We start from the raw sequence: 60,948 nt of genomic DNA on the forward strand, positions 1-60,948 counted from the left end.
CCTCCTGAGATATGCCATGATTAAGGCTACATTTTAGTCACAGGTATTTTTAGTAAAAGTCATGGACAGGTCACGGACAGTAAACAAAAAATCACGGCTCGTGACCTGTCCATGACTTGTTCTATATACCCCTGACTACATCTTGGGGTGGGGGTGGCCCGGGGGTGCCACGGATGCTCTGGGGGTGGAGGCCCGCGACTCCTGCTGGTGCAGGAGGTGGGAGGAGAGGAGTAGGCAGCAGCACAGAGCTTGGGACCCCCGCAGGTGCTGGGGGAGGGGTTGGCGAGGCTGGCAGGCTCCCTACCCAGCTCCTCACGGCTCCCCAGAAGCAGCGACATGCCCCTCCCTCAACTAATATCTCCACGCGCAACCCCCACCTTAAGCCCTCAGCCCCCAACACACCCAAACTCCTGCTGCTGCTGCTGCTGCTGCTGCTGGGGGGAAGCAAGGGGCAGTGGCCCGAGACTGCCACAGGAGCAGCTGGTGCGGCTGGCCCAGGGGTAGCCCGAGCTCCTCAAGCGGCTTCCAGGCCAGCCGTACCAGCTGCTGCAGAAGTCATAGAGATCCCAAAAAGTCACGGAATCCATGACCTCTGTGACCTCCATGACAAACTCTCAGCCTTAGCCCTGATCACCGCCATGCATTTGGTGAAGACTCAGGAGGCAGAAGAGAGGCCAAACGGGAGAACCATATGCTGAAAGTGGCATTCTCCTAACACAAAATGCAGAAAATTCCTGTGGCTCGACAGAATTGCCACATGAAAGTCAGCATACTGAAAGTCCAGAGCAGTGAACCAATCATTCTGAGACCGTGTGGGAAGAACAGTTAATAGAGCAACCATGCAGAATCTCATGTACTTGATGAATTTCTTGAAGCTGCAAAGGTCGAGAATGGGTCTCATCTCACCCTTGGATTTCAGTATCAGGAAGTACCAGGAGTAAAAGCTGTGGCACCGGTGTTCCTGCAAAACTTCCTCCACTGCTCCCTACTTCTACAGAGAGCTGACCTGCTCGATAAACAGTTTCTCGTGAGAGGGATCTGGGAGGGGTTGGATCACAGAAACCCCCTTGGGAACTGCCAAATGAGGTGCCAAGACTACTTTTGCCCCTGCCAGCTCGGGACCCCAGCACCCTGTCTTTCTGAGCCAGACATGCCTGTCTGCTCCAACACCGACCCAGGGTCTGAATTACTTGCCCCACAGCTGCAGACTTAACTGAAAGCAGCTTACAGAAGTGTTCTTGTCTTTAACACTCAGGTGCCCAACTCCCAATGGGGTCTAAAACCCAAATAAATCCATTTTACCCTGTATAAAGCTTATACAAGGTAAACTCATAAATTGTTCGCCCTCTATAACACTGATAGAGAGATATGCACAGTTGTTTGCCCCCACCCCCCAGGTATTAATACATACTCTGGGTTAATTAATAAGTAAAAAGTGATTTTATTAAATATAGAAAGTAGGATTTAAGTGGTTCAATGTAGTGACAGACAGAACAAAGTGAATTACCAAGTAAAATAAAATAAAACATGCAAATCTAAACCTAATATAGTAATACAACTGAATACAGGTAAAATCTCACTCTTAGAGATGTTTCAATAAGTTTCTTGTCTCAGACTGGACACCTTCCTAGTCTGGGCACAATCCTTTCCCCTGGTACAGCCCTTGTTCCAGCTCAGGTAGTAGCTAGGGGATTCCTCATGATGGCTGCCCCTTTGTTCTGTTCCACCCACTTATATCTCTTGCATAAGGCGGGAATCCTTTGTCGCTCTGGGTTCCCACCCCCTCCTCACTGGAAAAGCACCAGGTTAAAGATGGATTCCAGTTCAGGTGACATGATCACATGTCACTGTAAGACCCCAAGCCTTCATTCCTCCCAGCCTGACTCACAGGAAGGCCTGCCTGCAAACAGAGCCATACACAGTCAATTGTCCTGGTTGATGGGAGCCATCAAGATTCCACCACCATTAATTGCCCACACTTTGCATAATTACAATAGGCCCTCAGAATTATATTTCATATTTCTAGTTTTAGATACAAGAGTGATACATTTATACAAATAGGATGACCACACTCAGTAGATTATAAGCTTTGTAATGATACCTTACAAGAGACCTTTTGCATGAAGCACATTCCAGTTACATTATATTCACTTATTAGCATATTTTTATAAAATCATATAGACTGCAACGTCACAGGATCCCTGCAGAAGGATAGGGAAGACAGGTGGGAAGGAGGTGTGGAGAGGAAAAAATGGTTACTCACCTTCTCGTAACTGTTGTTCTTCAAGATGTGTTGTTCATGTCCATTCCAATCAGGTGTGCACGTGCTGCATGCACGGTCATCGGAAACTTTTTCCCTTATCAGCTCCCACTGGGTTGGCTGGGGAGCTCCCTCAATATATGACCCTGCCGACCCGACCCCCTTCTTGCCAGCTACTCCGACAGAGGGGAAAGTGGGTGGGTATTGGAATGGATGTGAACACCACATCTCGAAGAATAGTTACGAGAAGGTGAGTAACCATTTTTTCTTCTTCGAGTGCTTGCTCATATCGATTCCAATCAGGTGACTCCCAAGCTCTCCCCGGAGGTGGGGTCGGAGTTAAGGAATCGCTGATCGGAGAACCGCTCTGCCGAAAGCTGCGTCCTCTCTAGATGCTGGGTGATGGCATAGGGAGTGGTACACATGTGCATGGAAGACCAGGTTGCCGCTCTGCAGATCTCCAGGATGGGCACCTGGGCCAGGAAGGTGGCTGATGAGGCTGGAGCTCGTGTAGAGTGGGCCGTAATAGCTGGGGTGGGACCTTAACCAGCTCATAGCAGGTATGGATGCAGGCCGTGATTCAGGAAGAAATGTGTTGTGAGGAGACCGAAAGCACTTTCATCTATTCTGTGACTGATACAAACAGTTGGTTGATTTCCTGAAAGGCTTCATGCACTTGATGTAGAATGCTAGCGCAAGCCGGACATCTAGTGAGTGAAGCCTCTGCTCCTGTGCATTAGCATGCGGCTTGGATAGAAGCCTGGCAGAAAGATGTTTTGGCCAATGTGGAATTGAGATACCACGTTGGGCAGGAACGCTGGGTGAGGCCTGAGTTGTACTTTGTCCTTATGTGTAGGGGGGGGTCGGAGGTTAGCGCTTTTAACTCAGACACCCTCCTGGCTGATGTGATGGTGACCAGGAAAGCCACATTCCACTAGAGATACAGAAGAGAGCATATCACCAGTGGCTCGAATGGGGGCCCCATTAGTCTGGAGAGGACCAGATTGAGATCCCAAGCAAGTAGCGGCGGTCGGGACTGTGGATATAGCCTTTCCAAGCCCTTCAGGAAATGTCCTACCATAGGGTTGGTGAATACAGAGCATCTCAACTCTCCCGGGTGGAACGCCGTGATGTCTGCGAAATGCACTCTGATGAATGATCCTGCCAATCCCTGGTGATTTAGATGCAGTAGATACTCCAGGATGAGTGGTAGAGATGCCTGAAGTGGAGATGCGCGCTGCTGTTCACACCTGCCTGAGAACCTTTTCCACTTAGCTAGGTAAGTGACCCTGGTGGAAGGTTTCCTGCTATCAAGCAGCACCTCCCTCACCGAATCTGAGCATTGGAGCTCCATTGGGTTTAACCATAAAGCTTCCAATCCATGAGATGGAGGGACTGGAGGTCTGGGTGAAGGAGGCCTGACTGTGGCCCTGTGTGATCAGATTGGGGTATAGCGGCAGTGTGACCGGGGTGTCCACCAACAGCTCCAGGAGCATGGTGTACCAATGTTGGCGTGGCCATGCTGAGGCCAGCAGAATTACCTCTGCCTTGTCTCTGCGAATCTTAAGCAGCACCTTGTGGATGAGTGGGACCCATATATGAGGGTGTCTCCCCAGGGTAGCATGAACGAGTTCAAGATGGAGCCCAGACTGTTTTTTGGAAAGAGCAGAATGTTGCACTCTTCCTGTTGCTCCTAATAGATAGCTCTACCCAGGGAAACCCCCACCTTTGGAAGACGGAATGTATGACGTCCAGACGGATGGACCACTCGTGGTTGCGAAACGACCTGCCAAGGTGGTCTGCAAGCTCGTTCCGAACTCCAGGGAGATAGGACACCTCCAGATGAATGGAGTGGGCTATACAAAAATCCCACAGCTGGAGAGCTTCCCGACAGAGAGGGGAGGAGCGAGCTCCGTCCTGATTGTTTATGTAAAACATGGCAGTGGTGTTGTCAGTCATCACCACCATGCACTGGCCCTGCATTCTGGATTGGAAGGTCTGGCAGGCTACTCGCACAGCTATGAGCTCCTCGATGTTGATGTGGAGCGAGAGCTAGGCCTGCAACCACCAACCCTGCATCTGTAGGTCTCCTAGATGGGCCCCCCCCCCGATGCATCCATGAGGGTCATAGAGGATTGAGGGGTGCTGAATGGAACTCCTTCGTGGACCATCCGAGGATCTAGCCACCAGTGGAGGAATTCTAGAACTCGCTCCGGCACTGTCTCTACTGAGTCCAAGCTGTCTCAACCTGGGCGATAAGTTGAGGCGAGCCATGCCTGGAGTGGCCTGAGCCTCAGTCTGGCCATGCCTGATGATGCAGGTGCAGGCTGCCATGTGTCCGAGGAGGCTCAGGCATCCCCTTGCTGTTGTGGTGAGATATCACCTGAGAGTCAGGATGACGTCTGTCATTGCTTGGAATCGGGACTCCGGCAGAAATTCTTTGCCTGTACCGAGTCCAGCATTGCCCCGATTAATTCTATTCTTTGGACCGGTGACAGCATCGGCTTGTTCATGTTGAGCAGGAGTCCTAGTCTCTCGAAGGAATCTCTGACTAACCGGACCTGGGACTCCACCTGCACCCTGGAGCACCCCCACAGCAGGCAGTCGTCAAGGTAGGGACACACCTGCACCTTCCTCTTGCAGAGAAAGGCTGCGACAACCGACATGCACTTGGGTGAACACTAGGGGGGCTGTCGAGAGACTGAGTGGGAGCACAATGAATTGATAGTGTTTGTGGTTGACTACAAACCTCAGGAAACGTCTGTGCACCTGACGAATGGCTACGTGAAAGTACGCATCTTTCATATCGAAGGCAGTCTCACGGATCCAGGGAAGGTATGATCATGCTCAGGGAGACCATGCCGAACTTCAACTTCATCATGAACTGGTTGATTCCTCGTAGGTCTAGAATTGGTCTGAGACCCCCCTTTGCCTTGGGGATAGGGAATTATCGGGAGCAGAATCCCTTGCCCCTTAACTCCTGAGGAACCTCCTCCACTGCCCCTATGGCAAGAAGCGATTGCACCTTCCTGTTTAAGGAGTTGCTTGTGAGAAGGGTCCCTGAAGAGGGACAGAGAAGGGGGGTGGCAGGGAGGGGAGAAGCAGAACTGGAGAGAATATCCCACCTCTACCATGCGAAGCACCCAGCAATCCAATGTTATGTGCGACCACACACGGTAGAAGTGGGACAGACGGTTCAGGAAGCATGGGGAAGAATATGGAATAGTGGGGGGATTGTGGGGGGTCCATCCTCAGGCATCCCTTCAGAAGCCTTGTTTGGAGCCTGACGGTGGCTTAGTCAGGCCCTGTCCCTACCCTGAAGGCGGAGTTGAAGGCCTATACCTGTTATTCCTGTTCCTACGGTGGTAGGAGTCCTGCCTTGGGCAGGGCGGGTACTGCTGCTGCTGCTGGGGCTTGAAATGTTTGCGCTGGGCAGGAGGCGTGTGCATCCCCAGTGACTTCATAGTCCTATCAATCACCTGCCTTGCCCTCCCCCTAGCTTTCCAGACCTCCTCTGAAATCCCAGGTTAGGTGTCACCTTTTCTTCCTGCTACTCCAGGTGAGGGCTCCCTTTCTCTTCATTAGTACAGCCACCTTCTAGTAGGTATTTCAGGTTACAACATGTTGGGCTTATTTTGGTGTTTGGCTGAGTGTGATGGTTTTTATTTTTTTTTAAAAGGAGACTACCATTGGTCTCACACTTTGGCTCCCTAAACTCCCACAGTAAATACAGTGCATTAAGGTACTGTAAAGTAATTATTACAGTCAGTGCTTCTCAGACACTGAGACCTAGCACACCCCCTATCGTATTGTACTCAATGTGATAACAGATTCTTCCTCTGATATAATTTTAAAGCAGTCAACATGCCAGCCACTTGCAGCTCACACCACCACTTGGGAACCATTGATAAAAGCAATGGGTTTATGATTTTTAAAGTTGATCACTTATTACAAATTAAAAATGGGTTGTATTAACCTTCCTAAGAGCCTTATGTTCCTCAAGTACTTTAACTGCAGAATTCAACATACTTTCAATCATTGTCATTAACTGCCCTGGAAAGCTACATATTCAATCTCTTCCAGACTTTACGGGAAGTGCTTGATGCAGGACTGCTCTCATGTCTTCAGAAAATATGAGTGTAAGGTGTACAGCATTATTTTATATTAACTTTACTTGAACTATAAAAATGACAACTGAAAAAATATTCCCCACTTCCCGATACTACTGGTACAGTAGCTATGCTATTTGCCCACATGACTTTGAACAGAACATACTTATTTTTCCTGTCCTTACTTTGTAGAGCAGATAGATATAAAACACCATCAGCACCACCGAAAGCTTTCCCCCACACAGGATCAGCATTATGCCCTAATACTACCACCAACACCAGGGTACTGGGACCTTTAGCAACTACTTTTGGTGGTATCATCTCTGTACAGTATGCCTATCTACTGACGTGATGAGCCACTCTACAATAAAAGCAACTCACCACCTCCAGTCTTCCTCAAATCCACATTCCACCTGCTCACCTCATGACTTCAGGAGCAAGAAGGTATCAGCCCACTCCTCTTCAAGAAGGTTCTCATGGTGCCCACCAGATAAGTTTCCCCAATAACATATAGCAGCATCTTGGAGTCCCCATAGAGCAGCATCTGCAAGAACCCAAAGAGGTTTGAAGAGGAGGCCATGTGGCATAGTGGACTGAGCATTCAGACCTGGGTTCATTTCTGGCTTTGCGACTGGCCTGCTGACTAACTTCAGGCAAACCACTTCATCTGTGTGTCTCAGTTTCCCCATCTGTAAAACGGGGCATATTACACTGATCTCATTTGTAAATCACTTTGAGATCTACTGCTGGAAAGTGCTATATGAGAGCTAGATGTTCTCTACTCTGAGAGCAGACTGGAGGGTGGAGATCAGCAGCAGCAACCAGACTGAACATGTTTCACATACATAGATGACTGGCTATAGTTTGAAGATATTTTAAAAATACATTGGAGGCATTGCTCCCCAATTAAAGTTATCATTAGTGCAAGGAAAAGCAGATGGGGGGGGGGGGCTAACCAGGTTGACAGTATCCCATTCACATTTTTAAATGAACTTGCTGCCTAATTTATATAGAGAGATGTTTTCGTGGTAAGAATCTTCCATCATACAAATATGTTTTGAGTGGCTTTCCAAAAGGGTATTACTTCTATAGCAGGACTGTTCTATTTCCTGAATGTATTGATTTCAGTTTTGTTCCCCAAGTAGTAACCGTAACCCTCATGCACATATACCCAACTATCACCCTTTAAACTTCTCTAGTTTTTCATGAAAAAGTTCCACTGTTGCTACCAACAGGTGGGAGCATTAGCATAGACAAGGCAGCAAGATCTGATGGCAATTTTACCAGTGTTGTGATGATTTGCACTGAACAGTAGTTAAGACAACATGGTAATTAAAATATCTGCATCTGTCAGAAGCCTTTCTATGCAAATGCTCCCCCTTGCTAACACCAGTGGAACTGACTCACTGGTTGTGCTGGTGTGAAAATGTTCAGAAAACAGTGTGTGCAGGGGGAGGGGAACAGAACTCACTTTAACAATTGCTGAGACCTCTGTTCTGTAATTTATTAGCTAGCATTTAATTGCACTAATACAGAATTACCAACCCCCATATTTCAAAAATAATGAGTCAGGCCCTAAAAATTCATGATTTAAAAAAAACAACACTCAATTTGTATGTCAAAACGTGGGGAGGGATGGTTACTTGCCATCTGTTTTTTGAGCCTTTAGGGGTAACATGCATGTTTTTCTTGGCAACTATGAAGGCTAGAAACTTTTTAAAAATGAAAACTGAAATTCTCACTCAAATGACTAGTATCTGAAGATTTGTGGTTTTCCTTAAAACTCGAGACTTTCCCCAAAAACTCACAAGAGGTAGTAGTGCTGTTACTATTCTAAGAATATGTAGCTATCACTATGAAAATCTGTATGTAGAAGTAATTCAGTGTCTGAGGTAAACCAGAGAAAATAAATGAGTATAGTATTGAAAGTATGATTTGCGAGAACCATCTTACTTCAGACCAACTCACGTGCACCTCACTCAAGACTCAAAACCTGAAATTTATGACCAGTGCACGGATGCATCCTGTCATACAGCAAGTGGTCTCATTTCCTAGATTACAATGGAAGTACCTCTCATTCAGCATTAACCACAAGTACCACTCGATTCTGAAAAAGTGACGAAACATAGCTTTGGTGACTCCCCAAGTTTGTCACTGATTTCCAAATTAATGATCTAAGAATGGAAATAAAAACTGTTTTTTTGTTTTTTTTAAATGGTGTCATTTTCTGCAAATTCAGCCTAGAATTGAAGAGCCAAGAGTGGTCCTTTTCTTCTCATGCATCGTCAGCTAAAATAAAAAAGACCTATACTACTGAGGGCAAAAGTAGTACTTACATGTGCAAATCAACTGTTTTCAGTAGCTTTGGAACAAGGATAGCTGATTGTAACAAACGATTCTGTTAATGCACACTAAGAAATAGAATCCAGCTCACATTTAGCTGTACAGAAGAAACATAAGCTATGTGTAACACTACCCTGCAATTCAGACTATAGGAACATGAATGGCAGTATGGACCACAATGCTGGGGTGTAATGCCTGTGTGTGGATGTTGCATGCACAAATTAAAAGATTACTAGTTTTCATTAATGTAGGCCTGTTTGAAGAGGACTAAAGCCTGGTCTACACTGGGGGTGAAATCGACCTAAGATACACAACTTCAGCTACGAGAATAGCATAGCTGAAGTCGACGTATCTTAGTTCGACTTACCTCACGTCCTCACACTGCCGTGGCTCCCCCATCGACTTTGCTTCCGCCTCTCGCCGAGCTGGAGTTCAGTAGTCGGCGGGAGAGCAATTGGGGATCACTTTATCACGTCTACACTATGCGATCCATACTTGTCCACAATGCTGGGGTGTAATGCCTCTGTGTGGATGTTGCATGCACAAATTAAAAGATGGGTAGTGTAGACGTACCCTCAGGTTTGAGCTATGATGCCTGCAGTTTCCATACAGAGGAGTTAAATGCTCAGCACTTTGGTGTGCACTGTCATTCACAGCCCCACAATCCAAACCACAGGGAAGCATAGACAAGCCCTTAGTTGCCAAAGCTAGCAGATAAGAATCAATAGACTAAGAACTGTTCTTTGTGCAAGATGCCATTTTCACATACCCACTTTTCTGATTAAATCTACACTTAGGACATGTTTACAAAGACAACCCATCCACTACTTATGTACTTTTTATATAGCCCTCAAAACCTGACCAATTTTCAAGTATTTAAAAATAGAAATAATTTTATTTCCTTATCTCATATAAGAAATAGCTTGATTATAGTGTGGTTACGTTAGTTGGTTTTGTGCATGTGCAAAAAACTCATTTGAAGGGAAACAGTAAAAAAAATAATTTTTTTTGCATTTACTTTTGTGGTTAATTTCATGATCATACTTATTTCTTTCAGGACTCCAGAACTGTGGAAGTTCGGTCACCTGCACTCAGCCTCTCTGTAGTGGTCAATAGCTTATTATACTATACTAGCAGAATATAGCTGTGACAGCAAGTCAGTCGAAGAGGGAGAGGTGGTTTCTCTCAAGAAGCTGTGACCAACCCCATGAAAAGATACGAACACTGGGAGTGATTTGTTCAGTGTCCTTGCTAAGATGGGCTGCTGTGTTTTGTACTAGTTGTAGCTGTAGCTATGAGAGCACGTGGCTTCCTTCCTAGATATGAATTGCAACAAATAAGCTAGGAGGACATGAATGCAGAGCACAATGGCTAGGTCTGTATCAGATAAAATGAGATACAATCTTTTGCCATAGATGGAAGTGGCTGTTTAGACACCCAGTAGCACTGAGGACCACAGGTTTTACAATATAAGGGCAAATGCCCTTGGTCATGGGCGATGAGATACCATAGCAGCACCTCCATCTTGCATGAGTTCAGCTGTAGCCAGCTGCTTTTCATCCAGGTGATAAGACTTCAGCAAAGCATCTAAAAAGCTGGGAAACGGTGCTGTTTATGTTTAATTGAAAAGGGCTGTGGAGCTGGATGGCACCTGTGTACTATCCACACATCAGCCTCTGTTGTCTCACCAGCTCTCCCCATGGCTTCACACAGATGTTGAATAAGATGAGGAGATACCTGCATTGTGGGACTCAATAGGCAAGCCCTGTGAAGGTGGAGGACCAGTAATTCACAATGATTCACTAGATTCCATTTGAAAGGAGGGACCCAAGCAATTTCAGGATGTTTCCATTCAACCATACAGCTTCTTGAAGACAGGCCACTTACATTTGGTGACCCTATCATACCAAATGCCACAAAGGTCCAGCAGGTTAAGTATGGATGTTAATTCCTTTGGCTATGGATAGGTCATCCAAAGTAACAAGTGCTATCTCCGTACTATGCCCCAGCCTAAAGTGTAACTGAAGGATCTTAGAGACTGACAGCTGACATGTGACAGCGGAGACTATTTGCTATCTTTTTGATCTGCTTGCTTAGAAAATGGAGGTTCTATCTTTTAACATCCAGGAAAGGCGGGGGTCAATTACAAAACATTATATGCCAACTGCCATCAATAGTGAAATAATGATTTCTACTTGTGGGAATTGATTTAATTTTTGAAAAGTGTGTTTTGTGTTTTTGTTCGTAGATTCTGCTTGTTGGTCTTGCTTGTCTATATGTGTTCTCCAACAAACTAAAAAAAGTTGGGGAAATTGTGCATTTAACTTCATACTTGACTTCATGGCCTTTATCATTTTAGCCTGGCTGTGGATGATCTTTTCTGTGAAATAAGAGGATAATACCTCACAGTGAGAGGTGGTATATTCTGGAGTAAATCACAGGCAGTCTGGATTTATGAAGCAATTTAGACTCCTAGAAAGTGCTACAAGGGGACTTTGCTATTTACTAAAGCAGTAGACTCCATCTTCACCTCCTTGGTCAGAAGGCTGTTGGATGAGTATAAAAGCAAACAGACAAGCCCAGAGGGCTCCAATATAAATACAAAAGAAGGTATGTTATTTTTTACCACAACACTCAGAATATTTTTAGTTTGTTTACTGTGTCTGACTATCCAACATGTGAAAACCGATCACTAACAGTTTACTGCGAACTTTATGCTTAAATTATTTATCAACATTAGCTACAACAAACAAGGCAGTATGGCAAGCTATACAGCAAACTAGGTACACCTATTTGGCACAGAAATACAGATCTACTGTATAAACTTGAATCAGTAAGTCTCAAAATAAAAAAGACACTGTCACATTTTTAATAGTTTATTAACACTTTATGCTTTGTAATACCCTTAAAACCTTTATAATAAGTTTTGCTTACCGATGTTATCCTTTCCCATTTGGCAAAGGCCTTTTGCCCCCTGAGAGACACTAACAGAGCTCAAGCTAGTGTTTTGTTGGTTTATTTCCTGTATGCACATCCGCTTCAATCATAGCAGGAACATGCAAGACTGACTGACAGCGCTTGTCAACTGCTTTTAGAGAAGCAGTAGGAATGCATAAAAAGATTGCACATTGGTGCAGGTTGCAGAGTTTTTTTTAAATGTGCTCAATAAAGTGGTAGACTAATTTATTTACTATAGTAATTTTGAAGTAGGTTAAATTTGGGAACTAAATTACTACAGAAATGCATTAAAAGACAATGAAGTATTTTCTATTTAACTGAATTTCTGAAGTGTTATACATTTTTTAAAGTGCTATATCCATAAAAAAATTAACATACTGTACTATGTATTTGGGATCAAGAGGTTTTTGTTAACATCTTGCCCTAGCGGGCAAGCAAAAATGCAATCTGTGGTCTCCATTAAACTAAAAAAAGTTGGGGAAATTGTGCATTTAACTTCATACATGACTTTATGGCCTTTATCATTTAACCGTACTCTCACTATTAGCAGTGGGGATTATATTTCCCCATGCTGACATACACAAATAAGCAGGCACACAAAGTAAGAAGTTCTAACCATTTCAGGAACAGACAAACAATTTAATCCATATTACATAATTCACTGAATACAGTTGATCTCATCCAAAGTCACTCCTGAGAGCAAAATAGTTTTAGCATTACATTTTATATACAGCTATGAAGGATTACTGGAAACCAAAAGAGTCTCCTTATATCAGGAGCACTCATGTTATGTATATTGTTACGATGCCTGTTTGCACTTTTAGTCTGCACATATTACTTCAAGCATAACAATTTCCACCTGCTTTGTATTTATAAAAATTCATATTAATTGGCTGATTTTATAATCATTTTTATCTCAATATAGGTGCCCTTTTCCATTCTAAAGTACTGATGCCTGACATCCAACATAAATGGGCGGCACTGAGAAATGACTTTCTCTGCTCTATAGCCCTGAAAATGCTGGGCATTACAAATCTTTGCATACACTAGTTTATGATTGCTTTGTCTGAAGCAAACTACATCCTGCACACTATAGCTTTTTTGTTACTTTACATGTTATCAGCTTTCCTTTAAGGAACAGGCTTATACAGTCAAATGTATCACCATTTTGACAGAGCACAAGTTGGAGAATTGTATTGGTTTCTGAACCAATGGAATCAAAATAATCAAGACTTTAGAATATTTTTCCAGTCATTAAGCTGAGAGGAGACTTGAATGCAGATACTGGAACATACAAATGGAAACATCTGTACTTGCATGCTTTTAAGTGAAAGGATAAGCATTATTTGTATTTTCTTTGTTGTCTTCCTCGTACATATGCAAGATGTTTTTATAAAAGTTTACCACAGATAGCAATGACAGAACATGATGTAATTATATTTTTCATTAAAAAGCACTAGAAATCAAAGGCAACCAAGATAATGAATGTTTCCCTAGAACATTTTTCTCAGCTACACAATGTGTGTATACACCAAGGTCTAACACACTTAGCTGCACCACATCAAGTCAAGCTGTCCAAGTACATACACAATTTTGCCTACAGGAGTATATCCCTTCCAGAATTTGTCATTTTACAAGTAATTCCCTGTGTTGGATTATGCTTAGTCAGAAGTATGGATATATTTTTTTCCAATACTACCATCTACTTGGTTTTATGACCTGTATATCAGAAATGAGGCAAGATGTAAGATTAAGTGCAGGGAAGCATTTCAGACCCAATAAATGCATTCTCTAAAACTTAGATATATATGGTTAATAACAGGTAAATTTGCCAAGAGTTGCATGAAAGTTTTTTTGTTTATTGGTTTTTGGGGTTTTTTGGGGGGAAGTTAAATAATTGAGGCTTGCTCAGCAAACATCAACTCCTCTGCATCATGGAAATTCATTATGGGTGTTTGAATAGAAAAAAAATGTATTTAAGAATATCAATTAAAATGGAGTTACAAAGAGAACTGATAGATTAGTAAACTTGAATGGTGTACCCTTTATGAAACCAAAGGAGAATCTGCCCCTGGAAGATACCCAACAGACCCAAAGATGCAACAGAAGGTTGACTGTTATACACCCACACAATCCAAGTAAATATTTAAAAACCAAATACTGAAAACATTTGTCTCCCAATATTTATACCTGCTGGATACCCACATTATCTCCATGTCTCAAAATAAGTTAGATAATTATCTGTTCTATAGCTGAAAGCAGCCAAAAAAACTGTTCAGAACTTCATAAATAGATAGAATGGGAACCCTTAATGTTTTTTTTCAAGCTTCAAATACAACAGTCTAAGCCAAAGATTGAAAGTAAATTGAAAAATATTCATTTGTTACAAGAAGCAAATTACCATGAACAATGAATTTGTTAGGAATCCCTCTAAAAGTATGACACACACAAACAGGCTACCCAGCAGAAAATCTGTTAATTTTATTTCTGTTTTAATGTTAAATATCATGGGACAGGATTGTAAGGATGAAAAACTGCCAATAACTGCCTCACAAGGGATAAGAAAGAAATTCTGCCATGATATTAGCAAAGTAAGGTAAAGGAGAAAATTTACACAGTAAGAGGCACCATTTCTCCCCAGAAAACCTCTTGTCATATTCCTGAACAAGTGGGATTAGCAATCTAATAAATCATCTTTCAAGAGGTAACAGCAACAGATAAAATTTTAAAGGATTATTAAAATAACATTTACAAGACTCTGAACAATTTTTGAACTCTTATTAAAACCACAGAAAGAAAGAACAATTCTTTATTTATGAATTTTCATAAAGGACTGAATGTGCAACTGACACCTGCTATTGATGATTTAATGTACAATTTTGTCCAGTAGCCGAACAGTTTGTCTTTTTTTAATTGTGTTTTCTAACCGTGCGAGATCATTAAAGGCAAAGCCTGTATGACGCTGTACACAAAAATGGTCACTTGGGCCATACTACCAATGAAGTGGTAGGTAAACAAATCTTTTTCTGGCCAAGAAAAAAAAAGGAAGCTGCATTCTGCATGCTTCTCTCTCTCTCTCTCTTTTTACAAGATGAATTTCCCTAGAAAGAATCCAATGAAAATGGCTGCAATTACAACAAGAAGTGAAGGAAGAGGATTGGAGCCATTCTCTCTGAGGGCCAAGGCTGTGGGTGATCCAGATTTATCGGAGTGTGTTACCTTTCTGAGCCTCAAGCCTTCCTCCTGAAAAGAACACATGGAAGAAATTCATGAATATGGAATCATAGTCTTCTTAATGGTGAAAATTTAACCAGGAGACTGAATCTCTTTGGTAAGTATTTCAACCAGGTCATACAAAATCATTTTAGAAGTAGCTGTACTATTACTTTTTAAATTGAAAAAAAATCAAGATACTACAAGATTCAAAATAAGAGTACATTTATCAAGTTACAATTTCTCTTTTCCAATACCTAATCCACATGTATTCCACCCTGTTTGTGTATATAACTGTTAGTAAAAGTAATAAAACTCTTATCTTGCACACTGAAAAATCCATCTTTAATTTACACAAAAATTTTAAGTAAATGAAACAACTCCCCAATAGCTAATATTTATATTTTGTGATTTCCCCATGTGCTTTGATATCACAACTACTGTTTAGGAGTTAGCTTTATTTCAGATTTCTTTATACATTAAAATGTTATTATTGACAATATAGGAACTGTCATATACCCAACAGTTACAATGACAACATATAATTGTGTACTGATAAGTTATAATTATGGAAGTACTACTACTACTACTACTACAACAACAACAACACCACAAAGCTTGCAGAAAGCAACACCACATTGAATACAACTAGTAAGTGAACAATCAAGTGATTTTGTAAGCTAAAATTCTGTGATCTGCAATGCTGTTGCATTGGTTCTCAACTATATGCGCCGGAGTACCTAATAAACAGACCCAAAATATTGTGAAAACAGATAAGTTTTTATGAAACGCTGTAATGCAGTGGAAACTATAAAGACACCCAGGATGTTTGAGTACCACCTTGGAAAACGGCACTTCTTATTTCACTACATCTTAAAAATATATGTAATTGGTTTAGTTTCAAAATCTCATCAGTGGAAAGAAAAAGATACTGACCATAAACAACTGATGAGTGTTTACATTTAACATTAACTTGTGCTCCACACATTCATGGAATAATAATTCCTAGGTGATTTATAAACAGGTTTAAAAATAAGCTCACTTACTTCTGAAATTGACACAGAAGTGGAGTTTTTAAGATGAGGAGAGAAGTGATAGCTTAGCTAACAGTGCTGCTAAAGAAATAGCTACATTTGATCAATCCCTATTTCTTAGGAGAACAAGAAAATTATATAGCACATGATCCTTGTTATACAGATAATTGTACCTACTTTGTTCATTCTAAGAAGTATTGCCCAAAGTATTTCCCCTTTTGAAGTTTTATGCAAATAAAACTTCAAAAGTTAAGTTTTATCTGCATGCATCTATACAAATCCATGTCTTTTAATCACCTGTTTAGGAGTAACTCATTTTAATAGGAAACTCATTACAACAGAACTTACTCTCAGGTGCCGATTTTCATCTGACAGTTTCATCACATCAGCCTGAAGTCTTTTGCACTCTTCCACTAGTTTCCTTGTTTCAGTATCATTAAGAGAGACACTATGTGGTTTTGGCATCGGTCCATCCTGTTTAGATGTATTCAGGACTGGGGCAGATTTGCTTGCTTCTACATCATTCTGCAAATATTAAGAATAACCTGAGAATTTTAATTTTCTAGATCCAAAGAAATATTTACAGCTTAATATAAACATTGAAAAAATTAAACTACTGCTACAATGTATTTCAAATGAAGTTCATATCTGAGGTAATCCAAAACACAGCATTAAAAGGCACAAGAACATAGCATTGTTTGCATTTAGCACAATGCCACTGAGAAAAAAGCCAATCCTTATACTTCTTGAGTTAACACTGACCCAACAGGCATCCAAATGATAACGTAAAACGTGAACTTCCATTTTTATATAAAAGGAAAAGAAAAAAATTAATAGGAAGCAATAAAAAACGGCTAAAATTAGAAAGATGAAATCCAGGATACACAAGTTCTGTTAACGATTGAGGTATGATAAGGAAATAAAAATATTTTTAACTTTGAGTGCTTCCTATGCAAGGAGCTCAAAGCACTTTACAAATATTGATTAAACCTCACAGCATCTCTGAGAGGAAGGATTCCACTAATTTTGAATATGGGTGAACAGAAGCAAAGAGGTTAAGTGATTGCACAAGGTCACGCAACAAGATTGTGACAAAGCTGGAAATATAATCCAGGAGTCTAGATTCCCACATCCCTGCTCTAGACGTTAAACAATCTCCAGTGGACATTAAAAATACCATTCCATACAGTGGTGACCTGGATTAACTATACAGTTAAATGGAATTATAAAACAAATGGAGATAATAGTAATTAATATCATAGTAAATTATATTAGCACTACTGTATTTTTTTCTGATTAACTATGCAGTTACTTTTACTTAGGTCACCACTCTATTGCACCTCTTCAAATAGCAAGTAAGCAGTCTGAAAGTTAAATACCAAATCAAAGATTATAAATAACTAAACTTAATATGGCAATTATGTAAAAACAGAAGATATCTTGATTTCAATATGCAGAAAAAACAAAGTTCTTTATAATTAACTGAACTTCATTAGTAACAATTCAAGCTGCTACTGGTTATCTCATTACACCTGCTTACATTTTACAACATATTCTACTGTATGGTCATAAAGAGCCTAAGGGCCAAATCCTGCTGTCTTCCATAGGTAGCATCCATTAGATTCAACAAAATTACTTGTGTGGGAGAGCATGATATGGCACTTAGTTTATTGCTGGTTTGCAAGCTAACTAGGAATTGCTTTAAAACACACAAACTCCACTAGAGCCCTATAGCTTTTAGCTCCCTGGAACAAACCTGCTTCTTCTGCTGTCTGACCTCACTGACTGGTTCCTTCGTGTCAATCTTCTGGCTATAACTGACAGGTGTCTGAAGAAAGTTGCTGCTCACTGGAGTGAAATACTTGTATCCTGGTGTAGGTAAATCCTGAGGTGGCAGGTGAGCCATACCCTCAGTACTCGGCAGTTTTCTCATTGCAAGATTTAAGGGAGTGACTAAACCAACGGCTAAAGGATTAGGTTCTGCAACCCCACGCTGCTACTCAGAAAAACATAAACATTATGTACAAGCAGTAATATAAAGGTACCAAGTACAAAAAGTTTTATACAATTAATTGCAACCTTCATTTGACCCCTTTGTGTGTATCCATTATAATGCAGACTTTAATTACATCACCACATACTATTTTTTTCGAATGAACTTCTGCCTCATTCCGTGGACAAGATGGATGGTTCTTAGGGCTCTGAAGTGAATTAGGTTGTTGTATGCAAGACCCCTGCCTAGGCTTATGAATGCAGAGACATCAGAATTGACAATATTGAGGTAGCATGCTTTCAATACACAGGCCTGGGAGTTCTACTCTTCAAAGTCCTGCTCCCTTGTAATTTCTGAGTAACTGACAGCAAATTGTTATTTTGAATGTCAGACAGTGCAGAGAGGACAGGGCCTCTTCAATTTACACAGCTTGAAATTATCATCATCTGCCACACAATTTGAATGGATTTTGGTGCAGACAGGTAAAAAGTTGCATCTTTCTAATCTGTATTTCCCTTCCTTACTGCTGACCTGAAAGATGGACATAGAGCCCAAGAGTATCTGTACTAAGCCCAAGTGCAGCACCTCCTTTTTGAGGAAAGCCGAACTCAAAATTACAGGTTTGAAATGACTGATTAAAGTTCATTTTTAAATGTACATCAATACTTTCATTAATATTCAAATAAAGGTTTAGTGTATGAAAGAAGTCTTGCACATAATACTGAAAAGTCTCATTTGTTTACCCAATCTGTTGAAACCCAGCCAAGAATATTAAAGTATCAAAATGAGGGCTGAAAATTAATGCAATATTTATCTATTGATATTCTTAAAACTCACAAATTCTAAATGTTGTACCATCTGTAAGGGCCACACCACAATTTGTAATAACTATCCACAGAAAGTTATTCCTCCGAGGCAAAGGCGTATTTAGCACAGTTCACCAACTGTACACCAGTATGTTCACTTAATATGGTATAACAATTTCCTGTTTCATGTTTGCAGTGTTGTTGTAGCCATGTTGGTCCCAGGAATATTAGAGACACAAGGTAGGTGTTCTTTTATTGGACCAGCTTCTGTTAGTGAAATAACACTGGGGAGAGGGATAGCCCAGTGGTTTGAGCATTGGCCTGCTAAACCCAGGGTTGTGAGTTCAATCCTTGAGGGGACCACTTAGGGATCTGGGGCAAAATCAGTACTTGGTCCTGCTAGTGAAGGCAGGGGGCTGGACTTGATGACCTTTCAAGGTCCCTTCCAGTTCTAGGAGATAGGATATCTCCATTAATTAATTAATTAAAGCTTTTGAGCTACACCGACCTCTACTTCAGGTCAACTTCAGTTTGTCAATAGAAGATATTACCTCACCCACCTTGTCTCTCTAATTGTAGACTAAGTACGAATATACTTGTTCATAAGCCGAATTTTTTTTTTTTTTTTTTGTAAAAAAGGGAAGCACCAGAGAAGGGGGTCGGCTTATGAACGGGTATAGAGAGAGGGAGAGGTGGGACACAGCCCCTCTCCCCAACAGAGGGAGTAAGGAGAGGCTGCACAGCCAGCAGAACCAGAAGGGAAGAGCTGGGGCTAGAGTCTCTTCACTTCTGGCCACACTGCTCTCCCCCCAGCCTCTGAAGCAGCTGTAGCTCCGGGGCTGGCAGGCTGCAGCCGTGCCATTCGGCCCCACCCCCCAGAGCAGGCCGGGCCGTGCCACCTGGCCTGATGGAGAACGCTGCGGTCATACCGCCTGGCCCAGCCCGCTGGAACATGCTGTGGCTGCGCTGCCTGGTCTGGCCCACCGGAGCAGGCTGCAGCTGTGCTGCCCAGCCTGCCGGAGCAGCTCCAGCCAGGCCAGAGACATCCTCCCCTGACCCTCCCCAGATAAGGTGGGAAGGGATGGGATGGGGAGAGTGTGGGTGTCCCAGGCTAGGGGTGGGGTCATATGGGGGGTGGTCACAGGGGTTACTCCCCTGACTCCCAGCTTCTCCCCCCAAAAAATTTCCCCATCAGTTGCTGTCCCGGCCCGTCAGGGTAAGCAGCTGGCGGGCCAGGACACTTTGTTTACTTAGGTTTACCTCCGTGCCTGCGGACGCTCAAGGTAAACAAACCATCTCGGCCCAACAGCGGCTTATCCTGATGGCCCAGGAGCCAAAGTTTGCTGACCCCTGAATTATTTTCCATTTTTACCTATCCATCTTGGGGGCATGGGGGGGAAGGGGCGGCTTATAAACGAACCGGCTTATAATTGTGTATATACGGTAATTCAGTTCATCGCCAGAATGGTAAAGTTAATTAAGGTAAAAGGGGAATATGTGGGAATATGAAATAAAAGCTATAGGATAAAAAGAGGGACACTTGTCAAATAAATGTTAAATTTGCCTTCCTTCCCCTATTTCCAGGTCTATTCAAGTTAGATGACAAGTACACTCTGCATTAGACAACATAGCCTGTATTATACTGAGGTATAAAAATACAAGGAACCCCAATGGAGAATAGTACAGGGTAAGTTTGGTTGCTTTTAAAAAATATGGCTCCAATATTTCAGAGCTAACCATTTATCTCAAGAGCATGTTCAGATTTTGTAAAACCATATCATGTAGTGAAAACAAAAAGCAAAAAGCCAGCTAGCAATGTGTTTAGGGGTTAAGAAAAAACTATTTTTTTTTAATTAAGTTACCCGTTTGCTAATTTTCTTACTTTTGGTATCTGGGACATTCAGCACAATGTTTATTATCATAGCATCTTTAAAAACACTCAGATAAACTGAAATTGCTGCAAGATCTTAAAAGGCTAATATAACATCACTTAGTTTCTGACTTACCAGTTTATCATTTTCGTTGGGCATTTCAAACACACATCTCAATTTGGAGTCCATTAGGTCATCCGGTTTTGCTTCTTTCCACTAAAATGACAATTTTTATGGTTATTTAACATACAAGGTTCATGCAAACCAAATCCAGACATTTCCTAAGTGATTTGCTTTTATACCTTCTCAATTCTCAAGTTTGAATATTGCTTTTATTTCAGCTACAATTTTCAGACTCTAGCTTTTAAACAATTCTCAACACCATTATTCTACAAATTATAATGAATAATGGAAGCTAGAGATGTGTAAAACTAAAGTCTGTAAATAAAGATTAAAAACAGAATGCAACTTATGAAGCAACTTTTGATTTTAAAAGCAAAGAACTAAAAGATGTTTTGCTAAGATACAGAAAAGTCTGTACTGTATTTTATAATGGCAGTATTATCTCATTAACATGATCCTATATTTTCAAAAACACCTTTCAGAGTAATTTTATTACTACAGGAGATCAGACTAGATGGGTCATAATGGTCCCTTCTGGCCTTGGAATCTATGAATCAATTAGTTCTCCTTACCCTAGATTTCTGAACTAATTACCACTTTGCAGCTTTTAATACATTACTGTTTGGGCCTATAGAAATATTTCATAGCAGCTCAAACATTCTGAATTATAGTACACTGTCAAATATACTCAACTATAAGAAAGGCTGGAATATCCCCTCCTTCCAGATAACTGGTATTTAAAATACTGCCACTTAAAATATGTCTTAGGCTTACTGAGTTCCAGATGTCAGCTGCAATTCTTGAAAACATCCACAACTATTCCCAACCCTCTTCTGCTGCAAAACACCCTTTTTATGGCTAAGTAAGCATTTAAAGTTTAAAAAACAGTCACAAGACTTCCTCCTAAGAATGGTAAACAAAAATGGCCCCCTACAAGCTTTAAGATTCAGAACAGCCACAAAAATTGTATATGTCCACTAGGGGGCAGAGCTTAGTCAAATCACTCCCAAATAGAAATAAAAGTGTTTCCATGACACACTAATGAACACAAAGAGGTATTACATACTGTCTTATCTGTTAAATAGAATATAAAGAATGTTTATAAAGGCATCCCAGGACACTAATAATATTAAGCACCACTCAGCACTGATCTGATATTGAAACCCTGTGATATATCAAGATTTTCTATAAATGAGTTGAGGAAAATTGTAGTATGTAAGATATAATTTTTTGGATGTCCATTTTAAATACACGGTGCGTCTTTCATAAGCCATTTGATTTTTTGGGAATAGATTTAATATTTCAAAGTTAGTTTATACCAAACAAATTATAATCCTAGCCAGACAGAAAAGCGGTTCAGACAACAACGTAGCTTTCTGGAGGCTACTTCATGTCCCTCCACCTTGAAACACTTTTTTAAAATTACTTATCTGTAATTGTTCTACAAAGATATACACCTCAACAAATAACTGCCCTTGGGTCTCCTGCTCCTGTGTATGGACACAGAGCAATTCCCTAGGCTCAATTTTTGAGCTGCTGGTTCCAGCATGGGCACTTTGCTGCAGAAAAATGGCCCAACACTCCGAAAGTCAATTCCCTCTGAATTGGAGATCAAATTATTCCCAAGGGAACAACATTTAAAGCAATAAAATATTAACCAGTTACAGATTACTCAATTCTGTTACAAGCCTGCTGAGCTTCAGTGAATTTAGTTTTTTGTAAAACCTGGTTTATGGCCTTTGCCCTTTTGTCTACTCTGAGTTACCCAGGGAGTGCACCATGGCTAACCAAGCAAGTTCTTGGACCCATTCCCTGAATCTGAAGGCACATGGTTACCAGATCCCTGGGGCCAGGGGGACTCTCTTTCTCTCCGCCTCCTGAAGGAGACATTGAGGCCTTGAGGTTAGAGCACCCTTCAGAACTAACAGTAGTGGAACAAATATCTCCAGAAATATGGACCATCCACCACTTCCTGGATTTGTGATGGTAGCTTTTCTTCCTAGAAGACAGTGCTCCAGCACACAAGATCTCTCAGTGTTAGTGTTCTTATCTTTACTCTTAAAGGGAGCAGAGAGCAGAATAAACACCTCTACAGGAATCGAGCCTTGGCTGAGGACTCAGATGGGTCCAATGGGATCCTGGCACTTTTCCTGACCTTCAGGGTTCCTTAGCAGTGAGGGAATCCCTAATACTTAGGGATCCAGTCACTGCAGAGAATCCATGTTTGAAAAGAGGCTTCTACAGTGCTGATGAACATTCCAGTATAAATGGGGTCCTAGAATCAACCAGCTCAGATCAGTTCTTTCTCCAGCACCAGTTGTACATGGCTTTAGTGAGTAATCTGTCTTTTGAGCCAGCTTTCAGAACTTGGGAATTTCTGAATAGCACAACCAACTGTTTGATCTGAAGTTAGTTGTGGGTCCTTGAATCCTAATTCCTGCATCATGAGGAAAGCCTGGATTGTGTGTCGATATATCCAGGTAGGCCCCAGGTATACAAGTCCTGTACATGAAGCATCTATCTAGAAAGTGGACCTCCCCAATGTAAAATCAAACAGCTATTGTACATCAGCCTGCCCCCTAGGAATATTGGAGAGGTATGAAATGACCAGGTTTAACTGGTGTATCTTCTCCAGGTCTTTGAAAACTGCATCGGCTAGAAGACTCCTGATGCCAAGAATGCAATGGAATCAAGCCTACCTGTGCAATGGTTCAAAAAATTTGGATGAGAAGCCTAAAACTCCTAGTACCACTATAACAATAACTAAACTAAACTGAACGAATACACATGAAATATACAAGAGAAAGCCTTGGGAAAATTCAAGTTGAGATCTTTAGGCCTGGGGCAAAATCATTTGCTCTAACAGCTAAATGTGACAATAACTAAGGTATTGGGACCACACAGCCCTTATATACTCTGTGCTCTGAATGCTTTCCAGAAAACACCTGTACTTCAAAGACTAAAGGGTACATATCCCAACAATCGTATCTGTCAGCTCAACCTCAGGTATGTGCTTACTTCTACAAGAATGGAAAGTGAATTTGTAGTTTGTGCATATTTTTGCTTTCTTGGTCTTCCTATAGAAAGCGGCTTATCTTCTCCACCAGACTATTTTGATTCCCATTAGACTCTGTCCCAGCTGAACTTCTTTCACATCCAGTAATGCCATTCTCATGTTAGAACTTGCCACTTCACACTTGCTTTGAACTCCTTCACACTAACCCTGTTTACTATCTGTTAACTGACTGCAAGGATCAGTAGGCCCAAGCTGTAATACCCAAAACTAATTCATCCGCACGTCATTCACATTCAATTTGCCTGCTATTCACCAAGCCCCATAAATAACTTTCAAACAAAACTCATTAAGCAAGTCAGAAGCACTAATGACATGATTTTGCATTTGTGATTCAAAACCTTGGATCACTTATTCACAGTAGTCAGAGAGTTCTTCAGAAAATGTCTGTTGAGTTTTGTTCCGCAGTAAGAATTACTTAAATTTGAACGTATCAGAGGGGTAGCCGTGTTAGTCTGAATCTGTAAGAAGCAACAGAAGGGTCCTGTGGCACCTTTAAGACTTTTGTGGCCCACGAAAGCTTATGCTCCAATACTTCTGTTAGTCTTAAAGGTGCCACAGGACCTTCTGTTGCTTCTTAAATTTGAACATAACATGTTTACCTATTACAGCAGAAACTGAATTTTAAGCAGGCAACATATTCATGTTAATATGTTTACTTACCACTGCCTCCATATCTGAAGTGCTTGGTGGCGCAAAGATTGTCTGTACCATAAACTTGTGTTTACTCTTCTCATTTGGGTCATAGTCAAAAGGCTGTAACATTACTGTACAAAAAACAAATATAAGATTATTCATGGTTCTTCAACTGATCATTTAGTGCAAGCATATTAATCATTTTAGCTTTAATTCAATTCTCACTTGACTAGCCATTAACAAAGCCACAATGCAAATGAAGGGGAGAAATACACTGTAGCAACAGCTGTCAACTGGAACAAATCTTGCAGCTGTATAAATCCTAGAATTTACAACACTTAAAGCCCATATTTATAATAACCTGTTTTGATCTAACACTACAAACAGGCAGAACATTTTTTAATTTCTACCAGTACCAGAAAATATTTAAGATAAAGAACAAACAAGTTTAATTTCCTTTAATCCATTTTTAATTCCTCTGCAATACAAACTGAACTAACTTACGGATCATAATTTGCTATCTGTATAGTCAGAAAAGGACAGTTACCTGTTCCGTAACTGGCGTTCGAGATGTGTTGCTCCTGTCTATTCCACAGTAGGTGTGCGTGCTCACCACGTGCACCGGTGCCGGGAGTTTTTCCCTTAGCAGTACCCGTAGGAGGGGAGCACTGCTGCGACTCCTGGAGTGGCGCTTCTATATCACGCTATAAGGGGAGCTGCGCACTCCCCCCACCCTCAGTTCCTTCTTGCCAGACAACTCCGACAGAGGGGAAGGAGGGCAGGATGTGGAATAGACAGGAGCAACACATCTCGAAGAACACCAGTTACGGAACAGGTAACTGTCCTTTCTTCTTCGAGTGATTGCTCCTGTGTATTCCACAGTAGGTGACTCTAAGCTATATCTGATGGAGGTGGGTAGGAGTTTAAAGGTTATCAGGACGAAGTACCGCCCTACCAAACCCAGCAGCATCCCGTACTTGGGAGACGATCACATCGTGCAAGGAAAAGGTGTGGACGAAAGACCACGTGGTAGCCCTACATATGTCCTGGATAGGGACGTGGGCTACATAGGCAGCCGACGAGGCTTGCGCTCTCGTAGAATGTGCCTTTACGATAGGAGGCAGGGGAACCCCTGCCAAGTCGTAACACATGCATATGCACGAGGTGATCTAGCGGGAAAGGCGGTGGGTGGAAATTGGTGCCCCCCATACGCTCGGCCGACACAACGAATAGTTGCGAGGACTTCCTGAACAGCCTGGTTCGGTCCAGGTAGAAGGCCAGCACTCTACGTATGTCTAGCGTGTGTAGGCGGCGTTCCTCATTGGCGGAATGGGGCTTAGGACAGAGTACTAGTAGGAAAATGTCCTGATTCTTATGGAAGGCAGAGACCACCGTCGGGAGAAAGGCGGGGTGTGGACGAAGCTGTGGAAAACCGTATACGGGGGTTCCGAGGTCAAGGCCCTAAATTCCAAGAACCGACGGGCTGAGGTGATAGCCACCAAAAATGCCACTTTCCATGGGAGGTGGGACCAGGAACACGTGGCCAAGGGTTCAAAGGGAGGACCCGTGAGGCGGGATAACACTCGGTTCAGATCCCATTGTGGGACCGGGGCCCTGGCGTATGGAAAAGCGCAATCTAGGCCCTTTAAAAAACGGGAGGTCATTTGATGGGAAAATGACGAGTAACCTTGCACTGGAGGGTGGAAGGCTGAAATGGCCGCTAAATGTACCCTGACGGAGGCAGGAGCTAGCCCTTGGGTCTTAAGGGACAGGAGGTAATCTAGAATAAGCTGGAGGGATGCGGAAGATGGGGAGGCGCCCCGCTCCCCTGCCCACCTGGAGAACCTAGACCATTTGGCAAAGTACGTGCGCCGTGTGGACGGCTTTCTGCTCTCCAGCAGAATTCGTCTTACATCCTCCGAGCACCTTCCCTCCTCCTCGTTTAACCATGGAGCAACCACGCTGTCAGGTGGAGCACGGCCAGGTTGGGGTGGAGAAGGCATCCCTTCTCCTGGGAGATGAGGTCTGGGTGAAGCGGCAGCCTCCGCGGGGGGCCGCTAAAAGTTGCAGAAGAGTCCTGTACCAATGCTGACGGGCCCAATCCAGGGCTATGAGGATAACCCTCGATCTGTCTGCCTTTACTTTTTGCAGAACCCTGCCTATCAGTAGGAAGGGTGAAAAGGCATAGAACAGTTGGTCTGACCACCGGAGGAGGAATGCATCCGAGATCGCCCCCTTTTCTGCCCCTGCCCTGGAGCAGAACTGGGGGCAACGTCTGTTCTGGGCGGTAGCGAAGAGGTCGATCCGGGGAGCTCCCCACTCTCAGAAGAGCTGTTGGGCGACTTCCCAGTGGAGTGACCACTCGTATTGGTGGGAAAACACCCTGCTGAGGCGATCGGCTCGCACATTGCGTGCGCCAGGTAGGTGGTAGGCCCGTAGGGAGATATCGTGGGCTATGCAAAACTCCCATAGGTCCCGGGCGTCCCAGCACAGGGCCAAGGAATGCGTGCCCCCCTGTCTGTTGATGTAATACTTGGCGGTCGAGTTGTTCGTGAGGACTCTGACCACCTTCCCGCAAAGATGCAAACTGAACGCTTCGCACGCCAGGCGCACTGCCCTGAGCTCCCTGATGTTTATGTGCAGAGACAATTCCAAGGTCGACCACCTGCCTTGGGTTTGAATGTCCCCTATATGGGCTCCCCAGCCCAAGTCCGAGGCATCTGACACCAGGTCTAGAGAGGAAGGGAGTTCTCGGAAGGGGACCCTGTCCAGCATATTGCTCAGGAGGGACCACCATTGCAGAGCGGCCACCACGTTGGGAGGCATCGTGACCACTTTGTCCAGGCTGTCCCGGGACTGGGAATACTGGGAGGCCAACCAAAGTTGGAGGGGCCTCATTCTGAGTCTGGCATGTCGCACCACGGACGTGCTTGCTGCCATGTGACCTAGGATTTGAAGGCACACCCTTGCCGTCGTCACAGAGAAGGCCGTGACCAAGGCTAAGAGAGCTTTGAGTGTCTCAAATCTGTCCCGGGGAAGAGAGGCTGCGGCCTCTAGGGAGTCTAGCAGAGCCCCTATGAAGTGTATGCGCTGAACCGGTACCAACATGGATTTGGCCTCGTTCACCACTAGACCCAGACCCTCGCATGTGGACAGCAGGAATTGCATCTGGGCCTGCACCTGGGACCGGGAGCTGCCCTTGAGGAGCCAATCGTCCAGGTAAGGGAAAATTTTCAGCCCATTCCTCCGGAGGTGGGCTGCCACCACTGCCATGCATTTGGTTAAAACCCTGGGGGCCGTGGAAAGGCCGAAGGGGAGGACCGCAAACTGGTAACGGTCCCGCCCTACCAGGAAGTTGAGGAAGCGCCTGTGACCCTCGAAAATATGGATATGGAAATACGCATCCTGAAGGTCCAGGGACGCAAACCAATCCCCCGGGTCTAAGGAGGGAGTGATGGAGGTCAGGGATACCATGCAGAACTTGTAGCGGACCATAAACTTGTTGAGGTTCCGCAGGTCCAGGATGGGCCGGAGCCTGCCTTTTACCTTTGGGATCAGGAAGTACCGGGAGTAAAATCCGTTGCCCTGAAATTCCGCCGGTACCCTCTCCACCACACCTAGGTTGAGAAGGTGCGCCACCTCTTGGTTTAGGAGGGCGGCATGTTCCCGGTCCCCGAGGTCCTCCCGGGGCAGGGGATGGGGGGTGGAGGGGTGTGAGGCGAACTGCAACATGTAGCCCCTGGAAATTGTGCTGAGGACCCACTGGTCCGATGTTATACGGGACCACTGCACTCGGAACGCAGATAACCGGTTGCAGAACACAAACTTTATTGACTGGGGGGCATCCGTGGCAACAGGCCCTGTGGCCCCCCGCAAAGAGTCAAAACCGCCTCTTCCCCTGCTTCTTGCCCTTCGAGGGACCTGGTCGCGGGGCCGAGCGGGGCCGACGCTGAGACCTGCGTCTCTGCTCCCTCAGTCGCTTAGGAGGGGGTTCATATCTGCCCCTAGCGGGAGGAGCGGAGGTTTGCGGCCTCGCTGGCGGGACATATAGGCCCAGAGTTTGCAGGGTGGTACAGGAGTCTTTCATCCCATGCAGGCGAACATCGGTTTGGTCCGCAAACTGCACTGTCCCGTCGAAGGGAAGGTCCTGCATCAGAGACTGAGACTCTGCAGACAGACCAGACAGGAGAAGCCACGACGCCCTTCGCATGGATATGGCCGACGCCATAAAACGGGCTGCCGTGTCCGCCGTGTCCGAGGTGGCCTGGAGGACTGCTTTCGCCACTGCTGCCCCTTCCTCAACCAGAGCCTTGAACTCTTTCGTGTCCCACTCCGGGAGAAGAGGCTCGAACTTTGGTAGAGACCCCTACAAGTTAAAATCATAGTGGCTCAACAGGGCTTGGTGATTGGCGACCCGAAGTTGAAAACTCGCAGAAGAATAAACTTTCCTGTCAAAAGAATCTTGGCGTCTTTGTCCTTGGGGGTGGATGCAGGCTGGCCGTGGCGTTCCCGATGGTTGACTGACTCCACCACCAGGGAGTTAGGTGCCGGGTGGGAGTTCAGGTACTCATGTCCCTTAGTCAGAACAAAGTACTTTCTCTCCGCTTTCTTGGAGATAGGCATCAAGGAAGCTGGGGTCTTCCACAGGGCAGTCGATATGTTGGTCACACCTTGGTGAAGAGGTAGGGCCACACGGCCCAATGCAGAGGAGGACAGTACATTGAAAAGGGGGTCCGACGGCTCCTCCATCTCCTCAGCCTGGAGTTGGAGATTCGAGGCTACTTTTTTGAGGAGCTCCTGGTGAGCTTTAAAGTCCTCTTCTATAACAGACAGAGTTGCCGCTATGGTCTCCTTCGGTGCCGGCGAGGGGGCCGAGCTGGCTACCAGGGCCTCGGGAGGTGCCGCTGGTTCAACTCCCAAGACCAAGTCCGGGCCCGGTGCTGCCAGTTTGGTGCCCGTCGACTTCTGACTCGGTCGAGGAGAGGACACCAAATGGGTCTGGGATGCCCCGGCTACCGAGCGGGGTCTCGCCTGGGCAGGCAATTGCGGCCGAGGTCGAGGTTGCCGTTGACCACACGGTGCCGTAGGAGCGGCGGGAGTGTCTACGGTCATGCCGGTGCCGACCTCGAGATCTGGACCTTGACGACGATGAGGAGCGATGCTCGACCGAAGTGCTGCTCTCATAGTCATCCCGACGATCATAGCTACGACGCTTCGGTGCCGGTAACGCCCGAGGAGAGCTCCGTCCATGGTGTCTGGCAGAGCGGGCACTCGAGCCCAAGTGTCCATAACAATGGCATTGGGATCTGCTCCTGTAGCTCCTATCCGAAGAGGAGCGTCAACGCCACTTGTCTTGGTGCCTGCGCTCCCGATGGGGAGTGGAGGACCTTCAAGACTCCCGCACGGGCAAGTCAGCCAGTCTGAGCGGAGCGGAGGGCAGACGCGAGCTATGTGAGGACCTCGTCAAACGGGGCTCACGGTCCTCGGAGCGCAGGCTGTGTCTTGTAGGGGAGGGCTGGTGTGCTCCCAATGGCGGCGTCCCTCAGGACCGGGGGCCCGTCTCGAGCGGCGCACCCCACACCAGGAGGGAGAGGATGTCACGCGCAGCCTGTGCAGCCTCCGGCATCGACGGCATTCTCACCGTGGGAGAGGCACGCGCGGATGGGACCGGGCTACTCCGCTCTGCGCGAGTCGGAGCTCTGGGTCTCAAGGGGGATCATGGGCTGCCCAACTCAGGTCCGGCCTCACCCCGTCCTTTTGTCGGCGCCGCTGAGTCTTCCCTTGCTTCTTAGCGGGTGAGCAGTGCTGATTGGTGGAGGGCGCCTCACTCCGCACCGAGGACGTGGTACCAGGTGCCGAGTCTGATCAGTGCGCCGGTGCCGGGGGCCAACGCAGATTCCATTAGCAGGGCCCAGAGCCGGATCTCTCTCACACATTTCATTCGAGGCTTGAACGACCTACAGATCTTACAGTGATCGGTTACGTGAGTCTCACCCAAGCAGCGAAGACACTGAGTGTGCCAGTCGCTTCTTGGCATAGAACTGGGACAGGAGTCGCACGACTTGAAGCCTAGGGCACAGGACATGTCCCGCACCAGACAACTAACTAAAGAAGTTATCCAACTATGGAGAAGATGAGTACTACTAAGGCTACTAGAAGGTCTACAGCAAGGATGGAGCACAAAGTTCCAACTACCTTCACTAGCGGCAAAAAGGAACGGGGGGGGGGGGGGGGGGAAGAGTGCGCAGCTCCCCTTATAGCGTGATATAGAGGCGCCACTCCAGGGGTCGCAGCAGTGTTCCCCTCCTACGGGTACTGCTAAGGGAAAAACTCCCGGCACCGGTGCACGTGGCGAGCGTGCACTCCTACTGTGGAATACACAGGAGCAATCACTTGAAGAAAAACACATATTGTGATTTAAGTGAAGACAACAGACCCCAAATATAAACAATGGTAGTTACAATCAATATCTACTCCAAAGAGTTTTCTGAAGACAGGTGCTAGTTGGGCCAGCTTTCCCCTTCCTCTCTGGAGAGGACAGTACAATGACAGACAAGTAGGTACTGGCCCATTCTCCTTTGACGCTGGTTACCTGTAAGTTCTACCATGTTCCATACCTAGAATCAAAATGCTGATTTAAAAAAAAAAAATGTATGTATGTATGTATGTATGTATGTATGTAAGAAGAGGATCCGCACTATCCAGATGCTCTCTGGCATTGGCTATGTCACCAATGTCTTGTAAACGGGGGGAAAAAAACAGATGTGCTTGCATAACATTTAAAAAAAGAAATCTTTGGCTCACAAAAGTCTGAATGACTGTTTCCCATTTTCCTATCACCCAAAAAAGGAGGATGACATTTCTTGTTTCTAATAAAGAAAAATAAAGTTTTCACCACCCTGTTTTTCCATGAATGACTGAAAACCTAACAGGATTAGAATAATGATAAGCAACTGAAATTAGAGCAACTGAGAAGTAAAGAAATTTTTGTTCAGACTGTTTAAAATATTTGGGTTTTTCTTAATCCTATTTAAATAAAAATTTCTGACAGAGTGGGGTGCAAGGCTCTCTTTCAAGCTTTAACACATGCCTGGCCCCTTCAATTGAGGCCTGGTATTACCAGAGTGGATGATATCTAATTCTCCAAGGAGAACTCCAGAAAAACAGTTGAGACTTTAAGGTAAAAAGCTCTAACAAGTTCAGAGTTGAGAACCTGACCCACTGGGGTCTTTGCCTACTCCAAAACAAAGCTCTATTAATACCTCAAAATCCACAGAGTTGTCCAAAGAACTTTCTGGACCATTTATGTCTTGGAAGAGTGGGTAAACCAATGTGTCAATATTCTTATAAAAGTAATTCGATGACCTAGGTAATTATAAGCCAATTAGCATAACAAAGCCTGGGCAAAACAATGGAATGATGTGCCATACTATCAGTAGAGTTAAAGGACAAAAATATACTAGTCAATACGGTTTAATGGAAAATAAGTCTTGTCAAATGAACATACCTTTCCTTTGACAAGATTACAAGCATAGCTGAGAAAGGTAACTGTGTTGATGTAACATACAATACATATAACACAATATACACATTTGGATTTCTTTGTCCTCAATACTGCATGACATTCTGATTTAAAAACTAGCACAATTCAAAAATCAATATGGCACATGTTAAATGGATTAAAAGTAACGATAACTCCCCATTTAAACTTGAGACGTATTAACCAGTTGGGCTTTTCTAATGAGCTCCTGAAATAAGCGCTCTCAGCCCACCACTATTGATTAGATAGAAAATATGAATTCACTATTGATAACATTTGCAGATGATAAAGACTGGCGATGTGGCAAATAACAAGGTATGGTCATTGATAAAGAATGATCTGGGTCATTTGGAAACATGGTGTGTGATCTGCTTTTTAACATAGACAAATGCTAGACAATACATCTAGGGACAAGAACGCAAACGATACTTACAGAACCTGGATTCTGGAAAGCAGCAACTCTGAAAAGTACTTACGGGTCACTGTATATAACTAGCTATACATGATCCTCCAGTGTGATTCTGTGGCAAAGAGGGCTATTAAAATACCTGACTGTATTAACTGGGGGAATCAAGCAGGAGTAAAGTGTGATATTACCTCTGTTTGGCACTGGCGAAACAACTGCTGGAATACTGTCCAGTACTGGTGTTTACACTTCAAAAAGAATGTTGAAAAATTTGAGAGGTTTGGAGAAGAATTAGAAGGATGACTTGTGCCTGGAAAAGGCACCTTACTATGAGATTCTAAAGGAGCTCAACCTAATTTACTACAGAAAAGGTCAAGTGGAATCTTGATCACAAATCTATAAACTGACTACCCAAGGAAAAGATATCTGATACTAGAGGACTCTAACCTAGCAGACAAAGGCATAATGAGATACAATGGCTGAAAGGTGAAGTTAGCAAAGTTCTGCTGGAAACAAGATAAGTTCTCCATTACTCTTAGCAGATATGTCTAAACTGCAAAAAAAACAAAGAAACCTGCAGCAGTAAGTTTCAGAGCCTGGGTCAACTGACTTGGGTTCATGCTATGGGACTAAAAAGTAGCAGTGTAGATGTTCCCATTCAGGCTGGAAATATCTACACTGCTATTTTTAGTCCTGTAGTATGAGCCCAGTCAATTGACCCGGGCTCTCAGACTCCTGATCCGGGGTTTTGGGGTTTTTTTGCAAAGTAGATGTACCTAGAGTCTCTTTAATTCAAGGTGTCTCTCAGTGAAATGTTCTAGCTCAACCAGAAATTGTTGGTCTAGATGTAGGAATCACTGTAGAAACTCTTTGGACTGTGATCTACCTCCTGCATAACAGTGGCCAAACTTGTTCTCTTCAACGGCAACTGTTAAGAAGAAAATTTGTATTTGACTATAAATCAAAAATTTGCTCCATGAACTGTGCCCGGCAACTTTTAAACAGAATTGTTTCAATCGGCCTTCCCAGTCTCCTTCAGCCACTTCTCAAGATAAGTATCAATGTGAATCAGGAGTGCTTTGAGCATCTGCTCCCCACATCTCTGTTGCTGCTTCTCAGCAGCTCATCCACTGGCTCCTGCCACACCACAAGAAGGAAGAAAAACAGCAGCTCTGGTTGTTCCATTGGCAGCTTCCCTGCTACATTGTGGAAGCCCCAAGGAGAGCAAGACAGGAGCCTGAATGACTCTGCCTGAGCCTAGAGCACCACCTCGCAAAGGGGTAGGGAAGTAATCCTTTGCTAGGTGGTGCTCTAGGCAAAGGATTACTTCCCTACCCCTTCCAAATACCCAAGGCAGTCTAGGAGAGGGGGAAAGAATGATAAGCTGGATCCATAAGGTGGGTCCATGGAAGTGGTCAGGAGGCAACCTGGCTCTTCTTTCCTTCGCTCGTGGGAGGTGGGGGAGCTCCTTCCCCATGTGGCCCTCCCCATAGGGCAGTGGGATGAGCTACCAGAGCCATTTGCTCACTCATGGGAGAGTACAGCCCTTTCCCCAGACCCGGGAGAGGCAGCCTGCACCCAGTATTCTCAGTACAGTGTGCTGCTGCTTTCGCAGTACAATGGGCCCAGTCTTAGATTAAAATACATATGTCCAGTTATTTTGGCAGGCTGCCAACATTTTGCTGCCAACACAAGTGGCAGAAAGGCAATGGTAATTTTTCAAACAACAACAGCAAAAATAAAAATAAAAAAAATAAAAAACCTGTCCAAGACAAACCAAACAAATTTTCATGGGAGAAAGAAAAGGCACCGTCAGTCCCCAGGGCTCCCTCTGCTGAATTTCAAAGGCCTGCTGCAAACTATGGACATGTCAGAGCTTCTTTAAAAAGACTAAGAACCTTTTATAAATGGAAAGCATTAGGCTACCTAAATAATCTGGAAAAGATAGGTATTGAATAGTGGATTTGTGATGCTGTGATTGAGCTAATTATATGGTCCACTTAATCATTTTAAATATGGAATGTACTATATGATCCATTCAACTAAGTTTTCATCTAATTTTTAAAGCGTCATTAACTATATTAGATATCATATACAGTGTAATTACTTCACAGCCATAAAGTGATGTCCCACTACAAGCTGAGGGTGCATTATAAACAAAAATATGCCTCTCTTGGGCAAGGGCATCATTAATTTTTCTCTGATCCTTTCCACCTTCCCCTCTAGCTTCCGTACACTCATCATGAGTGAATATAACAGATTATAATTGTAATTCAGTATCCCCCATCATATCTTTTCCTCACTATCCCACCTTCCCATTTCCTTTCTTACTGTATAATCTGATCTTGAACCACATTTTTTTTTAAAGCCAATGCAGAAAGGGTAATTTGAATGTGTTAACTTGTCCAAATTAAGTCAGAAACATAATAGTTTGTAAAAGACAGCTAAATATTTCAGTATCTAGGATTTTAATTTTCATATATTAACTTTTGGTGTACAAGTTGTTGTGGTGGCACCTGCAAGCTTAACGATACTGAAGAGACTGTACTAACAATTATCAACAACCCTTTAAAAAAAAAAAAACAGTTAATGATGTTATGCAATAGTTTCTGTAAGGGACAGGTGGCAAAGTGTTTTGTGTAGTATCTTGCAACAAGAGAATCAGAACTATAAAGCCGCACAACAAACTTGTTTTTACCTGAAACAGTTACAGATGATCCTGGGTCAATAATTCCACTGTTTGGCCGCACACAGTATCGACGAGGCGCTGTGGTCTTCACTTTGAAGCATACTTTTCTATCTGATGGGTTTCGTAGTTTAAGATTTGTAGTGACTACATCTGTGAAGGGACCTGTTTAAAAAAAAAAAAAAAAAAAAAGTATGTTTCTAGGGGGGGGCGGGGGAAAAAAAAAAAAAAAACTCGCTTATGCAGTCCTGAATACTCTTAAATACAATTTCTGATAGTAGTTTTTTTTTGTTATCTCCTGAGAACATTAACAATTACAAAGCATGCAACAAGGTACATATTCTTCTTGTTAAATGTCCAGACCCCACATGTACTCTGTTACACGACAACGTGTGTGTGTGTGTATGTATATATATACACACATATTATATATATATATACACACACACACACACACACACACACACACACACACACACACACGCCAGTGCACACCTCTGTAGTACAAACTAGTCATAGTCTGGATTCAAATTATTTAAAAATAGTACAGCCAATACAGAAAAGAAAACATTTTCAGCAAAGTTACTATGCTTATTTTCCCATAATTTTCTTGAAATACCAGATGATAGTCAAAGTGTTAAAATAACTATGGCAGTATTTTTCCTTAGAAACAGAAGCAACGCATATTTAAGATTAAGAAACCTCTCTATAGCTTTGTTATACTTGAGTAGTAAAATGTTTAAGTCATAACAGGTAAAACTCTGTGATACTGAGATGCATTAATTGCTCGCTGGTTGACTGTTGATAGAGTTGCCAAGGACAAAATGGGCAGACACACTAATCCTTTAACTCTCAAGTGGTCTTTCCAGATGTGGGCAGAAAAAAACTGTCAGAGAAGATAGAAATGTTTAAATTGCTGTTGCCCACATTGTACCTATTCTGTGGACAAGAGAATTCAGTTTCCATGGTTATCCACACAGCTCTTGATGAACACTATGTTTGCCAAAAAACAAAAAAAACACCCTACAGTTCTAGATGAGGGAAGCGACTAGACTAGTTGGCCAAGCAAAGAGAGAGAGTTTCAGTGTCAGCAATATAAGCTCCTTCTCTTCAGAGCCCATCCTCAGATGGCACCTAGTAGCAATGGCATGAAGAGAGGAAAGAAGAGGAAGCTGTAGTGTTCCAAGCACAAGTGAGGTTAACTGGCCCCAAGCTGTGGGTAAGCAAGATAGCAAAAGCACTGAATGGGAGGATGCCTGCTTATAGTTTTATTGAAAAGGTTTTATATATATATGAAATTTGCTCTTAACCGAATTTCACATGCGGAGTTTCTAGATATCACAACTACTTTGGAGCTCTTAAATGGCATTTTAAAAATCCTACTGCATCTTATTGTGAAAATGCTGAAATTACAACGAAAAGTCACGCACAAAAAGAACAATGTTTTCATTAAATAAGACGAAAAGTAAAAGGATATAAGCCCTCAAATTTCAGGATATAACCCAGCCCTGAGATCAGGGACGAAACTTTCCCTGTGTGTAGGTTCTTCTGTAACAGGAATCCCCCAGCACCTCTAGATGAAGTAACTGGTATTAGCCACGACTGGAGAGGATACTGGGCTAGATGGCCCACTAATCTGTCAGTATGGCACTTCCTTCATTTCTACAATCCTGTGAACTCTCAATCTGAATCCTTGGTTCTGAGGGAATCAGCACCAACCTACACAGGAGTGATTGGAGAGGAGTTGATAACTGGCTGAAGACAAGGATTAGGACAGGGAAAAATGGACAGAGGCTTCCACTTAAACCATGTCTACATTTCATCTTATTGGATGCGGAGCTTGCCAAGCCAATTTGCCGCAGCAGCGAAGTGCAGAACCCTCAGATCACCATCAAATTGGTACGAGGGCAGTCAGTGATGTGAAACATTCTCAGTCTTTGTCCACAGCTCACCTGGGATCTTCCTGCTGGCCAGCCCCAAGCGTGACGGCTGGCTGCACATTGTCCCTGGCTCGTTCAAAATCGGTTCAGAAGTGCCCATGAACAGTTTGGCAAACCAAAGCTAGGTATGCATGTGGTCAGGCCAGTTATAAGAGATTGGTTTCTGACATCAGCTGAAGATCATTCTTCATACCACACTGACATCACAGAGAAATCTGGGCAGGGCAAGTGGGCCCACAACAGGTGCATCGATGACAAGTGCACTCTTGGGTGGTTAAAGAAGTCTGCGTATAGTGGTAGGACCAGGATTGCCCTGATCTTCTCAACCATTCTGGCTGTAGCATACTTATCACAGGTGCTCGGAAGAGTGATGTTGCTTAACACAGGGAGCCATGGTACTGGTATGAGTCGAATCATGACAGTTACAATGCGCACAGTTGAATATAGCTGTGCATCAACCAACTTGACATGAGATGAATGGAGCTAGACAGGAGCAGTATTCTGCTGCAGACATACAGAGGGCTAAAGCAGATGATCAGAGAGTTTGTGTATTTGCTCCCCATGAAATGCCAGCCAATTCGCTTAGACGGCTGTTACGCAACCTCACCTTAGCCACAGCTGTCCTCATGTGGTTTAGACGGGGGGGGGGGGGGAGGGATAGCTCAGTGGTTTGAGCATTGGCCTGCTAAACCCAGGGTTGAGAGTTCAATCCTTGAGGGGGCCATTTAGGGAACTGGGGCAAAAATCAGTACTTGGTCCTGCTAGTGAAGGCAGGGGGTTGGACTTGATGATCTTTCGGGGTCCCTTCCAGTTCTATGAGATAGATATATATATGGAAATATAGCTACCTACCTATCGAGAGAGAGAGATCTAGGATTACTCCAAGGTAGACTGGGTGGGATTCATATTTCCATTGAGAAAGATATTCAGTTCTTGGGCTAGTCTAACATTGTAAAGATCGAACACACCTGTAACTGTTTTGGTCAGACTTGGTTCTAAATATCTACACTAGAAAAGATATACTGACATAGTTATACGAGCATACCATCTTAGCACGGATGCAGGTTATAGCAGAAAGAGGGTGAATACAAATTGATGATTTTTTTAAAAAATATGAATAAATTTTGTTTTTTTAAATTAAACACAAGTTTATTTTTTAAAAATAGACCCACTTAAAAATAAATTTGAAATTGACAACCTACGTAAGGCCTAAAATTATAATCTTTTTAAATCATTTAAATTAATTACAAACTTTAATATTAAGCAATAAATATTTCCTGCCAAGTTTTAAAGCAAATCAAACCGCTGAACTCATGGAAGTCATTTGCTAAGCAACCGGAAACAAAAATTGCTGAAGTCCTAAACCAGCTTTTGACAGCAGTAGCCTCTTCTGCAGAGTCAAAGAGAATGCTTTCTTCATTTCAGTTTACACAACTAGTTCTGTTCAAAGTTAAGAAACCACTGGGAGTTGAAAAAGCAGGAAAGTTTATTTTTCTCTCCCAGTGTATGAATAAAAACTAGATGCAAGAATGAGATCTTCTAGTTCTAAAACCTTGCAGGACGCTATGAACAGAAACAAAACAGTTCAATTCACTAACTACAGATAATACCTCCTCTGTTTAATAAGCCATATTAAATGCAAAACGTTTTGATACACACACAAAAAGTTTATCCAGCACTTTTAAAGTCATTTTATTTAATAACAAATTTTTGTGAATTTTAATTGAATTTGAATTTCCATCCAGAGCTTGACACAAAACAATTAAAAAATTAATCTAATAAATAAAAAATGCATCATTCACCATTTTCTAAACATAATAAAAGAGTAAAAATTAAGAATCTGAATGAATATAAGTTACGTTATATAACTGATGAAGTAAATGTGCTCATCGTATCATGCTGACTAGCAAAAAGAGCACCAAATGTAGTGTAAAGGCTATATTTAGTTGCAAATCAATATGTTCTAATGGTTACCAACTAATGAGAATCATTCTCTCTTTAGGAAAATAATAAAAATTACAAATGCAAAAAATGATTAAAATTGATTATTTAAATCAAGGTTTCCTGCTGGGTGATTAAAACCACTTTGATTTAAGTCAATCCACCCTGCAAACAAAAAAAACACTTATCCTGGTTTGGCAAGCAAAATAAGGTACATAGGCATAAAGTACATTTGCCAGCATAAACTGCAGCTACACTCTGATTTTGCCAGTACTGAAATAACACCCCTCAAAAAAATTTACACCCCTAAACCACAAAGCTACATCAGCAAAAGTTTCTTGTGCAGACCTGGTTCCACTCTATTCTGGTGAAAAGAGACACAGGATAGGAGGGAAATCTTTTTAGCGGCAAAGTCTGCAGAACCATTAAATTTGGTCTCTCCTAGGGTGACCAAATAGAAAGTGTGAAAAATCGGGATGGGGGTGGAGGGTAATAGGGATCTATATAAGAAAAAGCCCAGCTGTGAAAAAACAATTCTGAAAAAAAAAAAAAGCTGCAACAAAAGTCTCATCTTGCAAATAAATCAGCAAAAGACAAAAAATATTTTCTTAGAGAGGCATTTAAAGACAGAGGAAAACTCTTTTGCAAAATATGTAACATTCTCAACCATGAAATGAAATAAATAACTACAAATCACAGAAGCATTTAAAGAGAAAGGCTGAGTTGCAAGGACAATGTCATAAAATGCAGCGCACAATTTTTACATGTTTCAGCACAACCACAACTGCACAACAGAAGTGGTTACATGTCATCTGTGACAGGGCACAAACTTGTGCCAGTGCAAATATATGACTACCTAAAGCAAGCCGTCCTTTCATATGACAGTTGCTTAACACTCAAGTGAAGAATGATAATTCCAGGAGGTTACCAGCTACAAGATGTAGGTCTTACAGATGTCTATAAATGTGAAAAACTCAAGGACAAAGTGTAGGATAACTGTCATTATAACCAATGAAATAACTATGATGGTTGCTACATACTTAATATTTTAAGTGCGCCATCAATGAAAGACAGCACTGGAAAGATGTGTTCCTATCTTGCTGATGCACACTTCATCCGGCGAGGGTGGCAGTGGGAAGAAATCACACCACCATGCCCCTCTTGCCATCATTCAAATAGTCTAAATTATGAAACTGTTTACAACATGGTTGTCTTTGACACTGATAATTAGATGAAGTAAACTTTTAATTCTGTACTGTCTGGACTATTTCCCAATAGGAAGTTCAAAATTAATATTTACAGTAGTTTCCAGGAGCAAGTTCTTCTAATTGGTGTGGGATTTGAGCAGCACAACAACTCAAACATGCCTCTTGCATCTGGATAAAACTATCCTACACCCATTTTCTGTCTCCAATGAGTGCATATGGGTACCACTTGGATTAGAATGTGAGGCCCATATTAAGAATTTATGCTGTAAAATTTCAAAAAATTGCTTTGCCCTTGCATGGATTGGATCCATCCATGCTAACAACACATGCCATAAACTCAGACCAGGCCCCTGAGGATGCCATTTGTAGCATATTTTCTCAAGACTAAAGCAGTGACTTTGAAAAAGATTGAGGGTCATGGTGGATAATCAGCTGAACATAAACTCCCAGTGTGATACTATCCCAAAAGAGCTAATGCAATAATGGAATGCATAAACAGGGGAATCTTGAGAAGGAGTAGAGAGGTTATTTTACCTCTTTTTATTTCGCACTGCGTCCAGCTCTGGTGCCCACAATTCATGAAGGAGTTGATAAACTGGACACAGTTCAGAAAAGAGCCATGAGACTGATTTAAAGGAATAGTAAATATGCCTTACAGTGACAGACTCAAAGAGCTCAATCTACTTAGTTTAACAAACAGAAGGTTAAGGGGTGACTTGATTACAGCCTCAGTATCTACATGGGGACCAAATATTTAATAATGGGCACTTCGATCTAGCAGAGGAAGGTGGAACACAATCCAATGGCTGGAAGCTGAAGGTAGACAAAATCAGACTAGAAATAAGGCATACTTTTTTAATGGTCAGTAATTAACCATTGGAACAATTTGCCAAGGATTCTGGTGGATTCTCCACCACTGACCATTTTAAAATCAAGATTCGATGTTTTTCTAAAAGATCTGCTCTAGGAATTATTTGGGGGAAGTTCTCTGTCTTATGTTATACAGGGGATCAAACTGGATAGTCATAATGGTCCCTTCTGGCCTTGGAATCTATGATCTTGAATGACAACGGGCAACAGGAGTCTGACCATGCCTGCATGGCTCTAGCACAAGATGTAAAGGTAGTGGATGTATGAAGGGCTGCTGACATTACCTCATTTTTTATTACTATATTATTCTTTATTATTGCCATTTCTTTAACCAGACATTAGGGTTCCATCAACTTTAGGGAGTATAAATCAGAACAGATTTAACTTGTAGTGGACTCTTCTTCTCGACCACTTCCTCCGATGCTTTTTTCAGGGGGTTATCTGGAGGAGTATATAAGGTCCACATAATACTCTTGAGAATAGTTCCAAATTACTCAAAAAAATGATTCTGAGGTTCCTTCTCTGTAGGTTCTAGTCCCAAGTCTGAAAGAAAATTGCCCTTGCTCCCAGAAGACAAATATGAGGATCCTCTGCATTTCCTTGGCCTTTTCTTGTCCCTTTTGGAGCCATTAACCTAAGAAGATTTGTATTATGGCGAACTGGGAAAGAGTATTCCTTCACCTCTCAGGTTCTAATAAACAAACTGGAGGAAGATGGAGCATCATTTGTATAAGTGCTCGTCACCCGAACATTTAAGTCATTGGGCACAGGGGTCTGATATACTCTTTCCCCACAAGGCAGGTAAGTCTTAAAACTGATCTTTTTTCCCCCCAGTTTCTGCCATTGCACCTGGCAACAACTAGTGTAACAAAGTTCCCAGGGATGTTTCCTAAGGAACCAAAAATACAGAACAGTGAGGGCTCCTGGATTTAGTGCAGATGGATCCCACTAATGGGGTTCTGTATAAAGAATACAATCATTTCCCATAAACGATTATGGCATCATTCTATCATTTTGTAAACATATTTTTCAAATAGTAAAATAAGACTTCAAATCAATGTAAAGTCAATATATTTGATCTGCAAAGGATTGATACTGTATATCATGTTTTAAATACAATACAGAATTATTAAAAAAACATTATTAGATGTACTGCTTTAAGCAAACAGAGTAATATGTCATATTATTCTATAACATTAAGCAATATTGCCCCACTTATATCCATTCCAAATACTGCTGCAAAGACTATTTTCCTGACTCGTTGCTTGACCATGTCACCTTTCTCTTTGGTTCCCTCCACTGGCTCCCCATTCTCAATCACATCAGACAAACTAATTGTGTGGAGTTTCCAGGAAAGACCACAGAACACATCATATCCCCCACAAAGACCCCACCTTACACACTAGTTATAGGGCCAGACCAATATTAAGAATATGTCTCGAATGCGCATCTCCAAAAAATAATATATATCTTCAGGAAAAAGAGCGAATGTTTATGGAGAAATGAGGCTTGCAGTGCTGTTCTTCACTGCCAGTTTGCTGGTCCCAGAGCAAGGAAGGGTGAAAAGATGGATGAAGGAAGGGAATGTATGTTTGTGGAAAAACTGATAGTTTTGAGACCCCAACGGTCTGATGTGGATTATTGTTTGTTTGGACAGCATGTAAAGTTTGGAAGAAAGCTCTCTTCTAAGGGAAAAAATAGAGATGGCCAGTGCATTTGGGGGGTTTTGTAATTGTTATTTCTTTGTTTCGTTATCTATTTTCTGCAATATCACAAGTTAGGTAGGGCCTCACATACAGGTGAAATAGCTTGATGGCACAGGAAATAATGAGAAACCTACTATTTGCTGCTTAGACTTGCACTTTCAAGAAACTCAGATCCTTCTGCAAACAATTTAAAGAGACGTCCAAAATGTCCTTCATGGACAACCTCCAGGGATTTGTCTTCCTCCCGAAAGACCATGGATGGCCAAAATGGTAGAAAAATTTCTGAATCTAACAAGGAAATCAAGCAACTTGAGAGTATTTCACAGTCTACTCTAGGAGGCATGGTGGTTCAGTTTCCACAAGGCAAGCTTCACACACTGCGGGTTTGGGTAGGTCAAAGGTGTGCAGTAGATGAGATCTCAAGAGATTAGTACTAACCTACGGAGGACACTATCTGGGAAGGCAGGGGCATGTGGGACAGAAGAGGAAATCAGTATTACCAAGCTGACCCCTCTGACCATCTGGATGCAAAGGGTAACAGCAAAAAGGCATGATCGCAGATCAGATTAGGGAAGTGGTAGTGCATCCACTGTAGCCTCTTAGTGAAAATATTTGCAGAATTTGGTTATCTTCCCTATGAACTGGATTGCAACATGAGTCTCCACTTGCAGAAGGAATCGACTCTATATAATTTGCCTGAAGACTTGCTGGTTAGCTCTGATTCTCCCAACTCCAGCTCATTATGGCTGACATTCAGCCTATCGGTATCTGAGTCACAAATCCAGGTATTCCAACATCTGCAATGTAATCTTTTGCTGTTTGTTCTTCTTAGACATGCGCTAAGCTCTGGTAGTAGTTATATCATTCTCCTCATAAATGTGTGACTCAGAGCACCCTTGAAAACAATCTGACACTTGCATCCACACAATTCCAGAAGGTTGAGTCTAGACTAGGACTCCAGAAGAGTACACCACTTGCCATGTGTTATATAAGATTCCACCTAGCTCCCCATCCTGACGGGCTGTCAGTCATCATGCAGATTGCTAGTGGATCTGCCAAAGATTTTCCCTACGAGGGGGACGAGCTCTATTTTTTTAACCCACAGAAAGATCCTGTCTACCTCTGACAGAGGTAGAACACTGAGAAGCAACAGCAGTGCAGTTTACCAGGTATGTCTGTAGGGGGTACTGACAGGCCATATGGGGGGGGGGGGAAATCTAAAAGGGAAACTTTTTGCCTGCTTCTTAGCCAGAAAAAAGCTTAGCAGTTTCAAACCTGACAGAGCAGTAAATTCCCATTCAAAGAATCCTTGTTTATAACCTCATATTGGTCCAAAAACCTGACACTCAGTTTATGGTGTCAGTGGCATGATGAATCCTATAAGTACAACATTAACCACTTAATACGCAAAAGATCGTATGTACTCAAAACAACTCTGTATAGTTGATGGTAATTTGAAACATCATTGGGGAGAACGCCTTTATCCCAGCTGTGAAATATTTATATTACTATAACTATGCATGCTTACACTTCAACAGAACTTTAATGAAGTGCTTCGATACTCCCAATCAACAGTTATGCTTTATTGTGTAAATACAATATTATGATGTGTTAAAATTGAAATTCAAATTCAAATTTGTAATTTGGCAGGGTGATTATAAGCCAAACAAACCAATACCTAGTAAGAAAATAAGTACCTTTTTGCGAGAACTACTTAAGTCTTAAATTAAGGTGTGCTTTTAAATTCTAAAGCTAAGACAGCAAGCCTGATTTATATTCAATTGCTGCACCTTCCCGGCTTTATTGAAAGATATTCCTCAAATATCCATTTAGCAGAGTGACAAGTTTTCTTTGAGGCTCATTTTCAGTTATTTATATTAAAGGTCCACATCTCTTTTTGTTAATTCCAAACTCACATCCTACTTTCACTTAATGGTAATGTTACTCCTACTGCATAGTATGACTCCACATCTATTGTAAACTTTTACAATTTTGAACAATTCTTATTCCTCCCGGGGTACAGTGGGAGAGAGAAAATAAGTCTTTCAAAATTTTACACTGATAAAATATTCTCCCCTTCCAAAAGCTCTCTCATTGCTGTGACAACAGAAGAGTGGCAAGAAATATTTTAGGACTGCTAAATGTGAATGTTTAATAAAACAAGTGATTTCCAAGGCCAGGTCAGCTACTGCTAAGTATATGTGATCAACCATTATATTTCGGTAATGTACTGGCCACGGCATGATCCTTTACCACGGGAACTGCAACATGTTGCCTAATCCAAGTAAACCAAATAACTGATGAACTAAGCAGAGATACTCCCAGGAACTCTTTTTCTAGAAACCACACACACAATGCCAGACTGGTATAACAAAACTGAATGAACCACTGAGAATGAAAGAGAGGACCCGCACTGTTTTCACCTGATATACTACTAACCGTTGGTGGGGCTGAAGCACAGCGAAGGTTTCAAGTTTATTCAACATGTCCGATAAGCAGCACCACAAGGCATAAGTGCCTTCTCAAAAATGATGTCAAGTATCAGAGGGGTAGCCATGTTAGTCTGAATCTGTAAAAAGCAACGGAGGGTCCTGTGGCACCTTTGAGACTAACAGAAGTATTGGGAGCATAAGCTTTCGTGGGTAAGAACCTCACTTCTTCAGATGCAAGGGATGCCTTGCATCTGAAGAAGGTTCTGTTAGTCTCAAAGGTGCCACAGGACCCTCTGTTGCTTTTCTCAAAAATGGAACTTCCAGGCTAGTTCTCATACATATTTCTAGCCTCTGCTGCAACAGGAAAACTATTCTTAAAATGATATAGAAGAAATCAGAAAAATTCATTTTAATCATCTCAGACTACCAACTATTATGGCCCTGGTGCCAAACTACTCAGTCTCTCCACAAAAAGCCTAATCAAAATCAGCTACTGTACCTCAAGACACTTATTCCAGGGACTAGCGTTCTACATAAACTTGCTATCAAGGAGACCAGCTTCAAAGCAAGGAACATTCAAAGTACTGAACTTAATGCAAGAACTCAAAAAGCATTCTCCGGGTCATCACTGCTTCCCTTGTGTGTTAAGTTTCAGCAACAGAGTGAAAGCAACTTTTTGCAAGTTTCATATTTCTGCTCCTGCTGTGAACAGAGACATGTGTATGCATTTATGTTATTGAGGACTTTGGAAGTGAGATATTTTTTGCTCTCTAACAGCAAGCGGCCCATGCAAGTTTAAAAAAAAAAATCAAATGAGATTCATTTTTTGTTGCTGCTCTCCAACCTCCACCTGACACAATGCACAAAGTCCACTCTCAACAGGCTTCAGTGTCATATCTTTTAAATTTTCTAAATGCAGGCCTAGATAATAATACCTAGCTCTTACATAGCATGTTCAATCAGTAGATATCAAAGATATCAAAAGAGGTCAGTATAATTGTCCCCAATTTACAGCTGGGGAAACAGGGAGGTGAAGTGACATGCCCATGGTCACCAAACAGGAGAGTGGCAGGGCTGGGAATAAAACTCGGGTCTCCTGACTCCCAGTTGAGTGCTCTATCCAATAAGCCATTTAAGTACTAGCTCTCTAAATGTACAAATATCTTATTGCAGGTTCATGGGCAAAAATCAAACACATTGTGAGTTTTCACCCAGAGGTGCAAAGATTCATTCGAAGTGTAAAGAAACAGACTGATACTCATGTCTTCAACAGTTAGTTTTAAGGGCACTGATGGAACCTGCCTTTAAGTTACTCAGGGAAGTGTTAGATCATCTGCTTTACAAAAAAAATAGTACTCGTTAGTAACTTACTCCATCTGATATAGAACTATGAAACAATTATCTCAGTATCCTCAAATCACATTCCATCAAGTAAAACTAATACAGCATCCTCCCAATTATCCAAATAGCAGGAGGGACTCAGGATTTTATTCAGATAATCAGAAGTTCAGATAATCAAGAAGGTAGGAGCAGCAGCACAGGAAACCCTCTACAGTTCCACGGTCACAGGTCTGTCTGCTCACTCACTCCTGTGATAGTGAAAATACAGAAGACTGTGCTGCCATTCCTGCCTCTCCATTATTGCAGGCACAAGCTGCAGGAGGGAGGCTGAGGTCCTGGCAGAGCAGAGCCGAGACCCTCAGCCCAGACTCTGCTCTTTCCCACCAGGACCACAGCCTTCCCTGCACCTCCAAATAGCCCCAGAGGGGGGTACCTGCGCTGCTGCAGGAACCATTCACAGTAAGATAGCCTTCCCTGCAGCTGTCATGCCAAACCGTGAAATTGGGCTTGGTTTTGGCTTAATTGGCTTGTGAGTTGCTTGTTGGCTAGTTTTTAGCTTGTTGGTTTTTTTGGTTTTTTTTTTTTTGATCGGCTCCCAGCAAGCAGAGGCAAAGGGGGGCAAGCAGGGGCAAGGGGGCGAAGAGACTCCGGGGTGCATAGCGGGCTCACCACAGTCCCAGACTGCACACCGGGGGGGATCTAATTACAAACTATTGGGGTTCTTAGGGATTGGCTTGTTTTGGTCTTATTTTGAAATGGGATTAGCTTGATTTTTGGCTGTGAAAGTCGGGGTGCTTATTTACCAGATGCTCTGGTATGCAAATCCCTTCCCAGCATGAGGGACTAGGTTCAGATAACAAGATTTTGGAAAAATCAGGACTATACTGCACAATAGTACCACAGTTTATTTCAAAATTGGGTATCTTAATTTTATATATTACACACATCTCCACACCCAAAAACCCTAACCAAAATTATGACAAGGAAGTGAAATGGCATATGCTAGATATCATGAAAACCGCAAAGATAAAAGAACCTCCATTTCAATCAAAATTATAACCCCTATTTTAGCATGAACAACATCAAAAGCATTAATAGAATTATCTAATCCTTTTCTAAATTTAGCTCCTGTATTTGACTGTAACTTCTTGAAGCAATGAATTCAACTCCATGGGCTATGTGCATGGAACAGTATTTCTGATTTGTTCTAAGTTTACATGACCGATTTCACTGAGAGCCCCCCGCCCACACTTTGTATTACAAGACCATGTAGAAATACAATCTAGAATTTTAAATATTGCAGGCAAGCTTTTCCAACTTCTTTCAAAGCTAAAACCTATTTTTTTATGATCTCCTAGGCATCTTTAACTATCACCATACTTCAAGCCACCTTCTCCAGACATGTTTGGGCTCTTAAGTGTCAAACTAGATGTTACTCCAAGCAAGACTATACTCAGTTATGCCAACATATATTTTCTGTGTTATTCTTTATCTTTTTAAAAATTCACTCAAGTATCTAATATGCTTTTTTTTGCCGCCACAGCTGCATACAAGAAAGACTTCTCCAAACCTCACTGCCAACTGTATTCAAGTTGAATACCATATGCTGGTAGTTTCATTTCTAAATTAAATGATTTAAAGCATAATAAAGTCAAGGGGGAAGGACTCCCTCCCCGAAAGCCCACATCCCATTATTCAAAACATAGGCAAAATGAATTTTACAAAACAAAAATTTATCAAAACTTTCACTTTTGGGCTAAAAAGCACAAGAAAGCTTCACTGAAAGCTCTTCTCCCCTCAGAAATCAATGCCCAAATAAATACATTATAATCAAGTATGTTATAATCAAAGATTGTTATAAATACCCACCACCCCAAGAATAAATTGCATCTTTGTTATATCAGAAATTAAGTTTTATAACTTAAGGGGGGAAAAAAAGTGGAATTTCTTAACTACAATATACCATACTCATGTTTCTACCTTCCTATTTTCAGTAAGAACTGTGCAGAATGCTACAACTTGTACTACTCGGCAAACTTCCTGTTGATTCTGTCTACGAAATTAATGTGTCTGTGTTTGGTTTACTTTAAGATCACAGTTGTCTCATTTGAGAACTTTCAGTATGGGTGGAGAAAGTTAATACCAATCTATCATTAGTCCCTTAACGGTTCATATATTTCATAATTTTCCTTACTAGTTTAGTATGAACTAAGCTCTCCTCAGCCTTTTCTTCCAACTTGATTTTGCAACTGGCAAGATGAGTATATTTCAATCCTTTAAATGGCTAGTGCTTTAGAAGTTTACAAGACAGCTATCAATCAAATAACTAAACTGGCCAGAAGTTTATAAGGATACCAACCACCTCATTCAGCAGCGAACCATTAGAGGACAGCACTGCATTGAAACATCCACCCCCTTAGCTAAGGAACTAGGATTCCCAGCACAGTGCTATCTTTGGACTATGCTTCAAGGTTCTGTTTTCCATAGTGGCCTTAAACAATAAAAAAGGTCAGTTTCATTCTCAAACTATGATTAGCAGAACTTGAGAGAGATCTAGGATTATGTATAGATGGTGTTTCTCAAGCATCTGGAGGTGGGATAAAGTGAGCAACACAACTCCTGTTAATTCCAATGAAAGAAGAAGGTAGTCCTTTGACAATAAATACTCTAAATATTTATTGATAGAAAATTCTATCTGAATAAATAGCAAGACATGCCACTATTACAAACATAACTTGTCACACTATTTTCAGCTTCAATAAATGTAACAGCAGTCAGTATCAAATACACCTACAGTATTCCTAACTTGACAAAGCAGTACAACCCATCAATTACTCAATTTTGAGTTCTGTCCTAATTGTGTGACCATTGTCATCTCATAATCACAACACTTCCCTGTAAATACTGATTGGTCAAAGTTTTTTAAATGTTGAATTTTATTTTTTCTTAACACATCTGTACAAATCATTGTTAGTTTATCATACATTTCATTTCATTGCTACTACAAAAAAATTATAGAATTTTATTAAAGCTAATGTTAAAATTCTATAATGCACAGGTTAAGGAAAGAGTGTCTGTTCATCTTACTAAAGATTATTTTGGGACAATAATCACTTGGTGAAACTCTATAGCCTGTGTTGCGAATGAGGTGTCACATTTTTGGCCTTAAAAAAAATCAATGACTATTCACTGAACTTTATTCAACTTCACATTGAATGATATCTCTATCTCAGCACACACTACTAACACTTAGCATACGAACACATTAAGTATAAAAGAGTTCATTTTATAAATAAAATCACAATTGTGCACATAACCATTTTCATCAAATTTTCCCTGTGCAATCTAATATTTTGATTTTTTAAAATGTAACTAGTATGACTATTTTCTGTTATTTTTATTCAGAAACATTTACTTCACAGCAAAGTCTGAGACTGCACAATTCAATACTAATCCGCCACAAATCCTGTTGGCACTTTGGGCAGAGCCAAAAGATGACCCAATCTAGGCACACTCAAAAAAGCAGTCATATTACATTTAAGGAGTTCAAATCCTGCCTACACAAAAAGACATAGCCTGGGCCAATTTTGGCAACATGTCTTGAAGGCAGGGGGATGGATTTAACAGTGAGCTATTTTTACTCTTAAATTCAACCTTCTCGATTTGCAGTAATGCATATCCTGTAGCTTTCAACATTACCAATAGCAAGGCAGTGATTACAAAGCATACTATTGAACTCCAATACTTATTTGATATGGTTCTAATAATCATAAGAAATCCCAGAAGGACATCTATACTTGACAAACTAGAAAGTGTTTCCTTGCAATATTTTATGTAACCTGAACATGTTAATCTTCATGAATATTGGTTATAACAGGAGGCAATTTTACACTCTTCTAATGAGTTTAGATTACAAAGATTAATAATGAGAAATAAAATCTGATCTGCTATACTGATCATTACTGGTAACTGGGTGATTTCAGTCTATTTATTTATGTTTTTATTCTAGCCCGAAACATAACAAAATCAGGAACAAAATGGAAAAACACCACCACTGTACTCTTGCTCATATTTGTAATGATACTTTGTTTACACTTTCCAGTAAGTGACCTTTTCAATAGAAACAACTGGATTTCACATTCCTGTAACAAGATCTTCAATGAAGAACATGAATCAAGAATAAGCCCCACTCAAAAGAAAGCATTTTTTTAAATCTTAAAATATTCCTATGCGATGCCAATAAGTTATTTTAAATATACACCCTAAATAAGATACTGGTTGATAATCCTTTAAAGGGCCACTATCAAGTCAATTACTCCCAAATTCAGGCTCAGTAAATAGAAATGTTCATACCTTTTTTTTAAATTCCTGTGAAGAGACTATATTTAAACATTCCTCTGCAGTGTTTGCAACTAATACAGCAGTATTATGCTAGTGTAAGAGAGCCAGAAAATGAAGGTGACTAATCTATTTTCATTGTCCAAATTGAGGAAAAAGTAAAAAATCTTCATTATAAAATCTGAATTTTAGGTTTTTTCATTTTTAATAATTTGATATGTTAGTAACTAAAGGATTTTTTTAAAATTTAAAAGGAGTGAGAAAATATTTGGTGATATAAATACTTACAAACTACTCAAAATTAAATGTGTGTAATATTCCATAGTTACTTGAAAGACTTAGAACAAGAAGTAATGTTTTACCAGCATGGCCAGGAGCACAGCTATTAAATACTAGCAAAATGAGTGACTTGTTAATGCAGTGTTGTAGCCAAGTTATCCCCAGGATATTAAGAGACACAAGGTGGGTGAGGTAACATCTTTTATTGGACTAACTTCTATTGTGAGTCGGGCTAGTCCACACTAACCCCCCAGTTCGAACTAAGATACGCAACTTCAGCTACGTGAATAACGTAGTTCGAACTACAAGGTACTTACCGCGGGTCTACACGTGGCAGGCAGGCTCCCCCATCGACTCCGCTTACTCCTCTCGCAGAGCAGGAGTACCGGCGTCGACAGCGAGCACTTCCGGGATTGAATTATCGCGTCTAGACAAGACGTGATAATCGATCCCAGAAGATCGATTGCTTACCGCCGAACCTGGAGGTAAGTATAGACGCACCCTCAGACAAGCTTTCGAGCTTACCCTGGGCTCTACTTCAGGTCTGGGAAATGTACTTGTTAATGATGAACTCTGACAACATTTGAAGAAATGTAGGTAGTGTATGCAAAACACATACTTTGTTTATTATTGACAATTATATTTTTAAAAGCTGGAGCAGCTCTTAGATAAGAAAAAAGCACTGACACGTAAAAAGTAACTCCAATTAAACTCTCACAATCATAAATACCTTTTAAAGGTTAAAAAAAAGCCTTTATCGATTTAATGAAGAACATGCTGAGATCCCATGACAATTCAGAGCTTTAACAACAATTACTAAATGTATCAGTATCTGCATGGTTGACGTGAAAGAGCCTTATACTATACAGTGAAGCTGTTCCACTTTCCAAACTAGTGGATTTTAAGCAAATAATATATTTTCAAATCTTCCAATCAAATATCAAGGCACTATAGCTGTACCGTCTCAGATCTCAAGTTACAAACAAAATGTTTTAGGCTGATAGATGGAAGAATACACTGGTTTAGGAAGGTAGTATGGTTCAGTGGATAAAGCATCTGACTAAGAGGCAAGTGACCTGGGTTCCATTCTCAGCACTGTCAGTGGCTCATTCAGGAAATCACGTCAACTCTGTGCCTCAGTTTCCCCATTTGTTAAAAAAGGTTTTAATTATACTTCCTTTCATCAAGTGTTTTGAGATCTACTTATGAGAACAACCATGTAATGAGTAAATCTGATGACTGCCAAAATTTCATAGGATCAACTATTGCCCACTACATCAGAAGAGAAAACTAGTTTTGCCTCTGCAAGCAAGAGGCTATTAAGACTGAAATATCTAGGGGCTACAAATACTGGATGCTAGTCTTTCATTCATTGCGGGGAAGGGAGGGGAAATATTTCATATAATACATCAGCCACCATTAGATATTTTCTTTAACCTATATGAACCCCAAATGGTAACACCTTTCCGTTCAGACCTTATGCAGCAATTGTTGATTAAGGTTCTGAGTAATTAAATCAATTAGCGAAGATGCTGACCATCTTTCTCATCTGTAAAGAAAGCAAAAACCAGGAACATTTTACTGGACGCTGCTCAGAGCTTCCTGACAAGACTGGTACTTGCTTATTTTTGAATGCAACTCACTGCTTATGCCAAAGTACGTTAACACATATTATACCCTCATTCAACTATCACCAATGTCAGAAAGTAAATCCTTTGGGAGCAAAAAATAACCTGTTTTTGTTCTGGTCTCTGTAAAAATCCCAATCTGGATGTCTAGTGTGCACATCAAGTGTTTGATTTTAGGAATGCTATATGAATCAACCACTTTCTTTTCTGCCCCATCAAAAGAACTTCAGCAAATCAGTGGCAATCACAGTAAAACACTTTTCTTTTTACCAACTCAATACACTTTTGCCACATTGGATTTGAAAGAGAACCTCTTTTAAGGTACATTACCTATTATCAGCTTGTCTAAGTGGTATAAAAGGAGAATATATTACTTACAATCTCTTCCCCGCCCCCAACTTTCTAAGTTATATTATTGGAGAAACAGTGTTTTGTAATACACAAACATGGTTGTTAATTGCACATTGTTCTGATGTATTTTAACATAAAAGTACACATACTGAGATGGCATGTAGAGTCAGTGAACTGACCTGCTGTATCTGAAATGCAATAGGTTTGGTCCTTCTATACAGTCATCGAAGGCCCCATTTTGCTTCATGTTCTACTTAAATATTCCCTTCCACAAAAGTCTTCCCAACACCTGTACTTGTCTAAATAAAGTTTAAGTTTACACTTAAAATAATTCATATATCTCCCATTCTGAGGGTACATCCTAAGACTATTTCTTTGCTTACTCATATCTGTCCTATAGATTTTGCAATCCAATGATGATTCAAGGACAGCATCTCTTACATCTCAACAGTTCTGTTTATACCCAGTAAACGTTGCTTACTTTTGGCTAAGGGAGACATTCTAGGTTGATATGCCTGCAATTATACATACTAGCTTTGGTTTAGTATGCATGCGTGTACCCTCTTTCTACTTTTCTTGGGAGACAACAGGGTATTGAAATGTATAATACAGTGCAGCCATTCTCTAAGAGCATGTACAATTCTGGGGCCTGCTAACTCTGAGAGAGACTTTATAAAACCTGGCAGTATTTTAACAATATAGAAAGAAAAAAAACCTCTACAATTTTGGGTGTATCAGAAAATATGCAATTAAAAAAGTTCTACTAAAAATATTAAAGTGAGCGCATTCCTGTAGGTTTCTTTTTAATTGACTAAATGGGTAGAAAATAATTCAAATCTCTGATATGAAAATTATAGTTTGTTATAAAACTCTCTTCTCTAATAAGCAAGCTTTAAGCACTGTTGAGAAAATGTGGGCTACCTAAAGCTATTTTTCAGGAACACAGTTGTTCTCTGTAAGATACAAGATCACATCAGTTTATTCTACTTGCCCATTTAAAGGGGTCCTACAAATAAGCCACCAAAATGATTCTAAAATTTCCCAAAGAACACAAGAAAAGACTGCCCTGCTCCCCAAAATACTATACATAGAAAATGAATGTGAAGAATTAACACGGTTAAAAGTAAAAAGTTAAATACAAAGAAAGATTAAAGGATTAGCTAAGAAGTACAAGAACTGCTGATGCTATTTGAAGAATTAAGGAATTTATATTTATGCAATTAGGTTTGTTTATATTTTCCCAAATTAACAGTAACAGTTTTGTTTCAGAGTAAAAGCTTTAACTAATAAATTGTTCACTTAATGCCCATTGTCAATCTGTGGGCACTGAAAATTACCACATAATTATGACTACCATAGCACAACTTTCTTTTGGTCCTCACCTTCCAAGGGGCCTGTCGTCCTAGCAACTGAATGTGTGTCTGTTCAGAACCCCCCTCGCTATTAAAGCTGGGGTTTATCAGAGAACAGCGTAATTAATCAGAGCCTATTTTAACGGAACTGTTTTAAGCCAGTCTTAGTAAGACTACATAGCGAGCTCCCCACAAATAAATATCTGACACACAGAAGCTTTTGCAATTCTCACATTCCTTTTCTTCATTACCAAAAGTTAATGAACTGCCTGCTGAGACACTCTGAAGGATTAACCTAAAACTGCTCTGAAAGACGCCAGCATCGTGTCATCTGCCCTCCCAAAAGGGTCAAACTCCATCTGGGAAAGGAGCGTGCCGTTGCAGATCCCCTAGTGATACCAGCAGATAATGGTGCAAAATAGCACCACTCCCTCCCCGCTACAAACCCTTGTTAACAGCTGGACTTAACCCAGCCGCAAGCAGAGCGCGCCTACGGACAGGGAACAAATAGACTTGAGGACACCCTGGGAAAGGGGGAGCGTCTCTCCTCACACATGCAGCATCCCCCTTCCCCCCGGCCTCTCCTACCTGCTCCCCGGGGAAGACGCACCACGCAGGTTTTGGTTTGGGGTGGGGGACAATCCCCGCTCTGAGCCCCCCGTCACTCCCGCCGGTGCCCAGAGACCCGCCCCGAGAGCGGACAGGGCAGAGATGCAGCGCGTCCCCCACCAGTTCCCGGGCTATTGAGGCCGGGCTGCCCCGTCCCCTCGGCTGGGCAGTCTGGGGAGGTTTAAGGGCCTGGCTGCGGCGCAGCCGCTCCCGGCGGGAGGGCGGAGGGGCCCGGCTCCCCGCTCCAGGCACTAGGTGGGGGCGGCATGCAGCGCGGGGCGGCTGCTGCGGCACCTGCCCGCCTCTCCCCGGGAGCGGCCTGGGTCGGAGCCGGGCCCGCGGAGGCGGCGCCGGCCGGGCCCGAGACACACGATTCCCTGCGGGATCTCAAGATGGCGGCGGCGGAGCCGCGTCCCGGTCACCGGCTCTGGTTCTCCGCTCCGCAGGGAGACCGGGACGGGGCCTTGCCGCCGCCGCGACCCCGGGGAAGTCGATACCCACGCAGGGGCAGCCCGGGCCCGGCTCCCACCCACCCCGCAGCCTCTCGGCACCGGGCGACTCGGCCCCCACCGCTCGTACCTTTGAATTTGAGGTCGGTGGGCGGATCGAGCACCAAGATCTGCTCGTGCTTAGCCAGAGTCCCAGCGGCCGCCATCTCGCTCGCTCGCTCGCTGCCGCGGGGGGAGGGGAGGAGGAGCCGGGCAGAGGCGCCGCTCGCTCACGCCGGGGAGGGGGAGCAGGACTGGCCGAACTCGGCTGGGGTCCGGACCGAGCGGCCGCCGCCTCGTTCCCCCTCCGTGGGCGCGCGTGCTCCTCTCCCCCTTTTTCTCCAAGAATTGACTCAACCCCCGCGGCGGTCGCGCGCACTGCGATCAAACGCCAACCTCGCCGCGGGCACGATGGCAGTGGCAGAACCCAACCGGCGCATGCGCGCTTCCTCCCCTCTCTCTTCTTCCGCCCTCCCCCCGTCCGTTGACAGCTCGCTAGACTTGGCCTCACGGCCCAGCAGTCACGCGCAGCCTCTGCTGAAGCAGCAGGGGGCGCGTGAGCTGGAAGAGACAGACGGGGAGCGGTTGGGGGGGGAAGGAAAGAAGAGCGCGTGCGCAACGTATAGAGGCGGAGGAAGTGGTGTTCGACGTGGCCAAAGTTTCATCTGAAGACTACAGATCCCAGCATTCAATACTCTGCAGGCGGTGGAAGCATTGCATGCTAGGAATAGTAGTCTTCAAGGGCCACATCAGTGCACAAGGGGCGGGTAGTTGAAACTGGAGCTTGGGCTTTTCAATGGTCCAGTGTAGTCAGTCCTCAGCTGGGCAAAAACTCGACTGTCCCAGTGTTAGGATGTAAGAATATGGCCTCATTCATATCAGAGAGTGTCCAATAGCTAAATATCAGGGGGTAGCCGTGTTAGTCTGTATCTACAAAAACAACAAAGAGTCTGGTGGCACCTTAAAGACTAACAGATTTATTTGGGCATAAGCTTTCGTGAGTAAAAACCTCACTTCTTCGGATGCATCCGAAGAAGTGAGGTTTTTACTCACGAAAGCTTATGCCCAAATAAATCTGTTAGTCTTTAAGGTGCCACCAGACTCAATAGCTAAAGTTAATACAGGCAACAGTTTAATTGTAGATAGAAAGCAGGGCAATTCACCCCACTTCTCCTGACTTTAAACATAAAGTAAATTCCTAGACAGAAAATGTATTTTTCCCTTTCACTCTCACCATTGCCTTCCCCCGCACTCCTTTCTAAGGTTTGCATTTTATACTTGTACTTAAAAATAGTACTCTCAGTGGATAACAAGACCTAGGATAACATTATTTACTAACAGTGTAGGAGAAAATAAGGCTAAATCAAAAGATTATTAAAATAACGTGAACAACCATAATCCATTCAACCCCTCCCAAGCCAGATGAGGACTGTACCAAACTTATTTACAGTAAAACATTTCAAGTTGTCTCCTTATCAATATCTATTAAGAGTTTTCCACTTTTTCCCTACAATCTTTCAGTGTGTGTTTTTCTCCCTCAGTTCTAGTTACACACAGACTGGTAGGTAAAAATATCTTCTCTGTCATGTTCTTTTATTTTTCTCTTCTTTACAAGGATACTTATTCTATTACATTCCCTCTTTCCCCTTTATTCTTCTTTGTATTCACTAATCTACCAAAGCTCAACACATACTGTAAGCTGTCCAGAGGAGACAACTAGCCCCTCAAAATTCCAATCAGCTCAGAATTTTTGTTATGTCATTCTTGACTGAGAGGAATACCCTGATGGCCTCCCAATTAGTCAGATTTGTCCCTATTTGCAGAACTTCAAAGGCCTAACTTTCTAAGGACCAAGAGTTGGGGAACAATTGTAAAATTTCAACTGACACAGACTATTCCATTCCCACCATTCCATCCTTTCTCCTTTTAAAGAGGTACAAAATAACAATAAATTACACACATTCAAAGTAATAGTAAGTAGATTCAGAAGAGATAAATACCTTCCATTTTCAAGTTCTTAGACACAAATCATCAAAACAAAACACTGAGGGGAAGAAAGGCTGGGATTATGTCCTGTTGATGTCTCTCCTTAATATGGTTACAGATTTTACACATTTGCAATCATGGTTTCCACCACTGACATCTTGTTATATGTGGCTGCATCTGAGATAGATGTAGTATTTGTCGATGTGTGAATATCACTTTTTTTTCCCGTTCCCACCATCATCATGCTAAGAGTGAGTGAATGGATTGTGCCTGGGTGGGAGATGTAGCAAAGCAAGCATAGATGTATTATGTGATTCTTGTAGGGTTCACTTAGTCTTGTAGTAATAGCAAAATTGGTAAATAGGTGCAGTATGGGTGGATTCATGGAATTATGTAAGAACCTTTACTTGTTAATGTTCTCTCTTTTGTTCAAATACAAAATTCAAATCTCTGGGGCCTTGCTGACCTGCTGTTATTTGTTGTCTTCTGAAATATAAAGTTATGCTTGGGATACATATGAGTTACAGTGTACTATTGGTGTAATTTATTTGGTTGTTAATGAGCTCACAGTGTAGTTTTAAGCTGCCTAGCTGTATTGTAAATCAAAGATAAATCTGAAGTCCACACTATTACCGTAGATTTATAGCATTATTAATTTTTTTAAATTTACCAGTCTAGAAAAATGGTTTGTTGTACATCCTTGAGGTTTTTTCAACCACTGTGTATTTATTTTTATAATAGTGGCACTACATAAACATACAACATAATTCTAAAATTCAACTGGCAAAAACAAAAACAAAAAATACACACTTGGGAAATAATCAGTAAGATAACAGTTAAAGGGGTTCTGTCAAATAGCATGGGCCTAAAATTCAATATACCTTAATATTTCTAATATTTGAGACCTCCTCCTGCTCTCATTGAAGACTAAAGTAGTTCTTTCATTGACTTCAGTTGGGCCCCCTTTTTAATCCATTAGTTTGATGCTAATTTTTGTTTAAAGTATGGAAGATATTTTCATGAAGAAATCAGGCAATAGCATTTTTGTTGCTTCCATCAACTGGTTCTAAAGCAACAGTTAATGAATCAACCCTATTCCACTAACCCTATGTCAATTTCCACTGTGCTGAAATCCATTAGAAAGCCAGGGATACATCCATGTTTGTCAAATGAAAAAGGAGAAAGTTGTTGAGGTAATACATTGTTAGCCAAATGTTCAGAAACTGACGCTTATATTGCACACGCTTTATGGATGGAAATAGACAATTGACTATTGAGTATGTAATCTACTAGCTGTGCACCACTTCCCTATACCGGATGGATTATCAGATCACATGAAATATTTATCAGTAGCCACAAAGAAGATCTAAATCAGGGATCGGCAACCTTTGGCACACGGCTCACCCTGGCGGGCCGGTTTGTTTACCTGCCGCATCCGCAGGTTCGGCCGATCGCGGCTCCCAATGGCCGCAGTTCGCCGTCCCAGGCTAATGGGGACTGCAGGAAGTGGCGCAGGCCGAGAGATGTGCTGGAGGTCAAGAGGCAGGAATCAGAGTCAGGCTGGAGTTGGAGACTGGACATCAGAGGTAGAAATCAGGCTCAGAGACAGGCTGGAGCCAGAGATCAGGAGACAAAGCAGGCCAAAGTCTCTGTGGTTTCGCAGACAACTTTCTGGGCCAACTCCTGGGGTTAATTCAGGCACTTGGCCAACCAGAGGACCTCAGGGTACTGTCACTCTGGGTTTCTTGAGCAATACATCCTGCTGCGCCTACTCTCCACAGTGTTCCCTGGCTATACCGCCACATGACCTCCCAGTATCACTGTGGGAACAATGGCAGCAGGTTTGTATAATTTTTGGTGGTGTCCAGAACGGGTCCAAGTCCCCCCCAGTTCCACACCCCACACGTGCCTTGTAAGCTGATATATATTTTTTTAAATAATGTAAAAATGGACTGGAAACAGTAAGCATTTAACAGTTTCCCTATATTGCACAATGTGGGGTGGGGTGGGGTGGGGGGATGAGGGCTCTGGCTGTGGGTGCGGGCTCTGCGGTGGGGCTGGGGATGAGGGGTTTGGGGTGTGGGAGAGGGCTCAAGGCTAGGACAGAGGGTTGGGGTGTGGGGGATGAGGGCTCTGGCTGGGGATGAGGGGTTTGGGGTGTGGGAGGGGCTCAGGGCTAGGGCAGAGGGTTGGGGTATGGGCTGAAGCCAGGGATGAGGATTTCATGGTGCAGGAGGGTGCTCAGGTTGGGGTGCGGGGTGTGGGTGAGGGCTCCAGGGCCCCAGGACTCCACAGTCCCCCCAGCCCTCTCCCTGCTGGCAGCAGCAAGCTCTGGGGTAGGGGCTCCCCTCCCCCCCCCCGCCCCCAGCAGCACACTCACCTAACACTGACACTGCACGTGCTCCTAGGGGCCTCACCTGTGGTGGGTGCCAGGAGGAGGGGGCTGCCATCACATGTGGCCTTCTCCCCTGCTGCAGCCTGCTGTCCCTCACTGTAGCCTCATGAGAAATGGGGCTGCCCCTTGCCCAGCATGGGGCAGGAGTGGTGGCAGTGGGCAGGGGTGGGAAGCGTGGATATCACAGTCGGAAACTCACCCAAGCCCCAGCAGCTGCTCAGGTGAGGTCCAGACTCCATCTCCCGAAAGCCACCTTGGCATTGCCTCCTGATGGGTGCCGGGGCAAGAGGAGGGCTGCCAATCATGTGTGCACTTCCTCCCCTCCTACCTCCGCAGGTGCAGCAGCCACCTCAGCCTGCCACCGGCACTGCTCTTGTATTGTAGGCAGCAGTGGCTGCCGGCGGTGGCGAGGGAACGCAGTGCGGAGCGGCAGGGCAGCCACCCACTTGAGGCAGTGATGCTCCGGGGCCCAGGGGAGGCATGCGGGGGTCGGGGGACGCTCTGGAGGAAGCACATGGTGGTGGCAGACAGGGCCGGGGGAGAGACCCCGCTCCGAACATTGGTGGAGCTGGGCCTCTGGGCCCTGAATATTCCTGGAGCCTGGGCACCACAGGCCCTTACAACTTGCTGCCCCTGTGTGGGAATAGCAACTGTCCTATGCTCTGCAGACACAGGTTTTAGTCCCTGGGCTCTTACAACTTGGGAATGAGGGCTGAGGTGTGGGAATGTGCAATAGGGCTGTCAAGTGCATGAGTATTACACAAGATTTATGATACTTGGCACTCTGCACGGTGTTCCAAGGAGAACATGCTAAATAGGTGAAGAAATAGCCATGCACTATAGCCAATTAAAGTAATAATGAGACAAGCAGACTAGTATCAAAATAACTCTGTTGGCAACTGAGAATCTAAGGCCTTGTCTTTACTAGCTTTTTTCTTGAAATTTCTCCCTTTGTTACTACTGGTTTAGTTCCACTACAATTGTAGCAATGGTGGCTAACAGTATTTTAACCACCATGTCAAGCTCTGAGTAG

The 60,948-nt window shown here is 42.7% G+C and overlaps 1 protein-coding gene across 2 annotated transcripts; it reads right to left on the minus strand.

Annotated features, from left to right (window-relative positions):
• Nucleotides 1-12,288: 12,288 nt before the first annotated feature.
• Nucleotides 12,289-56,145, minus strand: VAPA (VAMP associated protein A). 2 transcript variants are annotated; one of them, XM_065582035.1, is made up of 7 exons: nucleotides 55,626-55,991; nucleotides 35,064-35,216; nucleotides 24,447-24,550; nucleotides 20,723-20,803; nucleotides 17,674-17,913; nucleotides 16,266-16,442; nucleotides 12,289-14,913 (listed from the first exon to the last, which is right to left on the minus strand). In XM_065582035.1, exons 1-7 carry the CDS (start codon nucleotides 55,699-55,701, stop codon nucleotides 14,755-14,757), a joined length of 990 nt encoding a protein of 329 aa, XP_065438107.1. In that variant the 5' UTR covers nucleotides 55,702-55,991; the 3' UTR covers nucleotides 12,289-14,754. The 2 variants fall into 2 exon arrangements, with proteins under 2 accessions (XP_065438107.1, XP_005282714.1); XM_005282657.5 differs by lacking the exon at nucleotides 17,674-17,913 and having other exon boundaries at nucleotides 55,626-56,145.
• Nucleotides 56,146-60,948: the final 4,803 nt, after the last annotated feature.

This window comes from Chrysemys picta, chromosome 2 (assembly GCF_011386835.1).
Source record: "Chrysemys picta bellii isolate R12L10 chromosome 2, ASM1138683v2, whole genome shotgun sequence".
In the NCBI taxonomy this organism is placed as follows: domain Eukaryota; kingdom Metazoa; phylum Chordata; order Testudines; family Emydidae; genus Chrysemys; species Chrysemys picta.

What these genes read in the sequence shown, in the direction of transcription:
- VAPA (XM_065582035.1), bottom strand. Translation starts at nt 55,701, where the DNA reads ATGGCGGCCGCTGGGACTCTGGCTAAGCACGAGCAGATCTTGGTGCTC. An exon ending in TCAGACAGCAGAAGAAGCAG is followed by an intron (nt 16,443 to 17,673) that starts GTTTGTTCCAGG and finishes TAATATTTGCAG; the next exon opens with AATGATGTAGAAGCAAGCAA. An exon ending in ATGAAAATCGGCACCTGAGA is followed by an intron (nt 14,914 to 16,265) that starts GTAAGTTCTGTT and finishes TGTTCTTTTCAG; the next exon opens with GAGGAAGGCTTGAGGCTCAG.